The sequence below is a fragment of the Budorcas taxicolor genome, chromosome 24 (assembly GCF_023091745.1).
Source record: "Budorcas taxicolor isolate Tak-1 chromosome 24, Takin1.1, whole genome shotgun sequence".
In the NCBI taxonomy this organism is placed as follows: domain Eukaryota; kingdom Metazoa; phylum Chordata; class Mammalia; order Artiodactyla; family Bovidae; genus Budorcas; species Budorcas taxicolor.
In genome coordinates this window covers 35,628,309-35,698,502 of record NC_068933.1, presented here as the reverse complement: position 1 = coordinate 35,698,502, position 70,194 = coordinate 35,628,309, and the positions used below count along the sequence as shown (strand labels likewise).

Genomic DNA, 70,194 nt, shown 5'->3' with positions numbered 1-70,194 from the left:
AGCTCTGTCTCTCACCAGTGGTGGGGTCACTGCTGGGGCAGAGGCACTGGGGAGCAAGCTGTGGGGCTCGGGGGGCTCAGGGTGGAGGTGCCTGCCCCCTACTGCAGAGGGCAGGGGTTCTCAGGGTGTGACGGATCAGAGCATCTCACCTAAAGAGGCCTGGAGAGCTACAGACAGAACTCTCTGGGAGGGACAGCCTGGGGCCTGGGGTGTGAGAGGTTTGGCATGCAGGTGGAAGGGAAAGAAATTCAGCTTTTGTTTAGCTCCTGGGTGTGTTAGAGCATTATTGATATACTGATACATTATCTCCATTAGTCTTTGTGGACTATGTATGTTATTGCGTTTTTAAAATTCTTTTTTGGCTGTGTCATGTGGCATGTGGGATCTTAGCTCCCCGACCAGGGATCGAACCCATGCCTCTGCAATAGAAGTGCAGAGTCCTAGCCACAGGGGAAGTCTTGGGTATGTTATTATCCCTCTGCTTTGCAGACAAGGAACCTAAGGCAGAGTGGTTTCTATCTGCTGAGGTCATGTGGAGAGTGGCTGAAGGGAGAGGGACTAAGCCAGGTGTTTGCGGGGCTCCAGAGCTCCTCCTGGGCAGAGGCTGGGCAGCGGCCCCAGTGGCTTCGGCATGATCCGCGGATCCTCCAGTTAACCAGCGAGGCCAAAGCGAGCCATGTGACTCGCGGTCAGCTGCATCCTTGGGGTGTGGCTCCACGAATCGGTCAATTAGCAGACACAGACAGACTCCAGCTTCGAACGCAGGCTTGGGGCAGCAGGGGAAGGAGACCTACTGAGCTTGCCAACTTGCAGCGGAGTCACCAGCTTTCAGTTTGCTGAAATTGCCTCTGAAACTCTGGATGGTAAGACGTCACAAACCCTCCCTTTTTCTCTTCTCCTGGAACTGTTCTTGACCACAATTTCTACTGTCCGTTTGTTTTGTTGGGTTGTTTCTCTTTCTCCTGCAGAAAGGATACTCGGATCGAAAAGACAAGACAAACGAAAGCCTCAGTGAGATGAGAACTGCGGCTGATGGAGTTCTGGCTAACTGAAGCATCCTGCGGAGAGGCGGCTTTTATCCCTGTCACTCAGCATCGGTTTAGTGTGTTATCTGCCATCGCCACTGACAACCAGCGAGTCCTGTGTGTGGTCACACTACCTTCTGGGGTGTGTCTGTGCCAGGGGATAAAGGGGCCCAGTAGGTGGGTCTGTCCCTCCCTGATCTCCTGTAAGAGTCAGTGGCCCTTGGAGAGGAGGTGGATCTCATGGGGCCGAGCCAGCCCTGCTCTGTCCTTGCACGTGTTCTGCGCAGTGATCCCAGGTCTGTGTGATGGCTGCGACTGAAATGGGTACCAGGTGTGGGGAGGGGCAGGAGGGAGACGCTGAGAGAAGGGCTGCAGGTCTGGCATCTTCAGTGGGCGGGGCCTCTCTGGTTAGGAGGCTGGCGGTCCCCAGGGCCTTTTGTTTATCGTTCATTCCTGTGTCTTCCTTCCTCCTTTCTCCTTCCCCCTTTTTCCATCCACCCATCCGTGACACTGTGTAAGAGATGTGGGATGACATATACAAGACGTGGTCCCTTCCCTTTAAGAGCCTCCAATCTAGCAAGATGGGTGAGATAAAGACATACACAAAGCAAAGCAGGAAAACAGCAGGGCTGTAGAGCAGAGTATAACCATGAGCTTTCAGGGGAGAGGTCTTGCTGATGCGGTCAGGAAGAGAGGTGAGTGAGCTGAGCCTGGAAGGGTAGGTGACGGGGTTTCAACTGATGGAGGGGACAGGATCAGCCTGTCAGGGAACAGAAAGAGCAAAGGTCAAGGTTGGAGGATGGGAAGCCTGTGGGTGTCCAGGGAAAGGGGAGCTGTTTGGTTTGGCCATGGAGGAGGATGAGCGAAGATAAAGATGGGGGAAGTTTGGAGCCAAGTTGCAGAGGGCCCTGACTTTAGGCTTTGCTGGGAGAGGCGGTCAGGGTCCACTCAGGGTTTTTGGCTGGTGGGTGCCTGTCTTGAGTAGTGCTGACACACAGCTGGCAGAGACAGCAACACCAGGAAAGGCTTTCCGTGGCTCTTCTTGGATGCCCAGGGGGTGAGTCCACACCCACTCTCGCTCCCTGACCCGGAGGTGCCTGCCATGACTTGCTCGGTCATTCCTCTCCTGCCCAGCACTGTGAGCCACTCCCATTAAACTGAGGATCCACGGAGTAAGCCCTGCCAGACTTGACTGGATGACTAAGTGATGGGTCACTCTTATGGAAGGAAAGCATTTTATGGAAGGAAAGCATTGACCAGAAGAACCTGTCCAAGGGAGGCAGTGAGTGAGTGAAGTCGCTCAGTCATGTCCAACTCTTTGTGACCCCATGAACTCTAGCCCACCAGGCTCCTCCGTCCTTGGGATTCTCCAGGCAAGAATACTGGAGTGGGTTGCCATTTCCTTCTCCGGGGGAACTTCCCAACCCAGGGATCGAACCCAGGTCTCCCGCATTGCAGGCAGACGCTTTAACCTCTGAGCCACCAGGGAAGCCCAATTAAATTTTGTCAGAGACAGAGAGGAATCGCCTGGTAGATGTACATGTCCCAGTCATGACCGGAGAAGGCAATGGCACCCCACTCCAGTACTCTCGCCTGGGAAATCCCATGGGTGGAGGAGGCTGGTGGGCCGCAGTTTACAGGGTTGCTAAGAGTCGGACATGACTAAGCGAGTTCACTTTCACTTTTCACTTGCATGCATTGGAGAAGGAAATGACAACACTCCAGTGTTCTTGCTTGAAGAATCCCAGGGACGGGGGAGCCTGGTGGGCTGCCGTCTTTGGGGTCGCACAGAGTCAGACATGACTGAAGCAACTTAGCAGCAGCAGCAGCAGCAGCAATCTCTGCTGTACAGCAAAATGATTTCAGCTATATATATTTATATACAAATATGCACACATTCAGTTATATATATGTGTACTTACATAGCTATGGTTTTTCAGTTGTCATGTATGGATGTGAGAATTGAACCATAACAAAGGCTGAGTGTTGAAGAATTGATGCTTTGGAATTGTGATACTGGAGAAGACTCTTGAGAGTTCCTTGGACAGCAAGGAGATCAAACCAGTCAATCCTTAAGGAAATCAATCCTGAATATTCACTGGAAGGGCTGATGAAGCTAAAACTCCAACACTTTGGCCACCTGATGCAAAGAATTGACTCATTGGAAAAGACCCTGAAGCTGGGAAAGATTGAAGGCGGGAGGAGAAGGGGACTGGTTGGATGGCATCATCGACTCAACGGGCACGAGTTTGAGCGAACTGCAGGAGATTGTAAAGAACAGGGAAGCCTGGTGTGCTAGAGTGCGTGGGATTGCAGAGCTGGACACGACTGAGTGACTGAACAATATATATACAGACATCTATACACATATACGCATTCTTTCTCATGTTCTTTTCCATTCTGGTTTATTACACGATATTGACTGTTCCCTGGGCTGTAGAGTGGGACCTTGCTGTATCCATTCTCTGCATTCATAGTCTGCATCCACTAACCCCGAACTTCCACTCCATCCCTCCCCCACACTTCCTTGGCAACCACAAGTCATGACTGTCCTTTTGAATGAGAGGTGAGCTTAGCTCTGACAATACTTTAAAGAGTGTGAAAAGGTATTTTGTCCACAATAATTATCTCTCCCCCACCACTGCCCTAGGCCTTGGGCACTGTTAGGCCTTCTTCTGGGTTAAGGACTACACGGCCCCCAGTGTATAAACACTAAGGGAAGGGGAACCCATAGAACTCTCGGGCCCTAACATCTCAGGATGAATGGACTCCTCAGGTCAGCAAATCTGTATGCTGCCAGCTTCCGAGGACCAGCACCCAGGACTGGATGGATGCAGAGTATTTTTAACAAACACTGAACAAGCATCTGCTTGTTAAGTGTGCCAGCGTCTACACCGGAGCTGGAACTGGAAAAATAAAGATGAATACATCTCGGTTGCTTGCAGTAGCTGTTCAGAGGGTCCTGCAATCTGGTAAAGAAGAAGCATCGCTAACATTTTGCAGGGGATGAGGACTATTGACAGGCGTTGTTAGCGTCTCCATGGGTTACCTCCTCTAAATGCATTAATGCACCCTTGTAAGAAGCTACTAGGATCGTTACTATTTTAGGCTGAGGAAACATGCTCAAAAGCAGGTATACATCGTGTTAAAATCAAATGAGGGAGAGCTGGGGGGTGGACAGGTGTTGGCAAGTGACCGGGTGCAGACTTAGCCAGACTCCAGCATCCACGCTGAGTCTGCGGGTCTAAGAGATAGGAAGGCTGTTTTAACACCTGACCTCCACGGTGAGGTTAGGAGGAGAGAAGCCAGCCAGACCCTGGGGCAGGAGAACAGAGCAGGGGGGTAGGCAGGGAAGGCCCTGAGGGTGAGCCCAGGGCGGGTGGCACCCCTGGGCCCTCATGGTGCTTGGCGTGTGGGAAGCACTTGATCATGGCTAGAGGAATTTGCTCTTTTTCTCTCATCAGTGAATTCTGGGGGCAGGATCAAAAGAAGGATGGTGGGAGGCCTGCCACCTCACTGTGGGGTTGACTCAAGTGGCCAGAACCCAGGTCCTCTTCTCACGGGACCTGCCAGCCCACAGATTCATGAGAGAATCAATGTAATCCCTTCACTCGGAGGCCATGGTAAACTTTGATGCAACCCTAAAACTACATGGAGAATAAAAGCTTCCCCTGGTGGATCCTGGGAGGATGAGTGTGTGTGTGCGTGCTTGTGCATGTGTGTGTGTGTGAGTGTGTGTGCGTGTGCACTCAACCACACTCCCTCAGTCCCATGCAAACATGCGGGCTCCCTTTTCTTGGAGGAGGTCAGTGACAGCCCAGCCTCCCATTCACAGTTTGGAAAAAGGGCATTAATCTTCTTGACGTGGCAGGGGGGTGAGGGCTTGGGGGCCGGAATCCCTCAAACTGGGACATCCCTGGGAGCAGACAGACCCTTGTCTCCTTCGACTGTGAGAATAAGCTTTGGTTCATAAGCCCAGGACATAAAGTTGGGGGGCTTGAAGAAAATCAAGTGACATTACAAAAAGTAAATACCGTCTCCCCTCTTTCTCCTTACTGCCTTTTTTAGGGAGGTAAATAAGGGAAGACAGGGTTTCCCTGGTGGCTCAGATGGTAAAGAATCTGCCTGCAAAGTAGGAAACCTGGGTTTGATCCCTGGATCGAGAAGACCCCTCGGAGAAGGAAATGGCAACCCGCTCCAGGAATTGCCTGGAGAATCCCCATGGACACAGGAGCCTGGTGGGCTACACTCCATGGGGTCGCAAAGAGTCAGGCACAACTGAGTGGCTAACACTTTCAGTTTCACTTCAAGGGCAGACAGGGAGCGGGCTCTGTGCCCTTGGAGGAATTCTGCAGTGTTTCTGAGAACAGACACCTGTGTCATCAGCAGGAGGGGCAGAAAAGGCAGGCCTGACACAGTCTGAACTTGCGCGCAGAGCATAATTGATATGGCCAACGGCTTGTGCAAACTGCTGGCAAGCTGGCGAGGCCTCACCTTTCTCGAATGGAGTCCTTTACCTGGATGTTGCTACCTCCCTGAATCCTCTCTGTTCGCCTGGGCTCTGCAGCCACAGCGGGGACTCGGGTCCCATCCATGCGGGATGAGAGCGGCAGGATTGGGAGTGAGGTGTGGGGCATGGGGTCAAGCACCCACATCCATCGGGTACAGGACCCTGTGCCCGCACCCTCCTGACTCAGGCCTGGGGGCTTCTTTTCCCACCCTATCCTTGCCCCAAGTCCAACCTTCCCTCCCGTGGACCACCCAACCCCCTCTCCCTCTAGCCCTGACTTAACCCAACATAGAGTCTGCCTCTTTCTCAGCCCCACACCATGAAATACGGGCTGGGTCCTCATTGTCTCACTCGAGGTCCTGGGGGCTTTGCTGCCTGGCGGGGATGTTGGAACTGTCCTACTCCAGCTCTCCAGGGAAATGTCACTTCTCCCAGCCTTTCAGATCGAACCCTCCTGCTTGGTTCTTTTCCCCACAGCATTTCCCACTTTCTGAACGTCCTGCTTCCTGGTGGGTTGGTTCCTTCTTTGTCTCTCTCCACCGGAAATTCGGGCAAGAAGGCAACTGGTTGCTTTGCTCACCGCGGCAGCCCCAGTGCCTCGAACGATGCCTGTCTGCCCTGGGACTAGAGATGCTCCAGGTGGCACAGCGGGGAGTACGAAGCCTGGAGCCAGCCTTGCAGACCTAGGACTTGGCTTGTGTCCTCCTCTCCACGCCCTGGGTGATTCCAGGCGGGTCCACCAGCCTCCCTGGGGCGGCATGACGGCAGCCCTTCCTCCCGTGATGCCAGGGCCCTGGAGCGGGGCACGTTAGGGACTCTCAGGCTTGGCCGGGCAGCCTGCCTTGGCAGCCGGCGCCCCTCACACAGGGGAGCTGCTTGGGTGCGCCCGGGGCTGCAAAGTTCTTTATGGAGCCACCGGAGCAGGCTTCGTTAGTGAGGAGAGGAACAAGAAACAAAGAACGACCTTCCCAATTATTAATAAGGCAGCAACCCCATCCATCTTAATGAGACAGGGCGGAAAAACCCAGCGGCCCGGCAGCGGGTACACAATGGGATACAATAGAGACCTTGCTCTCCTTTTAAAAAGGAGGAAAGAAAGAGAGACAGACAGAAAGGGAAAAGCGGCACAGATTGGAAAGCCAGTCCCAACGTCCACCTCCGTGGGCCTCGTAGAAGGTGTCCCCCATGGGCTGCGGCCACAGATGTTGGAAAAGTGCCAAGGGTGCCGTGGTCCTCTGCTGGGCGGGATGGGGCAGTTTCTTTGGTGGGTGGGGGATGGAGAGGTACGCGGCCAAGGGAGAACTTTTGATTCCCGGGTGCCGATCTAGCAGCATCCAAAAAGCTTTGTTAACCTTTTCAGTCAGTAGCTCCCCTCTCCTACCCCGCCACCACCGCGGGTGTCAAAGACTTTCCGAGTCCTGGATTTGGGTCCTTCTACTGGTCCGCTGAGTGACTTTGGGCAAAGCGTTTAGTGTCTCAGCCTCCATTTCTTCAGAACGAATTCACCTCTCAGATGTGCTGAGGTTCTACCACGCTCATCAATGTACCAACGATCCTCTAAGCATCTGACACAAAGGAGGTATTCTGCAAACCCTCCTTGAATCAGAGTCTGAATCTCATCTCAGCTGGTGGAAGGCAAACAAGGGCTCCAGGCTGCGGCTGGGCTACCTTGATGGTGGGTCTGCCTCGCGTCTGCCCTGATCGCCATCCCCTGGGCCCCCTGAGGGGTAGCTGAATGGATGATGGAAAGGCCAGGACTCTAATAAAAGTTCTCAAGACAAGATGCTGATCAAGTGTTGGTCCTGCCCTGAAAGGTGAGGAATCGTCCCTCCTTCTGGAGAAAGTTCCCTGAAACATGGAAGCCCCATCAGCCCTGAGGGTCCTTCCCTCCACCCCTTACAGGTCCCCCAGGCTGCGAGCTCCAGCTGGGAGCATCAGCTGTGCTCTTCTTCCGGTTGCAATTCTCCATCTGCAGGAGATGGTGGAAAGATGGAGGGAAGCAGCAACCTGGGCACTGGCACCCTGACAGGTGGGGGGCACAGAGGGAGCAGCCTGGAGCCCAGAGTACTCCAGCGGGGTGACGGCCCTCGGACACGCCGGTCTCATCCCTGGCAGGGTGGCTGGCCCTCGGACACACTGTTCTCATCCCCGGCGGGGTAACGGCCCTCGGACAAGCTGGCCACATCTAGCTAGGTCCAGGAGTCCTGGGTGGGCTATGGAAGGCATCTCGAAATGGGGGAAGGGGAGGGAAGAGGGGTAGTGGGGGAGGCGGGGGACATGTGGCAGGGCGCCCTGGGTGTGTGCCCTCCCAGGGGCCCGGAGGCAGGGTAGGAAGTTTCTGAGGTGGAGGGCCCTGCTCTCAGGCGCTGCCGCCCTCCAGAGGAGGCAGGGCTAGATCCCAATTAGAGCCAACGTTGCCTGCCAGTGATGGCTGCACGCTGCCAGCACCCTCATTAGCTTGGCAGGAAATCCCTGCAGCCTCGCTGGATCCCGCCACAGGCCCAGACACGCTCCCGGGGGGTCCCAGCCCCCAGCTCTCTGCCTCCCCGCTCTTGTTGGGTGACACCTCGCTGGTCCAGCATTTCCTGAGAGCCAACACCCCCAGGGCTCTGCAGGAAACGAGGGCCCTCCTTGCAGTGTGCGGGGGGCAGGGTTCTCACCGGCCTCCCCATCCTGGGACACAGTCCAGTCCAAGCGGGAGAGGTGTGTTTCGTGTGGCAAGTTATTACAGGACGAATTCCTGCCGCTGAGAAAGGGTGGCCGCCAAGCTCTCCCCTGACATGATAGACATATGACCTTCCACGGCTCCCCTCTTGGCCCCTTCCTGTGGGAGGGTCATTCAGCAATGTCCAGGATGGAAGGGACCCAGGCAAGTTTGCTGGGAGGCAGCTCAGAGGCATCACCAGGGACCGCTGCCCCCCAGCCTCTTGCTCAGAGATGGAGCAGGTGGACCAAGCTCAGTGTCTCTTCCTTAAGGGATGCAGGATGCAACGGACGGACGACCAGACTGGCCCTGGGGTGCCCCAGGAGGGCGGGCAGCCCAAGGAGAGCAGATGAGGGTGGTGAGAGGTCTCAGGGGGCAGTGAGGAGGCCACATACCCAAGAGTGTGCAATGAGGCACAGCAAGAACCTTGCACCTAGTAGGAGCTCGTTAAATGCCTGTGGATGGATTGATGACGAGTGAGTTCTCACTCCAAACTTCACTTCTGTGTGGTCTGGAAATGCAGATATGATTCTATAGGCAGTGTGAACTGGACAATGAGGGCAATTATCCAGAAAATGTGAGCCATCACTCACCCCCTCCCACACGAAGGCTTTTGCAATAATTACCTGATGCTTCAAATGAGGCAGGATTTTTAAGAACCTGTGTCATTGGGGCTAATATTAGAGACTCACCGTGTTCTTTTTGCTGAGAAAAATGGTTATGGTGTTCTCTTTACCCAACCTCTTTTCTTTAACAGTAATATTTATTGTCTTACCCTTTCCCCACCAAGTGACGTATGGCCATTGTAGACATTTTTTTAGAAAATGAAAAAAAAGCCAAAAGAATAAAGTTTAAACTGCCTGTGATTCCCAAAACCACGGGCTTTGGGAACATTACAGTGTTCTTATTTTCAAATATTTAGTTATCTTTTCCCTTCTTTCCTTCCTTCCTTCTTTCCCTCCTTTCATTTTTATTTTATTTCTTGTTTATTTTTTTAAATGTTTTATTTTACTTTTTTTTTTTTTTTTGTCTATGTGGCCTGCGGGATCTTAGTTCCTCAATGAGGAATCCAACCTGGGCCCCTTGCATTGGAAGCATGGAGTCTTAGCCACTGGACCACCAGGGGAGCCCCCCTCCTTTCTTTTTTTAAATTGAAGCACGCGTGTGTGCATGCGAAGCCGCTTCTGTCGTGTCTGACTCTCTGCGACCCTGCGGACTGTAGCCCACCAGGCTTCTCTGTCCATGGGATTCTCCAGGCAAGAATACCGGAGTGGGTTGCCATGCCCTCCTCCAGGGGATCTTCCCGACCCAGGGATCGAACCTGTGTCTCTTATGTCTCCTGCATCGGCAGGTGGGTTCTTTGCCACCATTGCTAGCGCCACCTGGGAAGCCCAAACTGAGGTGTAGCTGACTTACAATATCATGTTAGTTTCAGATGTACACCAAGTGATTCCTTTTTCTTCATATTATTATCCATTATAGCTTATTACGAGATACTGGGTGTAATTGCCTGGGCTCTGCAGTAAATCTTTGCTGCTTCTCTATTTTATGCACATTATTTGGTATCACTTCCTTCTTTCTCTTCCTTCTATTCTTTCTGCAAAATTTGCATCATACTACATATACATTTGTATCCTATATTCTCCACATTCATTCATCATTAGTTCATTCATCAAAACAGCAAGTGTTTCTGTATTGAGTGCTTTCTAGGCACCAAGGCACCGTTCTATGGGATGCAGCTGAGAACAAAACTGATATAAATCCCTGCCTTTGAGAAGTGGTGGTGGTGGTATAAAGGGAGACAGACAATAAAATAAATGAGAAAAAATATGTGGGTGTTAGAAGATCACAAGAGGTGGGTAGGAAAATCAAACAGGAAAAAAGAAAAACAACAAAAAAGCAGGCCAAGGGTTGGTTGTGGTAGAAAGGCCAGGTACATTTTGAAATAGAAAAGACCTCCCTGAGCGGGAGCCATCACTGGCAGGAGAGCATTCCTACCTGAGAGGCCTTATGTTCAATACCTGGGTGCTTGGGATGACTTTCTTAGGTGCACAAAAAAATCTAGGCAGAATTCTTGTGTTTGCCATATTGATAATGCAATAGTAAAGAAGAAAAACGCAAAGAGAAGAGAGAGCTAAAAGCTGTCTCTCCCCAGGGGGATCATAGCACGTCCATGGCAGAGAAGACAACCAGCTTGGAGAAGGCCAGGTTGGTGGAGGCAACATTGTAGCACCTGCCGTGGGGGGTTCTCTTGTCTCTCCAGCTTGACACAGTCATTATAGGAACAACAAAAAACACATCTGAACAGCCGTATTTTTGATTATGGCTTTGCTCCTTTCACACTGGTCTTTGCCAAAGGTTATAATCATCACTAACATTTGCACCAGGCTCTTGAGTGTCCTGGCATTTGGGGAGTTTCTAATGCAGTATGAGATGTAAAGGAAAGGATGTATGGCCAGAATTTTCTTTCTACATAAAATGTCAAGGTTTGAAAGGGCCTAGAGCTTGTGTAGGCCGTGCGTGTGCGTGTGTGTGTGTTAATTCCTCACTTGTGTCCAACTCTTTGCGACCCCAGGGACTGTAGCCTGCCAGGCTCCTCTTGTCCATGGAATACTCCAGGCAAGAATGCTGGAGTGGGTTGCCGACTTCCTCCCAAATTAAGGCCCTGAGGCTCAGAGAGGACAAGAAATAGGTCCCCTGGTTTGCTCAGGCGGGGAAACCAGACTCTTCCCATCACAGAGCTGATGGCTGATGTTATTACAGCACTGTTTCCTCCCAGAAGCCGAGCTGGTTTTTCCTAAATAAAACTCCCAACACGAAAGGTTGTTCTGGGGTTAACCACTGGTACCAGGCCTCGCAAATTAAACACAGAACCTGCCTCGCCTGCGTCCAGGGCAGCGCGCGGTCGCCGGTCTCGGGGGCAGCTGGCCCTGACCAGATGGTGTCTGCCTCCCGGCTCTTTTCTGGGTGCTGAGACGTTTGGAGTGTGGGGCTCAGGAGGTAGCCCGGGCTGGTGCCCCCGTGCCCATTAGCCACCCCCTTCGGAAGCCCTGAATATGGACTTTGTCTGGCGGCCTCCATTCTGCTCCGAATGGACTAAAGCCAGTCATTTGGCAAAAATCAGCTCAGTTGCCGCCATTGTTCGTAAAGAGGCAGAGCTGAAAAGGCTGCGGGACTAATGTATTCTATTGTGCCCTGCGCGGCCTCTGAGCATGGGGAGGGGGCCGCATTCCACAGACACCCCCTCCCCCAGTGCTGGAGCTATGGAGCCAGCCTTTGGGGGCTGGGGTTGCCTCACCTCCCAGGGAGAGTCCTAGAAAATCAGGTGGGGGAGGCACCCCATCTGGAAGCCCCTCAGAGGAAAGAAAGGGTCTTGAGAGCAGCCAGGAGCCCAGTCTGAGAGCCAGGGATGGACTGTAAAAGTGGGGAGCTTTGGCGGAACCAGGAGCATCGCACTGGTGGTCCAGCCCTGCCTCTCTCATCCCCCCGACCCCCCCTCGCTCTGCAGGGCACAGCCACCAATCAAGCAGCCCCTTTCCCCTGCAATCCATTCCCCATCAAGAACATTCCATCTCTGAGGACAAGAAGGGTCACGGGATTTGTTTGGAGCTGCCTGCAGATCTCTGGTTCCAGGGTCAGTTATGCCCGAACCAAGAGAAATATGATGTGTGAGAGATAAGGGGAAAGGGCCTGGCGACAGGGCGCCTGGGCGGACACATTCATCATATGCGCCCTTTCGGTGCAGAGAAGCGGTTTTGTGAGTAGTCTTGACAGACTATGTCTGGTTCCCTGTGTTTCTGCAAAACTGGACCTCCATCCAGGGCCTCCCCTCACCTTGGAAGCTAGAGGGGACCTCAGCCAGGGCAGGAGAGAGGGAAGGCCGGGTGTGGCACGCTGGTGCAGGACTTTCCAGCATGACAGAGGGGTGTAAGTGTGATTCCTTTGGACTTCAGGATGCCCTGCTTCTTCCTGCCAGCCACCCACTTTAATCTGTTACAAGCGCACTTACTCTTGTGACAACAACTACCCAACATTTGGGGGCAGTATCGGAAGGCTGAGAGCCTCCTTGTTAGTTAGCCAGTTAAGGGAACAGACAGAATGATGAAGGGGAGAGAGAGCGACTCCTAGACGATAGAAGGATGGGTCTGAGATTGAATATGGGGTCTCTGCATGCTGAATGCCGCAGTGGGGGTGAGCCCCTCTCTCCAACTTTGCTCTGCCTATACCGGCCCCCTGAGTCATCTCTGATGGGTCTTTCTTTCCCATCTCTATGCTTGTAAGGGTCTGGGGACACATGTTAGATGCCCGCTTCCCCACAGGACCCAGCTCAGACCAAGCTTGCGTCAGGAGAAAATGGAAGATGGAATCAACCCTCAGTCTGAAATCCCCACTGATTACGAGGAGGCACCTTCCTTGCAGTGGAGCTGGAAATAGAACCCCCAAAGCTGCGTTAAAATCATGCAGGATGCACAGCGTGTCATCTTTCAGAAAGGATAGTTTATCCTCCGGTCAAGGAGCCAGTGATGATGGCCGTAAAAGAAGACGCAAGTGATGGTGGTAAGGACTGCGTGATGCCGCAGGAAGTGGTCGGTTACATATTTACGGATGAAAACGGCTGGAAAACTTTTCACACCCAAGGAGCTTGTGCAGAACTTAGAAAGCACTCCAAGGCTGAGAGGTTCTACTTGGGAAGTTGTTGCTGATGGAGCTTATACTGTGTATTCAGCAGTTTGGTTAATAGACTACAGTTCAAAGTCGAAAACAAAGGGGTCGGATGGACACGCTATGCTTTCCTGAGGGCTGGGGATTATGGCTTCCTTGTAATGCTGTAAATGTTAAAAGGATCCGTAAAAGGGCAGGCTTATCTAGGGACAGATACTAAATAATATAGACTCTGGACCTGCTGGAAGATTACAGAAATCTCCAGATACACAGCTGCTTATTCTGCAGTGGGTGGGGGAGACAGTGCGGTCTCTTGGCTCCTGGCTGGTGCGGTCCGCCTTGGAGGGACCGAAGGCCAGCACTTCCGTGCTGCCTGCCCTTTGCCTTGTAGCAGCCCTGAGCTGTTTCCTTAAGAAAAGAGTCACCTGTCCTTCTGTCTTGTGAACTTGGCTTCATTGCTAAAGGCCTGTCTGAATGCTCCATCCTCGGAGGGGCTGGTAAGCCTCTCTGTGGCTCAGTCTCCTCTTCTAATGAGTAGGGGTCCATAAGCCCCTTCCAGTGGATTGCTAAATCAAGGGATACAGAGCAGTGAGGGTGTTAGTGCATGACAAGTGCACGGACACCTAGAGAGAGGATTCTTTTGCAGCTGTAGGTATCGAAGCAGAAGAAAGAAGAGGTTCTTAGGATGATACTTCTCAATCTTAAATATGCATAACATGTGTATAAGAATCTTAAAATGCAAATTCTGATTGAATATGTCTGGGATGGGGCCTGAGATTCTGCATTTCTGACAAGATCCCAGAAGCTACTGATGCCGCTGGTCTGGGACCAGACTATGAATAGTAATGTCCCAGGAGGCAGTAAAAATTAGAATGTTCAGCCCTCCAGCTTTCTGTCTGCTGTGAGAGTCTCTAAACGAGAGACTTGGGTCACTTCTGTTTGTTTCTAGCAGTCTGAAAGATAAAACCAGAATGACTTTGAATTTCAACAAGTGAAGCAGAGAGACTGCAGGGCTGGCCCAACAGGAATTCTGGGGTAAGCTGCTCAAGTCACTGCTCATAATCCAGGTTCTTCCCATCTTTCTGTTCCTACATTCTAGTATGTGAGTCTTTATCTGCATGCTTGTGGACCTCATGGTTGCAAGATGGCTGCTGTACCTCTTGGCATCACATCTAAGTTTCAGGTGAGCAGAAGAGTGGAGAGAGGGTCAAGGTGCTTGCCTTCTAAGGCTGTTTTTTGTTTTTTTTTTTAGCTTACTGTGCAGCTTGTGAGATCTTAATTCCTGAGTAGGAACTGAAACTGGATCCCCAGCAGTGGAATCAAGGAGTCCCAGCTGCAAATCCACCAGGGAATTCCCTAAGGCTGTCTGTTTTCAAATGCTTTCCAGGGTGTCCCACTTACCAACCTGCACTTACTTCTGACTGCACAGAGCTGGGTCATAGGACCTGTCTCACTCAGGGATCCCATGTTATTACACGGCAGGCAGGGGGCTAAGTACAGAAAATGCAAGGACGAAAAGGATACAGCTTCTGGCTTCAAGGAACTTCTGGAGGAGCTCCAGACATGCAGACAAGCAAAGAGCATTTGAGGAGGGCTGCCTGGATAGCCGTGGTGCACAAGGGCAGACAGGGGACCACCTGGCCTTGCAGGGAGAGCCTGGGGAGTGGCCAGACATGAACAGATGGGGAGCTGAATCTTGGGTACCGGCTGGGAGGACAGTGGGCCAGCGGGGGCAGCGTGGTGCATTCTGGGAATGGCGCATCCTCTTGCTCCTCCACGGGAACTGCCCTGGTGCTGGGAGGTAGCGGCACACCTGCAGGACTCCATAGGAGCTTCCTACCTGGCGTATGACCTGACTGGTCATGCCATACTGGTTTTCAAATATTTTTAATATTCCCCCTGGGAAGGCCATGTAACCTTGTAACTCTCAAGATGTTCAGGGCCTGGAGAGGACTGTGGACAGATCTTCTGCCTCACAGCATGGACCAGCTGTGGTTCAGCCTTCTCTTTCTCTCTCTCTCTGGTGTAGCGAGCTCTCCCTCTTTGCATGGTTTGCAGTCTTTTCTCTCCTGGAGCTTTTCTTCTGGGCACCCACATGACGGAAGGTCAGCTGCACGTGTTTCATTGGCAGCTGCAGGCTCAGAGCGTTATAGTCCCCTTGGCAACCCGGGACCCCCCGAGTCCCCTTTCCTGGCAGCAGTCCCCACACCCCACTTCTGACGGCCACAGGCACCCTTAACTCCTTCCTGCTCTTCTGTGGGGAGACGATGGGTGAGTGCCCATCAGGTGTGCTGACCGCACTGGCGCTCTGAAGCCAACCACCCTCGGATCTCCATCTGCAGCTGGGGGCCCCTCTCCTAGTCTCCCTCTGACTGGATAACGCATCCTGTCTTAGAGGTCATGCTCACCTGAGTTCAGGCACTCTGCCCCCATCCCCAGGACCCTCAGGAAGGGACCTCGAGCACTTGCCCCTGCTTCAGACCCATCTCACCATCCCTCCCCCTTTCAAAACCATTGCTTCCTTCTAGCTGGTCTCTGGGAAGAACTTGATAAATGAACGTACGATAAAATGTCAATGCCAGCAAAGGCTCTCTGGGTTTCTCTTCCCAGAAAGGGGCATTTCACAAAGGCAGTTAAGCGGAGTCAACAGGCTTGGAATCCAAGATGGGTTTCCCTGACTTGAGTCTGTCCAGCACAGAGCGCAGTAATGGCTGGACTGCTAGTAAGGGTCCCACCACTCCGAGCCTCTGGATCTTCTGTTCAAGGGGAATAACTAATTGCTCCGCTTGCTCAGAGGCTTTTGTGAGGCCCAAAGGCGATAATGCAGGTAGAGTGAGACCTGGGAAAACCTGCAGAGGTGCAGTCACTACTGGGGATGGGGGGTGGGTGGGGGAAGAGCGCCTGAGCTCAGGTGAGGACCGCCTCTAAGACCCTATGCGTTCCTCAGGCAGAGGGAGGCTGGGAGAGGGGACCGCCAGCTGCGGATGGAAATCATGGGGTGCGTGCCTTCAAAGCGCAAGTGCGGTCACCATGCCTGATGGACACGCTCCCGTCCTCTCCAGGCGCCTCGTTTATATCAAACCCCTGAGAAGGGCGAAGGGCGGGGCGTGGGGCTCCTCCTCACACTCCCTGCTGGCCGCCCATCCCGCCTCGGGAAGCCGTCTCAGCAGATTTATGTGCCCCTATGATGGAAGCCTGTGCCACTTCACTTTCACTGCTGGGATCGCCAGAGGGGAGGGGTTCCTAAAGATTCACTTTCCCTGCTCTGTGATGGCCAAGCAAAGCCCCGGAGCTCAGAGCCACGACCTGGCACCGGGTCTCACCACTGCCAAGCCTCTTCCAGCTTCTCTTGACCCTCCTCCACTCTCAGGTGCTGTCAGAGGCTCCCAGGATCCCGGGCCTTTTGGGTTCCAGATGCCGAGTTTTTAACAGGCTTGTGTTAGCATTTGGGGGTCAGGGTCCACACAGGATTTACAGGAAGTTCAGTTCTTCTCCAGGAATCGTCCAGGGAATTCACTAACTCCCCTACGGCCTGTGTCCACTGGCTACTGAGCAGCCTACTTGGTGCAGGCCTCCTGGGAGAGGTGAGTTGGATGGGCTTCTGCCCACAAGGTTCACTCTGAGGGTTAGAGGGTTAGAGGGTTAGAAGGGGGCCTTCACTATCTCCTGGAATTTGCTCAAACACATGTCCTTGAGTAAGCGTCTTTTAATTTCATGGCTGCAGTCACCATCTGCAGTGATTTTGGAGCCCCCCAAAATAAAGTCAGCCACTGTTTCCACTGTTTCCCCATCCATTTCCCATGAAGTGATGGGACCATATGCCATGATCTTAGCTTTCTGAATGTTGAGCTTTAAACCAACTTTTTCACTCTCCTCTTTCACTTTCATCAAGAGGCTTTTTAGTTCCTCTTCCCTTTCTGCCATAAGGGTGGTGTCATCTGCATATCTGAGGTTATTGATATTTCTCCCGGCAATCTTGATTCCAGCTTGTGCTTCTTCTAGCCCAGCGTCCCCGAATTTCACTAAGTTAAACGTATTAATCAGTCTTGGCTTTCCTCTTGCTCTCATCTGTCTGTTCAGTAATGAGCCCTTTGTAGTTTCTGTACATTCGGCCACCTCTTGCAGAGAGTTGACTCATTGGAAAAGACTCTAGTGCCGGGAGAGATTGGGGGCAGAAGGAGAAGGGGACGACCCAGGATGAGATGGCTGGATGGCATCACTGACTCGATGGACATGAGTTTGGGTGAACTCCGGGAGTTGGTGATGGACAGGGAGGCCTGGCGTGCTGCGATTCATGGGGTCACAAAGAGTCAGACATGACTGAGCGACTGAATTGAACTGAACTGATGTCCTTGAGTCGGTGATGCCATCCAATCATCTCATTCTCTGTCTTCCTCTTCTCCTCCTGCCTTCAGTCCTTCCCAGCATCAGGGTCTTTTCTAATGAGTTGGCTCTTCACATCAGGTGGCCAAAGTATTGGAGCTTCAGCTTCAGCATAGTCCTTCCAATGAATATTCAAGACGGATTTCCTTTAGGAATCACTGGTTGAGCACTCTGCTCACAGTATAAGGTGCTGAGGATCAGTTCCTCTGCAGTCAAAGAGAACTGTGTGAGTTACTCATACTGACTTGTTGCCTTAGTTCTCAGGAAACAGTGCAAGATTGATGTTCGAGGATATACTTCTCTTAGCCTGGATCCTTCCCACATCTGCTTCCTCTACTACATTGGAGAAGGCGATGGCAGCCCACTCCAGTACTCTTGCCTGGAAAATCCCAGGATGGAGGAGCCTGATGCATTTATTGGGGATGCAGAGACTTTTTGAGCACTTACTGTATGCCTGGCACCATGCTGGAGGCTAAGGTTACAAGGACAAGTGAGACAAAATAAGACAAGATCCTGGCCCTCCAAGAGTTCCCAGTCACATAGAAGACCCCCGAAAGCAAACAGTTATAAAACAGAAGTGTGGTAATGAAGTGTACAGAGATGCTCTGGCGGGGAGAGAAGAGGAACTGGTTAATCCCCCTAGGGTGGAGAAGGAAGGTGATGGGGCAAGAGGGGAATCAGGCAAGGCTGCTGGGAGGAGGCAATGCTGGAGGGATGAACAGGTGGGTTTGTCACATAAAATACAGGAAGCCCAGTTCAATTTAAATTTCACATAAACAGGTATGAGGTGTAGTATTAGTATATCCTGCGCAATATTTGGGACATACTTTTACTAAAAAAAAATTTCTTGTTCATCTGAAATTCAAATTTTACCAGGCATCCTATATCTTCATTTGTTAAATCTGGGAAGTCTATGAGTTGGAATTTGTACAAAGGTGGAGGGTATTACTGATAAAATGACATGCGTGATCTGGAGGGTGGAGGTGGGGTACTGGAAGGACGTTGGAGGACAAGATCTTAATTTGTACTGAAGTCTGGGCTTTTTCCTGTGGACAGTCAAAAAGTCTATGAGGATTTTAATCAGAGAAACAACCCATTAGAGATTTTTTAATGTTAAGCTAAAAATATGTGTATTCACTAGGTACTCATACTTGAAGCTCTGGAAGAACTATTAGCTTAGAGCTCTTGAGTTATTTAGGCTGCCCTAGACTGTTTTATGGGAGAAGGCAATGGCAGCCCACTCCACTACCCTTGCCTGGAAAATCCCAGGATGGAGGAACCTGGTGGGCTGCAGTCCGTGGGGTCGTGAAGAGTTGGACACTATTGAGTGACTTCACTTTCACTTTTCACTTTTCTGCATTGGAGAAGGAAATGGCAACCCACTCCAATATTCTTGCCTGGAGAATCCCAGGGACAGAGGAGCCTGGTGGGCTGCCGTCCATGGGGTCGCACAGAGTCGGACACGACTGATGCAACTTAGCAGCAGCAGCAGCAGACTGTTTTATGTATTTAACTTTTTATTGAAATATATATATGCAGAGAAGAATCCATATTCTGTGTATTCAGTTTTTTTTTTTTTTTTGGTAAATTGTGGTATATTCTGAATTTTGTTAGTTTTTCTTCCTTCATTTATCTGGATGATCCTATGATCATCTCACTTGTTCTATTAATGCAGTAAATTAAATAGATTAATTTTTGAACTTAAAAAACACGTGTCTTAATCCCCCCTCTTTTCTGGAAGAAAGTATAGAAATTCTACAATGTATATATTTATAAATAAGGTAGTTATGTGAATACAAAGGGCCAAGCCCAGTTTGGCAAGGACTCGTCTAGAGAGTAAGAGGGTGGGTCTGTCTGAGCGGTGGCGCAGGGAGTGTGTGACTGTGACCTTGAGGTTCAGGGTAGGTTCACTGCTGCTAGGGTGGCCTGGGGAGCAGAAATTACAGGGAGCACAGTCTCCCTTCAGGAAAGGAAGAACATTTTACTGATGTTGCCTGAGCCTGGTGGCTGTGTCCCCAAGAAGCGAAAGGAGGCAGTGGTGGCAGCTTGGGGCTCAGCCAGCCCCCTCCAAGTGTGGTGGCGAGGTTCACCAGTCCTGGCCTGGATACTTAAGAATGCATTTGGAGTGACTTCCCTGGTGGTCCAGTGGCTAAGACTCTGAGCCCCCGATGCAGGGGCCTCTGGTTCCATCCCTGGTCAGGGAGCTAGATCCTGCATCCTGCGACTACGAGTTTTCAAGCCACAACGAAGCCTGAAGATCCTGTGTGCCACAGTCAAGACCCAGTGGTGAAGAATCCGCCTGCCAGTGCAGGAGACACGAGTTCGATCCCTGGGCCAGAAAGATCCCCTGGAGAAAGAAATGGCAACCTGCTCCAGTATTCTTGCCTGGAAAATTCCATAGACAGAGGAGCCTGGGGGAGGTGGGGTACAGTCTAAGGAGTCACAAAGAGTTGGATGCAACTGAGCATGCACACAGCCAAATACATAAATAAATAAAAGGATGCATCTGGAGGGCAGCTCTCCTGTTAGGTGTTCTTAGGACAATAGAAAGTGAATAAAAAGAAAGATGCAGGGGGATGCTTGCCTGGGAGGAGATGGGGCTGTGCCTTTAACTCCAGTGTTTATGGTTCTTCCCAGACAGTCCCAAGCCCCAGACAGCAAGTCAGGCCAGTTCTTGAGTCAGAAGGACTTGGGAACCACAGGGCGTTGGTACCTCCATGGAGGCAGAGTGGAAAAGATGCTTAGCCAAGTGAGAACATTACTGTGCTTGATGTCGTCTTGTGCGGAATGCCACTTTGTCTATGTGCTTATTGGTCACGAGGCACATGGGATCTTAGTCACGTGACCAGGTGCATTGGACCCCCCTGCATTGGAAGCTCAGAGTCTGAACCACTGGCTCAGCAGGGAAGTCCGTGGAATGCTTCTTTAAATGTTGCAGACCTTAGAAGCCTAACCGTGAACCTCAGTGACACTGGACACTGAGAATGCACAGATGGTACCTCCTGAGGGAGCAGGGCAGGCATTAGCTGCTGTGATTTACAGATGAGCACTCAGCCCAGGGAGTCGAGTGCGAGTCGCTCAGCCACAAGGAGCAGAACTGAAGCCGCACCCTGTGCTTCCTGACTCTGGGTCAGGATGCTTTTCTCCATGTGGCCACAGACCCATCACCGCCCAGCCACAGGCAGGACACCCTCCCCTCCGCCCTGGTGTCCCACCCGTGGCTGACTGAGAGGACGCCGAGTGTAGTTCTGGGGAGTGTGTGGTTAAGAATCTGCCTTGCAATGCAGGGGTCGCAGGTTTGATTCCCAGTCAGGGAACTAAGACCCCACGTGCTGCCAGGCAACTAAGCCTGCTTGCCACAACTAGAAGTCCTGACACAAATAAATAAATTCATAAATATATATATATACACACACACACACACACACACACATATATATATATATATATATATAAAACCTGCTGGGAAGTTTTCCCCACCTTCTTGTTTTTCTTCTTCTTTTTTTGGCTGTGACATGTAGCATGGAATCTTAGTTCCCAGACCAGGGACCAGGATTGAACCCTCGCCCCCTACAGTTGAAGTGGGAAGTCCTAACCACTGGATCACCAGGGAGGTCCCAACTGCTGTTTTTCTGGCAAAGGGCAGGGAGGAGCTCTGGGTATAGGTGCCGGGAGGCCCCACAGTGATCCTGCTTGGCCTGACCATCAGCTTCGGGTGATGAGGAGGCTAAAGAATGCCTCCTTAAGCTGGGGACTTGAGACAACAGGGGACGTACTTCCGATGTTCTTGTACAGGCATCTGGCAGGGTAAGAAAAATAAGAACTTTTTTGAAATGAAAAACACAAATGTAAAGCTATATTTTTGCCCCTGTTCATTCAAGAAGGGAAGGTGTGCCTCCTGGTTCATGATCCCGTTCTGGAGACTCCTGGTTTCTGAGATCTCTGTCATGTCAATAACAAGTTTAAAGAATCTTTGCTCTAGAACTTTCTCCTCTACACACACACACACACACAAATTCTTGCCTAGGGGAAGGGAGACTGGGCTTTGAAGCGCAAAATTTTGACAACATGACAAAGGACAACCCCCCCTCCCCTGCGCCTTGCAAAATCCCAACAACTGCATTCACCTCTGAAATATGGAGTGTTTAGGACTGCCTGGCGCTGTCTTACAGTATGAGAACTGACTGGGGCTGGCAGTCATTCTCCAGAATCCTGTACTGTGCTTAGTCGCTCAGTCATGTCTGACTCTTTGCAACCCCATGGACTGCAGCCCGCCAGGCTCCTCTGTCCATGGGGATTCTCCAGGCCAGAGTACTGGAGTGGGTTGCCATGCCCTCCTCCAGGGGATCTTCCCAACCCAGGGATGGAACCAAGGTTTCCCACATTGAAGGCAGATTCTGAGCCACCAGGGACGTCCATGGAATGACTCTAAGCACTGCAAACTGTGGAAGCCTAGCCTCGGTGTGCGTTCACGTCTGTTGGTGGGACTGAGACTTGAGCCCTGCCTTTACAGCTGGGATTTGGGAGGAGCCAGAAATGCACTGAGTTGAAGATTCTGGGGGCTTAGTTGCTCTCACACCCCCTGTATTTCTTGGGACACTCATGTCCCTGGGTGCCCCAAGAGGCCTCTCACTGAGACCATTTGGGGGTGAGCAATCAGAAACAACCAGGCCCTCCCATGAATGGAACTGTGACATTTACTTCTGCCTTGAGACCCCCAGGGACTGGTAGAGGAGCAGTCCCATGAACGAATTTCCCGAATTTTCATATGGGACATACAGGCCCTTCCACCTCTTGGGGAAACAGTACAGACATGAGTGAGGGCAGGGCGAAGCCTGCATCCAGAGGGGATGTTATCTGCTAACACAACTCTTTGCAGGGAGTGAGTAAACAGACACATTTGCCTTGGGACTAAGGGCCTGCCTCGAGGAGAGAAAAGGACCCCTACCAAATTGCATTTTTCTCTAACTGCCCCTTGAATTGAGACACAGTTGCCTGGTTTCCTGTGGTCTCTTCTCTGTCTGTGAGGAATGTCTTCCCCAGCTTCTGGGCTGAGCATTACCAATTGTTTAGGGATTAACCCTTTGCCACCCGAAGGAGTCTCCCCCCATCTCTTTCCCTCCACATTGCCGCTCTTGCTTTAGAGCACCTTTCATCAGCTTAGAGGTGATGGAGAAGTTGACCACGGGCACACGCTCCCTGGGTGCACAGTGGCATCACTATATCTTTAGGCGCAGGACTGCTTTAAGAGCCTCTCTTCATCGAAAAACTCCAGTCGTTTGACTTGGAATCTGTCCATCAAGAAATTTGGTCTGCAGGGTCCAAAGTCAGCTTCCGCCAGCAAGGCGGCGCCTCCTCTGGTGTCTGCCTTCAGCTCTGGGCTCTGTGGCCCATTTGCCACCTGAGGTAGTGCCACGCCACTCAGATGCGGTCTGCAGCCTTCTCTGCGCCCCGTCTCCACCCCACATTTTGGGACACAAGCAGTGTGGAGACCCAGCCAACCTCAGGGACAGCTGTTGCTCTTGCCTGTCCCTGGAGTTGGTCCTGGTCACACTCCCAGCTTTCTGGAGCTTGGGCCTCATTACAAAGAATCCCCAGGGACTCTGAGGTGGAGGGTGGCAGGGGGACCACCTTCTGTTCTGGGGTGGTGGTGGGGGGGCGGTGGGGAGTGGGCTGGATGGAAAGAATGGGCTGTTTCTGCTGGGACTTTTCTCTAGCCTTCTGTCTGAACAGGAACCCTTGGTTTTTGACTTGAGGTTCCTGGGCCGGCTCTGAATGTAGCATGTGTGCCTGAGTGATGGACTTGATATTTACACAAGCCACGCTGATAAGTGCACATGTGTTTTTAATGTTTTGGCTTTCTAGACCACAAACATGTCAATGTGCATATGCGTGCACACACAGACGTGCTGTCGGGCTGGGCCTTGAGCGGGGCTCTTTTTTCCCTTCTTCTTCTTTTTCTTTAAAAAAACAAAACTAAAAAAAAGAAAACCAAAGCCAAAAAAACAAAACCCAACTGTCCTCCCCAAATCAACACCTTTGTGCGCACCCTTTCCTTCCACACTGCCTCGGGACTGTCGGAGGGCCATCATCCGGTTGTCTCACCTGGAAACGCAGCTGCCTTTTAAAGCCAGCAAACAGCAGGTCTCCACCTTCGCCGGGTCTTCGCGGGAACCGAGCCCCACCGGCCGGGGATGGAAAGGCAGACCTCCCTCGATACAGTCTTCCTGAGCCCCGGTCCGTCGGCAACGGCCCCTTTCCGTACTGCAGCCATAGAGAACAACACCGAGAAAGCAGTCTGCTGCTGCGTTAAGTTAGGGAAAAGTGACAAAAAGAAAAAAAAAAAAAGTGTTGATTAGCTCATGGACTTGCAAGTACTGTTAAGCGTCCTTGCTTTCCTGAGATCTGACTCGAGCTAGCCGCAGCGTTGCGCATCCTTTTTACCCTCCGCACATTTCTCTCCATCCCCTCTCTCCCTTCCTTTTTTCTTTCTTTCTTTCTTTTTTTGTGTTTTCCTCGTTCCCCCCCACCCCTTGTTCCTTCTTTTATTTATTTATTTTTTTTGGTTTTGTTTTTTAAGGGGTGTTGACCTGCGCTGAGTTCTGGGGAGCCGAGCCCTCCCGCCCGCGAGCCGATTGGCCGGCGGCGCGGGTGACTGACGGGCGGGCCCGGAGCGCTCCCGGCGGCCGGCGCTGATTGGCCCGCGCGGCTCGGAGGGCTCGGCCGCGGGAGCGCCGGGCACTCGGGTCCCGCCGCCTCGGGCGCCTGGGCCGCACTCGGGCCGCGCGCTCGCCTCCCCGCGCAGCTCTCCTGGGCCGCCCCGCCAGCGCCGGGCAGGAGCGCGCGGCCGCCCAGTTGGGCGCGGGTGCGGACGGCGCCTTTTGTCCCCGGAGCCGGGGGGTGGTGCGGGGTGGGGCGGGTGGGCTCCTGCAAGTTCGCGGCGGGACGCGCGCGGGGAGACCACCGAGGACGCCCCGCGTCGCGGGGGCCGGGGCGCCGAGCATGGGCGGCGGGCGCTGGGCCGCGGCGGGCGCGCTGCTGGCGCTGGCCGCCGGGCTCCTGGCCGCGGGCTCGGCCAGCGAGTACGACTACGTGAGCTTCCAGTCGGACATCGGCGCCTACCAGAGCGGGCGCTTCTACACCAAGCCGCCGCAGTGCGTGGACATCCCGGCCGACCTGCGGCTGTGCCACAACGTGGGCTACAAGAGGATGGTGCTGCCCAACCTGCTGGAACACGAGACGATGGCCGAGGTGAAGCAGCAGGCCAGCAGCTGGGTGCCCCTGCTCAACAAGAACTGCCACATCGGCACCCAGGTCTTCCTGTGCTCGCTCTTCGCGCCCGTCTGCCTGGACCGGCCCATCTACCCGTGCCGCTGGCTCTGCGAGGCCGTGCGCGACTCGTGCGAGCCGGTCATGCAGTTCTTCGGCTTCTACTGGCCCGAGATGCTCAAGTGCGACAAGTTTCCCGAGGGCGACGTCTGCATCGCCATGACCCCGCCCAACGCCACCGAGGCCTCCAAGCCCCAAGGTGAGGCGGGGGTCCCCCGGGCTGCGTCCCGGGTCTGGGGGACGTGCCCTCGGCCCTGCCCGACGGCCTCGAGAAGTCCGAGGTGGTGCCCGGCTTGGCAGCCCCGCGCGCGCACCCGCTGCGGGTCGTGGAGCCGCTGCCCTGGGAATCCAGTTTCCAGGAAACAAAGCTTTAGCTCCGGGTCCCAGGAGAGCGCTTTTCTCTCCTGGGAGGGAAGCGAGTCCCCATCGGAGCTTTGAACCCCGTAGACGAGATGCCCCCGGGGCTGGGGGCGGGAAACACAACCCAAACTCTAAATCTGGGAAGCTCTGGAGGGCCGAGCAAATGCTAAGGTGCAGCTTTGTTTATATTCTTAGATTCGAGGAGGATTTTTTAAAAATCGCTTTTCTTAGCTAGTCATTCAGCCAAGTAGCTCCTGGACTGGTGCAAAACGAGCCGAGGAAAAAAGTTTACAAACTGCAAGGCTGTTTCCTCCTTTCAGGTAACAGCTTTGGGGGACTTGAGGGAGGGGGGTGGATGGAAAGACTCTTCTCCCCCATTCTTGCATACCCCCTGCTTCTCTCATTCACACAAATCCTCAGGTAATTAGGAAGATACAATTGTCATTAGCTCATTGTTCCGCTCTCCTTGGGGAGCGGGACCGCAAATTGAAGACTTTCCTAACAGCCCCAGAGAAGGGCAGGAGGTTGTTCTCAGAACCCCCTCCCGCCTAAAGGGCAGCTCTTGACGGGGGAGGAAGGCACATCACCACACCACCCCCAACCCCCAGGCCACAAGACAGAGCAAAACAAGTTAACAAGCCAAAAAGAAAAAAAAGAAAATCCCCAATAAATCAACACTCCAGCACCCTCGCCTGACTTTGAGAGGAATGAATTCAACCCCGACCTCTTCGGAAGCAGAGTTGAGGCTCAAAGAGCTGCCAGTGATCAGAGACGGGGAGCCGTGTGCCCAGGGCACCCAGCGCAGGGCCCCCGTCTCTAGGGCTTTTGGAGGAAAGGGCTTAAGGTTGTGTGTGTGTTGGGGGGCGGTGGCGGGGGACGGGGCGGTGGAAAAACCTGTTGCTTGCTGGCTCAGCTTATCTCCAAGTGATGCTGGAGGAGGAATGTCTCCTGCGGGGCAGGCTCTCCAGAGTGAGGGTGGGGTAGTCCGGGGAAGGGCACCCTGAAACTTGAATGCCTTTGCTTATTTCAGGGAGGGCGGAGATAAGTCCAGAGTGGGGGATGTGGAGATGGGCTCAGTGGTTGGACTGGGCAACAGCTCGAGTTCTGGGCCCCGTGCTCGCCCTTTCTGGAGGTCTGCACAGGGTTCACCTTCGGCGAGATGCTGCCGGTACCTGGAGCAGACTAAGCCCTTGGTGTTTCGTCTGGATAGAACCCACGGGATTTTCCGTCTCCCCTCCTGGGAGAGAAGCCCAGCCCTAACCCCAGAGACCTCAGCCAGCTCTGCTGGGGCAGAGCCCACCCCCAGCTGCCCCTGTCTGGTACAAGAGGCGACAGAAACCTTCCGAGAGGGACTGGCAGGTGGGGAGACTGGCTGGGGTGCCTTCTTATGCACGGACAAGAATCCTCTTGGCTCGACGCCCCCCCCCCCCCCCCCCCCCCGCCCAACCCAGAGACAGGGGTGGTTGAGGGAAGGGAGACCAAAATCCATGCTATCTTCTTGGAGCCATTTACTCCTTGGCTGCCGCCCCCCTTGGCCCCCTCCCTAAGTCTGCCCTTTGCACCGTCTCCCCTCCTCCCTCCATCCCAGGAGTGCTCAGGTAGCCCACTCTGGATCAGCCACACAGCCGTGAAGGGGCCAGTCTGGGGTGGAACTTGGAACCTGGTTCTCCCCACCGTGTTTTTGGTGACAGGTTCTGAGGGAGGCACTGCTCCTACCCGGGACTGCAGCCCCCTCAGTGGAAGGAACCCCCAAAAGGCATCCCCTGGGGCTGCTGTCAGCTGAGCCTGGAAGTGGGAGGGATGTGTGTGTGCAAACAGGTCAGGGGGAGAGACCAGACTCCTGGTCCTCATCCCTTACGGCTCGTGTCTCCAGAATAAGAACTGGTACTTCTGGAGGCGACCAAGTCCACATGCTTGACTTTTATTCTTTATTTCTTTTTATTCTCTAAAATTAAAATGGGATTTTCAAAGCAGTGACATGTTTCCGAATGCCGGCTGGCTGGCTTCTGTTCATATACGGGGGCAAGTACTATTTAGGGTACTGGCGCTGGCCTTTGGGGCCACACATCATTTAAGATCAACTTGATAATGAGATGAGTCAAAGGAGGCTCCCCCGCACCCCCAAAAAGCCGAGGCTCAAGCTCCTTTAGCATCGATAATGGGAGAGGCACTTTTGTCATTCCTCCTCCCTGCCAGGTTTTACTGATCAAGCTCCGTGAAGGAGCACATACTTTTAGTTTTATTTTGTTGTTGTTTAGGCATGTTGTGCGTTAAATCAGCCTGAATGTTTTGTTTCTGATTCCAGTGTTGCACTCCTCTTCCTCTTAAATATTGATGAAACACAACACCTTTTGGTTTTTGCTTCTTTCACTTGAAACATTTTAAATGCCTCTAAAAACAGCCATCTCATCCTGCCTCTCTGGTGGATGACTGGGTGGGTTTGATTTTTTGTCCTCAGGCTGCCTGCTGCCACCCCCCTCCGCCCTCTGCCCCTGCACAGTCCAGAGAGGCCACAGATTAATATTGCCTTTCAGAGCTGGTTGTAAGAAAAGTTGAGGCGGGCTGGGGAACATGCACTGAGCTCATCCCAGCCACCTCCTGCCCCCCACCCCAGGAGATGCTGAGGGCCAGACGTGGTGATGGGACTGAGAACAATGCCCGAGTGGTGTGCAGAGCCCTGGGCTGCCAGTCAAGTCGGGGAACTCAGGGTGTCCAGACCAGTTGGTGTGAGTGAGCCGAGGGTACCTGGTGTTTGCATTCGGATAGTCCTGCCCTGCTGCTTGTTTGGCCAGAGTATAGTCATTGAACTTTGCCCCGTGATAACTTCTGTTAATTTTTTTAACCCAAATAAGGAAAGCCCCCCCAGCACAGTCCACACTCCCCAGCCAGGTACCACGGTCCTTCCCATATATGGTGGGACTTCCTTTCCATTTTTCTCCCCATGGAAGCCAGAATCAGAATGCAGAATTCCGGGTAAGTGTTTCCCTTTTATCAGAAACGCGACCTCTGGAATCCGATCTTAAGTTCCGGCTGAGAAGCACAGTTCCAGCCTCTGGGTCCAAAGATGGTCCCGCTGTCTTTTGTTTGGAGCACGGCAGTGGTTCCTGCTGCCGAAGGAGTCTGGCCAGCGTGTAGCCCTGGGCCTAGCGTCAAGGTGGGAGAGGGGTCTGCTAGCAAAGACGAAAGCGTGTGGCCTCTGCTGGGCCTCACAGGACCCTGCCTGGAAGCGGGATGTGGTCAGGCACCCCCTCCCAGGTGCTGGGGGACCAGCTGTGTCCCCGGGGGTGGCACCGGCCCCGGAGTGCTGTAGTTGACTCCCTGTCCGCCGTGGGAGGCTCTGCCCATTTCTCTGGACCACAGAAGTGCTCCAAGGCGCAGGAGATGCGGCCATAGGAGCCACGGGGGCGGGGTTGGGGTGGGTGTGTGGGGAGAAGGGAGGAAGCGCCTTGGCGGGAGTGGAGGTGCTCAGCCCACCGTCCTCCTTTGTGACTTCCCCAAAGCTTGTGGCCTCCGCTGCTGTGCTGCGTGGAGGCCCCTTAAGATGTGCCCAAGCTTTCCTACATCCTGGATAAAACCCCAAGATGTCTGATAGATGATGGAGGCGATGCTGATGCTGACGGTGGGATGGTGGGATGGTGGTGGTGGCGGCAGTGACAAGCCGCCTCCCCTTCTGGTGATTCCACTGGGTGGCTTTCTCCCAGCTCTTCCACGGGAGGCCCTTTACCTCCCAGGGGAGGGGCCCCTCCAGCATCTGCAGCATTTGGCCAGGAGGATCCACTGGCTCTGGCTTCCAAAGCCTCCTCCCCCTGGGGCCTAGTCGCCTCCAGTTCCCCCCATGCCTGCGGCACACACACCTCCTCTTCAAAGTACTTCACGGTGTGAAAACGCCAACAGAGGGTCTCCCTGTCCCACTCGGTCCTTCCATTTGGCAGCAGGGCCCCCCGGGCCCCCACCCAGCTCCTCCTGCTCCCCGCCCTGCAGGATCTTGCTGCAGCAGCCCTTCTGGACTGGGGTGTTCAGGGCCTTGGTTGGACTTTGTGAGTTTGGCTGATTTTCTTTCTTGGCTCATGGAGAGCTGGTCAGATGGATCGGGGAGTTTGGGAACACGAATAGGGCAGGAATCAGGCAGGTATTTCAAGGGGAGGAGAGAAAACAGGAGACAAGCAAACAAATAAACTAGGGTAGAAGTGTTTGGTTACAAGTCAGCTTTTCCCAGGGACCCACCACATCAAGACACGATTCACAGGACCCGCCCCATTCAGCCCCAGATGATGTTGATCTGAATAGCTGTACTATATTCAGTAGCTCTAGCTGTACTATATTCAGTAGCTCTAGTCCCTGAATTTTCAAGGAACTCAATGTCTGCCTGGGTTTCCAGGACTCGTATTTTCTGGGACTGCCCTTCAGAAATTCCGGAAGACAGTTACCCCCTTCCAGCCTGGTCCCGAGGCTGATCTCTGTCTGCCTCGGGGGTAGTTCCTCCAGCATCCTTGCCTCCCCGTCACTCAGCTCCTGTCCTCCCCTTTCCTTTCCTAGGCACGACCGTGTGTCCTCCATGTGACAACGAGCTGAAATCGGAAGCCATAATCGAGCATCTCTGTGCCAGCGAGTTTGGTAAGAAAGTGGCCCAGGCTGCCTCCGGGAGGCTGGGCATCCCTGGCTCCTCCTGGTCTGTGTCCCTGGAGCAGAGCCTTTCGGAGCTTCTTTTTGGAGATATGTGTTCTCTCCCTCCATCCTCCCCAGACAGCTGCTTTTCTCAGGCGGATGGAGACTAGATAGGGTGGGGAACTGGCTGCTTTTATGAAAAGTCAAACTTGGCTTCTGCCTTTCCGTGTGTGGGATCACTGGATGGGTTTGGAGGGACCTTCTCTGGGCGTAGAGGGAGGCAGATTTGGGGTGAGCTGGGGGAAACCAGGCTGCTGGGCTGGCTTCCCGCATGGCTCTTTTTCTGTCCACCCCTAGGTGTCAGCACCACGCCGCCCAGGATCGGGGAGGGGGGGTGGTCATTGGTGTTTAGGGCCCTGGGGGCAGGGGCTCTCAGGAACTTCTTGGCAAGTAAAATGACATCCCCACAGTGGGGGGAATTTCCCTCCCTTCTTCCCAAATCTCTCTGGGTTGAAAGGGATTCTGGGTCCACATTTGCAGCCCCAGGAAGAGGGCTGGATGTGGGCCTGGGGCCTGATCTCAGAGGACCTCCCAAGGGTGGCCCCTGTCGTCTGCTCCTCAGAAGACGGAGCCTCAGACACCTCGGAAGTGTGTCCTCTGGGAAAGGAGATGTGAACGGCATCCTTCTGAAGGGTGGGCTCCCTTCAGCCTGCCTCTATTTTGTATGGAGCTACATATAAAATAGAGGCGGCCGGGGCTGTTTTGCTAAGGACAGGTTCTTCCGATTCCAGCCATGGTGTCCCGAGGCTGGATTTGTTGCAGAATTCCTCCCAGGAAACATGTAATGGGCTTCCCTGGTGGCTCAGACAGTAAAGAGTGTCTGCAGTGCAGGTGACCTGGGTTCGATCCCTGGGTGGGGAAGATCCCCTGGAGGAGGGCATGGCAGCCCACTCCAGTATCCTTGCCTGGAGAATCCCATGGACAGAGGAGCCTGGTGAGCTACAGTCCGTGGGCTCACAAAAAGTCAGACCCGACTGAGTGACTGAATACTCAGGGCTGTTTTGCTAAGGACAGGTTCTCACAATTCCAGCCATGGTGTCCCCGAGGCTGGATCTCTTAGAGAATTCCTCCCAGGAAAAGTGTAAATGGTAGGTAAAGGAAATCTTTGTGTCTATCCAGGGCTACCTATTGTGGGTTTTCATTAACCAAGCATAGTAATGCACATGAATGGGCCTTATGCTAGCAAAGTGCCGTTGGAGAGCTGCACACATGTAAAGCTGAAGGAAAGGGTACGTGTGACATTTATAGTCTCAGGGTACTTGTCACTGTGACTGCAGGCAGGAGTTGGCCTGAGAGCTCCTTGAGAATGCACATGTTTTTCATGCCCTATTTCTGCATTAAGTATCTCTACCTGCCTCTTTGGTTCTTGGTGGATGAGCTCTAGGAAGGTGTGTCTACCTTGCCTTCTGCCGCTTGTGTTTGAGTCACATCCTTTGTTCTGTTTGCCATTTTAAATGAATTTCAAATAAATTGTAAGAGAGCACCTGCTGCAGTGTTTGCAAACTCTGATGACCCTCCTTCTGTCCGACCGGGGTGACAGTTGCTTCCTGAGGCTCACATTCTTGCTCCATCCAGGGGACCCCAATGCCCACGAGGCTGGCGGGTCTGCATGGCCCTAACCTGCCGGAGTGACAAGCTTTCCTTCCACAGATGGCACAAGATTCCTTCCCAAAGAGGCATTTGGGCATTGAGTAAAAGGCCATAAATAAAATCTCTCAGGAGTCCTCACCAGAAACCTTTTGCTGCAAAGGGTAGAGGGGAGGGACAGGAAGAATCAGCTTGCATGCGGCCGTGATCCCAAAGCATCTTTCCTTGGGCGGGGGTTGGTGGCGGGCGGGGGTGAGAGTGGGTGGGGGTGGGGTACCGGGGTGGGGGTGGGGCGGAGGGGTTGGATAATACTCAGCGGCTGCTTTTAGATTTCACCTACCCCCTTCTGATAGTGTAAATCACCACACTCTGAGAAGTTGACTCCCTGATGTTTGAGCAAATCCAGGGAATCCTATTAGAGCCATTTCTGAAACGTGGTGTATGAGCGGATGCCTGATGCCGGGATCCCATCTCCCGGGACCCAGTGTGCGAAGGAGGCGGTGTCCAGTCACTGATTCATGCGTCCAGTCGGTCATTCAGCATTTCTCGAGCTCAGAGCTCTATGCTAGACTCCATGTACCCAAATATGGACCTAGCATAGCTGAAGATTTAAATTTTAAAAATTTCATTTTTAATTCCGACCACACATGAATCGGTCATTTCCTAGAGAATCGTAGAGACATATAACTCGCAGCCTGAAAGGGGCGCTGTTGGCGATGCAGGGCAAAGGATGTTCCGGCGCTTTGGGAAGAGAATCGGTTGTCTTTCTGCTCTGATTCCCTGGAACTCGCCAACCTGAGTTTGTTGAGGGGCTTTGTGGCAGCTCGTTAATCTAGAGTCATTCCCTAGGTGTAGGCTGAAGAGGCAAACCTTGGGAAAGAATGTGAATGTGAAAGCTGACATTTGAGTGAAGGGCAGGGGTCTCAGGGGCCTGGGGTAACCCACCTGGGGAGATGACTCCTCCCCACGCCACAGTGGGTGCCAGTAGGTTCCTTCTGGGTCGGCTGGCCACCTGCTCCCTGCAGCGTGCAGGCGAGTGTCTCTTATTTTAGTAACCAGTCTGGGCTTGGCCAGTCTGAGGAACAGTTTGGCACTGTGTTCCTTTCGCCCAAAGATGGTTTCCTTCTTGAGTGCCTAGAACTTTGGAGTTCTCCTGGGTCCTCTGGGTCATCCTATCAAGTCCACTTATTTCACAAAGAAGGGATCTGACCTGCTCCCCTGGTGTTCTCTTTCTGACACGCTGCCTTTCCCACTTAAGATGAACAGCCTCGGGGCTGGACGCCAGACTTCCCTATCTGGATGCAGGAGAGACTTTTATGTTGTGTGTGTGTGTGTGCGTGTGTGCGTGCGTGTGTGTATGTGTGTGTGTGTGTGTGTGTGCGTGTGTGTGTGCGTGTGTGTGTGTGTGTATTGTATTCTCAGAAGGCAATAGAGAGGATTTTTTTTTTCTCTCTCTCTCTCTGCAGGGGCTGAGTTCAGCTCTGCCCTTCTCAGCACCCTGGAGGATGCAGCCTTGTTGAGAAACTTGTTTCCTAGCTCAGTTCATTTCAAGTGAGGGAGGCAGTCAGCCACGCTGATGGGATTCAGTTAGGAGACAAAGAAATGCAGCGAGGCAAGCTGATACACAGCCGAGAAGAAAAAGAATGCTTTACTCCCCACTCGAGGGATCAAACTTTGCATTAAACGGCCTTGACATCCCCGGTGGGAAGACGTCAGCTTGTTGGAAGGCTCTTTGGGAGCTCGGGGAACGAGGGATCCATTCCTTCGGGGTCAGCACTCCCGAGCCCTCTCCTGCCAGCGGTCATCCTCAGACTCCTTACCCGGCCCATTACTGCCTCCCTGGGAGGTGCGATTCTAACTCTCTGGCAGTTCTGCCTGCCCACTGGCTCTCTCCACCCCACACTGTACCTCCCACAGTTGAGAGTACATTTCCACCCACCCCCCCACCCTCCCCCGCCCCCCTCGACCCGCCTCACCGACAGGGAAAGGCCTCAGTAGAAACACCTGTGGGCTGATGCTCAGGAATGCAGCTGGATCAGCCCGGATCAAGCCCCAGATGTGTGGCAGCCCAAAGTTAGCTGGGGAAGAGGTTCTGAATTAGCTTGGCAGCCAGGGTGCCTGCTGGGCTCCATTCAGGACGCCTGGCCCCCGCCGCTTGCTCTATCTCTGCTTTTCCTGCTCCGTGACAACAGAGTGCTGCTGTTTTCTCCTTGACGCGGTCAATATATTATTTGCGAGCTGCCACACTTAGTAATCCTGCTGTTAACAACTCAGCACCCATAACCATCTTTCCTTCAGCCCAGCTTATCCCAGGGGATGGGAGGGTCTGATTTATGATGGCTGTGGGGCTAGGACCACCCCCTCCCCCGGCTCTGGCCACTCTCTCGAGCTTCTGGATCTGTAAACACCCTTAAAGCTTTTCTGGTCGAAACGGGCAGAAAGCATCATATACTTCTGCTAAGATCGTTCACAGCTTCCTCTTGTGCTGGCTTTTCTGAGATTTCAGGTGGCTGCTTGGTTAGTCCAGTGTTTTCTGGCTGTGGGAAAAGATTTCTTGGCCCCCCTAGAAATTTTTCTTGCCTTCTGAACATTTTTTTTTCATTTATATGTTTTCTCATAAACAGTAAAACTGTACATTGTAACACTGCTGCTGCTGCTAAGCTGCTTCAGTCGTGTCCGACTCTGTGCGACCCCATAGACGGCAGCCCACCAGGCTCTGCCGTCCATGGGGTTTTCCAGGCAAGAGTACTGGAGTAGGGTGCCATTGCCTTCTCCAACATTGCAACCCTAAACTGAGTCAAAGAGGAAAGAAAAAAAAAAAGGCTCTCACTGTTAGCATTTGGGAGTATTTCCTAGAAGAAACATTCTCGGCGGTTCCTGGACCTTCACTAATTTGTTCTCACTCTGCCGCATTCTGCTTTCAAGGTGTCTTGGCTGGGCTACTGTTTGGAGGCACAAAGTTTTACTCGGAATGTTTGATTACTTGCAAAAAGTAGGCTCAGCCTTTCCAAGCCAAACCTTGGGTTTCCTCCTGCAGAGGAGGAGATGTAGCTGCCAGCAGGGTAATTGGAGCGTCTGTAAGCTGCTTGAGAGCAGGGTCTGTCTCTGGTACCATATTTTACCTACTGTGAGACACCCATTGATTGCGAGATGCGCCATCCATCATGTGTGTGATACCTTGCCTACACGGGGGCACATCCTTCGTGTTAAAATGTGAAAAGAATCTGTGTCTTAGAATGAACAAAACAAGGCCTGTGTGTACTTAGATCGGTGATTGCACAGTTCCACGGTAGGCATAAAATAAAAGTTTGTTGGACTTATGTATGGATGACAGGATATGACTGGGAGATGGAAATTGGCCTTTTTTTTTTTTTTTTTTAAAGTGGTTGAATTTTCAGCTTATTTCCTGTTAAGTAACTACAACTTTATTTTAGGATGCATCATCTGAAAATCCACCAAGATAGATAAATATAGGAGTCTTTAACTCCAAAAATATGATAGGAAGTATATTATTCTGAGTATAAATCCTAGATTTTCTACGGTATGCATAAAGTGCCTTTCCTGAACATTCATAATTGTTAACTGGGCACAAGTACATTTAAATCATAAGACTGGGCTGTATTTAAGTGAGAAAAACAATGTCAAAATTATTTAATATTAAAATATCCCCAGATGAATACAAATTGGGATAATTTAGACTTACATTTCAACTCATTGTACAGGGTGGCCTTTTTTTTCCTTGACCTAACCATTGTCTATCCTCTTTTTTGGCTGTTATTACATTCTACTAGTTCTTATGGAAACTTGGAGAATAGACGAATGATATTGTTCTGGCAGTAAATGCACCGTGTAGGCAAAAAACGGAGCATTGGTTTTGTTTTTCAGTTTTCTTCTTTTTTTAAAAAAAAGAAGTGTAGCTGATTTACAGAGTTGTATTGATTTCCCCTTTACAGAAAACTGATTCATATATAAACTTATATATACTTTATATACATAAGTATACACATATACACTTTTAAATATACATGTATATATATTTTTCATAGTCTTTTCCACTATGGTTTATGTGCTACACAGTAGGACCTTGTTGTTCATGGCCTTCTTTTTTTATATAAGGAGAAAGCTCCTTTCCAAACGAGTATGTGCAATTTGTTTATTAAGTTTGAGGGAAAGTACATGCCCTGTTTTGGGTAACTGAGTGTATATGTCAAAAACAAAACAAAACCCTAACATCCAAAAATCTAGTTCAATTGATTTATCATTACTCAGTTGAAGTAAAATTAAAAAGACACACAGATGATGGCAAGGTAACCCCTGGGTGGAGTTGTTGGGCTGAAAGCAACTGGTTTTCGTTATCCCTGAAGGTCTCTAAAACACACAGCCCGTCCACAGATCTGGTAATAGTTGGAAGGAGTTGTGTGGCGTTTCAGGTTCAAGGAAACAGAGTCAGCCCTTTAAGTGCCCTGGCAATGCAACTCTCAGCCTGAGGTCCATCCTGAGTCCTCCAGGGACTCAGGGGATGGCTTGTTCTGTGCAGAGACCATGGCTGAACCCTCGAGCACCCTTGAAGCCCGTGAATGGGCCTGGTGGGTCGTGATGGTGAGTCCCTGCTCACCCACGGACTCGGAGTGGAGAGCTGGGGCCCTGCCTGGGGGCCTGCCTGGGGGCATCAGGCCCTGGGCAGATGAGTACCACTCTGCGCTCTGAAGCCATGTCAAGGAGCTGTGAGCAGAAGCTGGGAAAGGAGCTGACTTTCCCCTCTGTGAGCACCCCATCTGCGCATCTCATTGTCTTCTGGCAGGAAATACTTAGATGAGGTGGAAGTCCATGGCAACTCTTTTCTTTAGCATATTCGACCCTGAGGACGTATTCTGAACTGAGACTCAAAAGCCAGGAGGCACCGGTTGGGGCGGCACCCTGGGAGCTGAGTTCATTTCTCCTTCTGCCCCGTTCGTACACCTGGCAACGCTGGGAAGTCTCGGAACCTCTCCAGGCCTGTTTCCCCATAAAGTGGCAGCTGATACCCCAGGATGGGTTTTCAGGAGCAGATGAGCTGGTGTATGGAACCCAAGCCTAGGCCCTCACACTGACCAGACTCACTGACTGTCCATCCCGGTGGTCTTGCCAACGGTGGAGTAGCCCAACCCAGCCCAGCCCTCTGTCCCCAGCAGGCGAGGCCTCCCTTCACCGGAGAAGCTGGGGCTGCAGCTCACAGGCTCTGGGTTAAAACCTCTCCAGAACCAAGCGCTGTTTCTAGCTAGCCCTCCTGTGGCTGGCCTCCTGCTGGGATGGTGCTCTAGGTGGAGGCACTGTTGGTTCAGGACGTGATGGCTTCCCCTCTTCGGTGATGAGTGCAGCTCCAATGAGGTCATTTCTTGAGACAGTCAGTTGCCAAACTGCATGGTTTGGGCGCTGTCTGACGTGGTTTTCAACCTGCCATCCTGTGATTCTCCTGTTGAGTGGCTCTGATCCACTGCCTTGCTCTCCTTAAACAAAAACAAACAAAAAAAAACTTTGCTGTGATAAAATAGACATAACATAAAATGCACCCCTTTCATCATTTTTAGGTATACAGTTAGTTCGGTGGCATCAAAAGGGTTCACATTGTGATACAGGCAGCACCGTCCCTCTTTGGATATTTTTCTTCACCCCAAACTGAAACTCTGTACCCAGGCACTGACCACTGCCCCCTCCCCCCGCCTCCTCGCAGGTCTCGGAACCCCCCACTCTATTTTCTGTCTCTAGGACTCTGACGATTTCAGGTACCGCATGTAAGTGGAAGTCTGCACTGTTTGTCCTTCTATGTGTCTGGCTTATTTCACTTAGCATCGTGTCCTCCTTATCATTCGATGTGTATATAAACAGTTATGGAGAAGTCGGGGGGCAAGGGAAGGGTTTACCCTCGAGTTCACCTGTGTTCCTTGGAGTCTTTCTGGGGGTGGGTACAGAAGGAGGGGGGTAAGGGATGAGCTGAGATGAGGCGGGCTGCCCACCCATTTGCTCGGGTGCTGTCTTGCTCCTCCGTACCCCTTTGTCGTTGTGAAGATCTGATGGGCTGGATGGGACCTCAGAGATCAGCCAGTCCAAGGCTGTCAGCTTACAGATGGAGGGAAATAAGACTCAGATAAAGGTGTTACTCATCAGATGGCCCAAGGCCACTCCATCTGGCATCCCTTGCCGTTTTTGTTCCCAGCAGCTCTTAGCTGGGTAGCTGGTTCGGATTCCACACCCTTCCTCCTTCATGTTCCCTCATGCCCATCGCGTTCCCATTCTGCCAGGAATGGGAGAGGAAGCTTTCTGGGAAGGGGCACTGGGTGCTTTCAGAGTCTGCCCAGTATAAACGGACTGATGTCTGTGCCTGACACAGGGAAGGGGCTCCGTAATCCATTGGTTTCTTTGTCATGAGGTGGGTCATGCCGTCCAGGAGAAAGAACATAGGCTTTGGGCCAGAGAGACTGGGATGAAGTCCCACCTTTATACGCGGAGTAACTGCAAGGAGGTCTCTTAGCCTCTCTGAGCCTGCCTCCGTTGTCTGTGGGCAGTGGTTCCTGTGTGGTTGTGTTGGGAAGAGAATTGGGTCAGTCAAGTGGATTCAGTTCTTGGACCATGGCAGCGGCTCCAGCCGTGACCAGTATTATCTCTTCTTATTGGAAAGAATTATTTCAGGGTGGAAACTGGCCTCGGTAGGAGGATTGGAGCGCTAATAAAATCAGCTTGCTTGGCACGAAGTGTTAGGAAATGGAATGGAATGTCCTGGATTTCTGGTTAGTAGAGGATTAAACCGGAGAGACCTTGCACAAAACCCGTTTAGGAGAACTTTTAAAAGCTTTTGACATGGCTTCAAGGTGCTAAAGTTCACATAACCAAAAACAAACCAAACCCCAGACAAACCAAACGAAAAGCAACCCTATACATACTAGAAGTTAGGCAGTCCAGGCTTTAATTAAATGACACCCTAAAGTCACCGTAAGACTGAAGTCATCGGACAATGATGGCCGCAGGGCACATGGAGCTCAGATTGAGTTTTTGCTAATCCCAGGACACGCCCACAGAACTTTGTTCTTTTGTTCTGGGGTGATTTTTAGAAATCTTATTCCTGATGAGAGTTTTTCTGCTCCTAATGTGTTGAGTCTAAGGGAGCTCTTTCAGCCCTTGGTGTTGTCCACTTTTCCCAAGCTCTGCCTCTGCGTAGTTTTTCACATTTCCACCCACCCCCACCGCCAGCAGGTGTGATAGTTGTGATATAGACAGCCGTTAGCGAAAACATAGGCCATATTCAGAAGCAAATGAGCATTTAAATATTGGCTAATTTCTTCCAGTTTTGCAGAAATGAGCCAGAAGCTCCCATCCGTATTTATTTTTCAAAGGAGAGCAAGTGGCCAAAGAGATGTCAGGCCTTCGCCCTGCCCCAGCCTGCTTGGAGCAGCCAATTAAACATGCATTAGCTTTGGAAGGCTGCTCAAAGACCTATAGATTGCACTTGAAATCTTTGTTTAGTCTTTCAGGAACACTGTCACATGGATGATTTATCAAAGAAAGTTGTTTATCTGGCAGTAAAATAAACTCCGGGCCTGTTCAGACGAAGGTTTCCCGTGAATTTCTACCAAGGTAAACACTGGTAACTGGCAAATTCCGTGTGAAAGCCAGATGCACACGATAAATATTTGAGCTACAGCCCCGCGGTGTCCGAGGCCCGGCCTGTCACCGGCTCTGTCACTCTGAGCACAGCCCAGAGGCCCTGGCCTTGCAGCCTGGCCGCCGGAGCTGCCCCACATCGGCCTCCTGGGGCTCAAGTGCCACTTAGTGCTGGCACCGCGGCCTCCCTGGCTCGGAGGGGGCCAGCCTCAGGCCCCTCCCGCCTGCTTGCACTCACAGCCCATCCAGAAGTGGCCAGTTTAGGCTTCCCTGCAAATAGAGACCTGTTGAACCCAACTGGCAGGAGGCTGGGTGTGTTGAAGGATTTGGGAGCTGGGGCGTGGTGGTCAGGGGTGGTGCCTGGTGGATTCTGGTGAGCTAGAAGTAGGGTCTCAGAAGGCTGAGATACTTCCTGGGGGTCTCTGGCTGTGCTCCCTGGGGGTTGGGGGCCTTCATTTGGGATTAAGGAAGGGGCAGGTCCAGCCCTGTGAGGGCAGTGTGTGTGTGCCCTGGGACCTGTCTGAGCGAGGCAGGGAATGAACAGATAAATGGGGATGATGGAGCAGGGGGAAGCCAGGCCTTGTAGGTCTTCCTGAGGAAGATACTGCAGCCGATGTTTATATTGACCTTTCAGGGAGGGGCTGAGTTATCAGCTGCTTGTTCTCAGCCCCAGAGGCTGGAGGTTTTGGATCACCCTGGTCTTGGTCGGGGTCCTTGTGGCATGGCTGAGTTGAAAAGTGTCTGTGGGCACCACCTGTGACCCAGGCTCTGTCCTGGATCCTGCCAATCCTGATTTCCCTGGTGGGTCAAGGAGGAGAAGCAAGGACCCGAGAAGAGATGACGTTTGTTCACCTGCAAGGGCTTTCGGATGGGGGTCTGCACTCACGACTCAGTCCTGAGAGCAGATGGCATTGGTCTTTCACCCCTCGCCGCTGGAGGGGCTGTGGGTGTGGGAGGCTGGCTGCTTCGACAGCTCTTCAGGGATTGCGGTGCGGGAAGTGAAATCTTCCAGGCCTGCAGATACTTAGAGGAATAAAGGAGTATTTCTTTAGGGCAGGAATTAAAGGGAATCATCGACCACAGATTCTGAAAGGATGTCTGTGAGCTGGAGAGAGATTCCAAAACAGTACTTTGGCAGTGGGGAAAAATCAGGAAGCAACTTCCCTAAACCAGGCTTGCTCTCATTCAGGCAGGATTACCAGAGGGATTTTTCTCTCTCCTGTTTTCTCCAGCCCTTCCATGAGCGGCTTCCCTGGGACGTTTCCTCCTGGGGGTCCCTCAGATGTGTTTTCTGCGCTCTCTGAGCCCTCGGAAAGTGAGTTCACCGGCTGGTGTGTCTTCCACCACAAATCCAGTTGGCCTCTGGAGCTGGCTTTAGGGCTGAAAGTGAAAGAAAAGTGAAAGTGAAGTTGCTCATTCATGTCTGACTCTTTGCGACTTCGTGGACTGTAGCCTACAAGGCTCCTCCATCCAGTGGATTCTCCAGGCAAGAATACTGGAGCCAGTTACCATTTCCTTCTCCAGGAGATCTTCCCGAACCAGGGATTGAACCTGGGTCTCCTGTATTGCAGGCAGACACTTTACCCTCTGAGCCACCAGGGAAGCCCTTAGGGTTAGGGCTGAAGGAAATCCCTGCTTCTGTGACTGTGGCTGCAGAGCTAGATACGGGGCCTGGAATAAGCATTTGAAACCCTCAGCAGCTGCTGGATGCCCCTCCGCGGAGCGAGTCCCCTCCTGCAGCCTCCACTGGGGCCTCTCGGACCTCGGTTTGTGTCTGTGGCTTCCTGTGGTCTCAGCTCCCGATCGGGTCGGCAGATCCAAGGACCTGGAGGATGAGACAGGCCAGGGCCAGGCTCGTCTGTCCGTTTTCTCACTTTGGTGCCGGGTTCTAACTTGTAGGCCTGTGGGAGGGGCAGGGTCTACAGGGGAGCTGGATACATCCAGAGCGGTTCTCTGGAGGAAATGAAGGTGACTGCAGAGAGTCCCTGGTGGCTCAGACCTGGTAAAGAATCCACCTGCGATGCAGGAGACCTGGGTTTGATCCCTGGGTCGGGAAGATCCCCTAGAGAAGGGCATGGCAACCCACTCCGGTATTCTTGCCTGGAGAATCCCCATGGACAGAGGAGCCGGGTGGGCCACAGTCCATGGGGTCGCACAGAGTCACACATGACTGAGCAACTAAGCAAAGCATAACACAGCAGACAGTGAAGAAAGGCATCCTGATGTAGGAGAGGAGGGTGGGAAAGGAGCTGGGACTCAAAACAGATACCGAAAGTGAAAAGGGTTAGTCACTCAGTTGTGTCTGACTCTTGTGCAACCCTATGGACTGTAGCCCACCAGGCTCCTCTGTCCATGGAATTCTCCAGGCAAGACTACTGGAGCGGGGTGTCATGTCCTTCTCTAAGGGATTTTCCTGACTCAGGGGTTGAACTCAGGTCTCCTGCATTGCAGGCAGATTACCGTCTGAGCACCAGGGAAGCCCAAAACAAATATTAATAGTATTTAAAATTTCCAGGATGCTTGCTCCTTAGAAGAAGAGCTATGACAAAACTAGATAGCATATTAAAAAGCAGAGACAACAGCTGTCAAAGGTCTGTCTAGTCGAAGCTATGTAGTCATGTATGGATGTGAGAGTTGGACCATAAAAAAGGCTGAGTGCTGAAGAATTGATGCTTTCGAACTGTGGTGTTGGAGAAGACTCTTGAGAGTCCCTTGGACTGCAAGGAGATCAAACCAGTCAGTCCTAGAAGAAATCAACCCTGAATATTCACTGGAAGGATTAGTGGATGCTGAAGCTGAATCCCCAAAACTTTGACCACTTGATGCAAAGAGCTGACCCATTAGAAAAGACCCTGATGTTGGGAAAGATTGAAGGCAGGAGTAGCAGGGCGTGACTGGGGATGAGATGGTTGGATGGCATCACCGACTCAATGGACATTAGTTTGAGCAAACTCTGGGAGATGGTGAAAGACAGGGAAACCTGGTATGCTGCAGTCCATGGGGTCACAAAGAGTCGGATGCGACTGAACAAATTTTTTTTAAAGAAGTTACTTTATTGAAATATAGCTGATTTACAATGTTGTGTTAGCTTTCACTATACAGCAAAATCATTCAGTTATCCATGTATATACATTCTTTTTCATTATGGTTTATTCTAGGATATTGAATATGCTTCTCTGTGCTCTACAGTGAGACCTTGTTGTCTGTCCAGTCTCTGTGTAATAGTTGGCATTTGCTCATCCCAGCCTCCCAGTTCATCCCTCCCCACCCTCTCTCCCCCTTGGCAATGATAAGTCTGTTCTCTATGTCCAGGAATCTGTTTCTGTTTCATAGATAAATTCATTTGTGTCATATTTTATATTCCACATATAAGTCATATCATATGGTGTCAGTATTTTGTAAGTTGACAAAACCTGATTCAGGTAAATCACGGGTAGAGAAGGTCTCCTGTGTTTTGCCAGCTGATTTGGCATCCTGTTAGGGCTCGCATTGGGCAAAACTCAGGGGGCGCTCAAGGGCTGAGTTGAGGCGGGAGGAAGGAGGCAATCCCTTCCAGGTACCTGCCCCTGGAAGGGTGCTGGGATCCCAGAGGGAGCAGGATTTGGAGTGAGCAGGTGTGTTACAGGAGTGACCCACCCAGTGTGGCTGTGGGCCAGAGGCAAGAGGCCCCACCAGCCCGGGGAGTGAGGTGGTCTGCTGTGCATCACTGAGCCCGTGAGGGCAGCCTCCAGACCATGTGCAGCCGCCTCTGTAACAAGGAGGGGCTGACCGGAGAGTCACAGGTTAGCCTCGGTTCTGAGATAGGGAGGCTCAGATGCCCACCATATGCCAGGTGCCAGCGAGCACCTAGCCTCTAGGGCGACTGCTCCTTCCTTCACTCTTAGCTTGCTTTCATTTAAAGACAGGGGTGTGATGTGTGCCCGTGTTTTCCTTTAAAAACTTCAATGATCCGCCGAAGGCACGCACTTTTGCATGGATGTCATCCACGCACTCTTGCACGGAGTGTTGGGGTTCTGCTGAGGACACAGCCCTGCTGATACTCTCGCTGCCTTTGCTGGCTTTGGGATCTGCAGACATCCAGAAACACAAGTGTTTGTTATCGTTTCTTCCCAGAGTCTGGGAGGAAGGAAGTCCCCCCACGGTCAAAGCCAGAGAGAGCAGCTGTATCCTCCCTGCGGGTACTCTGCCCTTGGCAAGGAAGGTCAGACCTCAGCCAGAAGGTAGCTTTTACCAGCACACAGGTGCTTTTTAGTGGGGGCAGCTCCACCCATCTTTTTGTGTGCAGCTTTTCAAATTGCATTCTCAGTGAGAAGGCCTGGGGCTTCCCTGGTGGCGCTAGTGGTAAAGAACCCACCTGCCAATGCAGGAGACTTAAGAGACATCAAAGGGATCAGACACCCAGGGTTTGATCCCTGGGTGGGGAAGATCCCCTGGAGGAGGGCATGGCAACCCACTCCTGTGTTCTTGCTTGGAGAATCCCATGGACCGAGGAGCCTGGTGGGCTATAGTCATGGGGTTGCTAAGATTCAGACACGACTGAAGTGACTTAGCACACCCACATGAGCTACCTCTTGGAGGCAAGCAGCCCGCGTTTTCAGGCCTCAGTTGGAGCTGGTGGGAGCTGGGGAATGTGGAGGTGAACTAGGGGCAGGGTGGAGTGTTGGGGGCGCACGGTGTGTCTCCAGATGAGCTCGTAAGAGAACAAGGACACCTCCCCCTCTGTCTTCTTGGAGCCAGCTTGAGGCCAGAGCTTCATTTGGGGGTGGGGGGCTCATGTCGGGTTCATGTGCCGTCTCTCAGGGGCCTGGCACCCAGCCCCTCTGTGCCAGTCGGTGCGGCGTTCCTGCCCTCAGGAGGGAAGTGGGTCATGGAACCAGCCATGTGCTCGAGTTAGTCTAAGGCAAATTGAATTGAATGGAGGCTGTGTCTGGTGCAGACTCAGGACTGGTCATGTGCCGTTGGGCAGGATGACCGGGGTGTGGTTCCTGCCTTCAGATGGCTGACCATCTAGAAGGGGCGGAGGGGAGAAAAGGACAAACATCAGATCGAGTCATCAGTGCTGAGATCCATCAATGCTGAGATCCCTGTAGGAGGGAAGCCCTGGGCTGCGGGCACCCAGAGGAGGGAGCAGGTCTTCCTGGGGAGGAGGTGGGAGATGGGGTGGCTCCAGAGGGAGGACACCTTGTACTGTCCTCTGAGGAGCTGCTCGAAGCTTGGCAGGCTAAAACGGTGGACGTCGGAAGAACATTCCAAGGGGAGGCCTCTGCAGCGGCCAGGGCTCAGAGGCGTGATGTCACCTGGTGCCGGGGAGTGGTGAGCCTCTGTGGTCAGCTTGTAAGGCATATGGGGGCGAGTGTCTAGAAATGAGATGCCTGGTGTTGGGGAAGTTCAGCTTGGGGCCTTGGATGCTGAGAGGAAGGAAGGGGCTTTTTGTCTTGTTGGCCGTCCTTCAAGCCCGGCCAACAAGACATCAAAGGGATGTCTTGTGTGGGGAGCCCGTTTTAAAGTGAAGGCCTGGGGTGGGGAGCAGGGAAAAGAGAAGAAAGGGGGAGGAGGAAGGTGAAGGGGGCGATGCTCTGTCATCCACGGCAGTGACACAAACCTCAGGCGTCTGGGGGAGATGTTGGGGTGGGGGCTGTGGGCTCAGGGCATCTCTGGCCGGGCCGGGCCACCCGCTGGAAGGAGCCCCTATCAGGCTGTTCGGGTGAGCTCAGCACGTGGCCCCGGCAGCCGGGCAGGGCCCTTTGCTGTGGTCAGGACCCCGGGAGACCTCTGGCGCAGCGGGGCGGGAGCCGGAGTCCACCGTCTGTGCGCACGCGGGCCAGTGCAGCGCAGGGTCATTACGAGCCGTCGTAAACCCCCCCAGTTTCTCTGCAGACCTCCTTAGCGGCGGACACGTGGCGCTGGGCAAGCCGGCCCGGGACTGCCGGGCTGCATCGGCCCAGGTGTCTGGGGCCTCCCGAGGGGAGAGGCAAGGGGCTGCAGCCCCGGGACCAGGGGGCAGCCTGGGACGGGGTGCGAGAGCGATGTGTACTCGTGGACTCACGTTTGAGTGTGTGTAGGGGGGTCTGAGGGTGGGTGTAGCTGTGCGCTGCACACGCACGTGTGGGTCTGTGCACAGCATGACTGCCTGGCGAGCATGCGTGCTAGCCGCCCCTCCAGGGGCTGAGCCTCCATGGGTGAACACCAGAGGCCTTCTCCCCCGCCCCCTCCCCATCTCCAGAGGGGCGCCTTCCATAACCTGCCAACGATTCCCCCCACCCCGGGTCCGGGAAGACTCTAGAGCCCGGGAGGGACTCCTGGGCAGCTGGCCTCCGGGCATGCCCAACAGCCATCCCTGCGGTCCAGTCCCCCGTGTTTTGTTTATTCCTCCAGACGCTAGCCAGGCCGATTTTTGTTAGTTTTCAGTGTTCGCAGCAAGTCCATTTAGAACTGCTCGTTCTCTGGGTGAGAGCCACTTCCTTGGTGGATTCCAGCAGTTCGCAGGGATTGTCGTAAAGGGCAGTGGTGTAATCCCTGGGACAGAAAAAAATAGTCCATTGGGAGGAACAAGCAGGGCCTGGGGCATCGGATGGACCTGAGTTCAAGGCATGGTCCTACCACTCACTGTGTCAGCTCTGGCCAGCTGCTTCACCACCCTGTGACTCAAGTTTGCCCGCCTGGAAACAAAATATCCACTCAACCATAAAACAAAACTAAAGCCTTCTGGGCTTCTCTGGTGGCTCAGCAGTAAAGAATCCGCCTGCCTGTGCAGAAGACACAGGTTCGATCCCTGACCCAGGGAAGATTCGCACACTACTAAGCCTGAGCTCTAGAGCCCGGGAACTGCAACTACGGGGCCCCAGCAACGCCTGAAACCCGTGCGCCCTGGAGCCCGAGCTCCGCAACAAGGGAAGCCTGCGCACCGCAGTTAGAAAGGAGCTCTGGCTCGCCGCACCAGCAGCGAAGACCCAGCCCAGCCAAAAGTAAATAAATAAAATTATTAAACCCCCCAAAGTTCTGTGCGAGAGGACGTGGGATGTGACAGACCGTGATCCGGGTCCTGGAGGCCCTGTGCGCTGGTTTCCAGCGTTGATGCCGCCGAGCGGGGCGAGTGCTCAGCGTCCCTTAGGCGGTGGCGGCCGATGGCGGGTGTTGTGCATAGGCAGGAGCTGTGAAGCGTCCGCCGTGGGCTGCAGGCATCATTGCCGGATGCCACGGCGTCAAGGTTGGGTGTTTCCCGCTTTCCCTGGGGCCTGGAGATTCTTTTCCTATATCCTCTTTAAAATGACGAGGCTGCCTTTGCCTTTAAGGACAAGGATCGGGGGACGGTGGTTGAGAGCTGGGACCCGCTTGCTCCGCGAAGGGGAGTCGTGCACTGTGTTGCTCAGATAGAACCCGGCTTGTTGAGGCAACAAAACCTTGACTCACAAGGTGGTGGGGTCCCCACCCCAGGCACTGTTGACCGGTTGGATGGCCTTTTGCCTGCACTGGGCAGGAGGCGGGAGACACAACCCTCTGGTCCCTTCCAGAGGGATCCCGTGGGGTCCTCCGGGCACCTGCTGGCTGAGCTCCTGCGGGCAGGCTTCCCTGGGGCGGGTGGGGGTGAACCTTCCTTCTCAGGAGGACTTCGCGTGATTTTCTGGAGGTCAGTGGAGGAGCAGCAGGGCTCCCCAGCTCATTGGGGCCCCCAGCATCCTGGGGTACCAGCCTCGAGTCCAACCTCACACATAGACCCTTCAGGAGGGCAGGGTTGGCACCACGGAGCCTTGAAGCCGTCTGGAGATGTGCGTACTTGTGATGAACGCCAGAGGGCTTGGAGCCCCTGACTCCTAGGACTGGTCCTCTGATTGCCAGGGAGGAGGCTGATGGAGCTTGAATGGAGGTGCGGGTGGGTCTCCCTCCTGCCTCCTTGCAGGTGGGACCATTTGGTACCCCATGCTCTGGGGATCATCTTTCCTGGGGACTTGGCCTTCCCAGTTGTGTAACTGAGTGTGCAGAGCGGGGAGGCCGTGGAGCTTGGCCGGCTGCTTTAGAAGCAGGCAGCGTGGTGGCCGACGGGGTTTGCGGGTGACGGACAGGTCTTCGCCTGCAGCCTTCTCTCGTTACGGACCTAATGTGTCTTCTGGCAGGTTTCCTCATTCTAATTATCAGACCCTGTGGAGCACCAGCACTTTCCTCTGCTTCTGCTCACATCCCCATCCCAGTCCCCCCTTCCCCAGTGGGTCGGTGGGTGGAATCCCATTCCAGTGCCTCCTTTCCCAGTGGGTTGGTGGGTGGAACCCCATCCCCGTCTCCCCTTTGCCAGTGGGTCGGTGGGTGGAATCCGGTCTGGACCAGCTGAGAACCCTCTGTGCTCCTTCCTTGGGCCCAGGGGCCTTAGCATGAGGAGCACCGGCCAGAGCTGAGAATCTGCCTGTTCCTCCCAGGGCGCTCTCAGTGTGGAAATTCCAGGGGGGCCTGCACCCCAGAACTCTGACACAGACACTGACATGCAGCTACTCATGTAGTGGCTTTTGGGGTTGCTGGCATCCCCCTGGGTGTGGTCATCAGGGGTGTGAGATCCGACAGCCCATTTCTGTGGGGGGGATCACTCTAGTGAGGGGAGGCATAGGAGCACTTCCCTCTGTTCAAGCCCCTGGCTCACCCCAAAACGCCCCCAGAGGAAGGCAGGTTGGGGACTCACCCGGGCAGGCCCCAGGATTGCTCAGCAAGGGTGTCCTGGGCTGCGGAGACATGGGGTGCCAGGCCTCAGCCTGCTGTTCTGTCTGATGGGTGGTCCTGGGTCGGGGGAGGGGCTAAGCTCTCCTTGAAGGAGTGGGAGGCCGCAGAGCGATCTCTGCCCCGGTCTTCTCCTTTACTGCAGCCACGGCTTCTTGCAGGAAGGGCCAGATCTGAGAGAGAGAGAAAGAGCTGGGGTTGTACTTTTTTAGCATCTCAGTTTTCTGGTTTGGGACATTTTGTCTTGGCCTCTGGGAGGAGCAGGATTGCTTGTGTTTGGAGAGGGGGGGGCCAGGCCTGCGTGATCACGTGGTGTGGGAGCCCGTGGGGCTGGGGTCCTCTTTCTGAGCTGGAGTGTGTATTGAAGGACAGTGATTGGGGACCGAGGGAAGAGGGCAACGGGGGCCTGGGTTCCAGTTCCCGATCAGCTGTGGGCGGTTGAGACCAGGGTCCTTCCAGCCCCTGTTCACTGATCACAGCTTGGCCGGGTGGCCTCTCTGACCACACGTTGCTCTCAGACTGTGCTTCTGTGTTCTGACTCTGCGTCCTTTAAACACACCCATGCCACGAAGCAGAACCTTTCTTCAAAGGAAATCTTACCCTGCCCTCCATCGTAGAAACGGGTCCACAAAGACCTCTGGGCTGGAGGAGGGTGTCCTGGACCCGGGTGGACTTGGCCACTTCTTATCCCTGGAGCCTGACTGACACTCTTTCTAGAGGTTCCTGGGCGTGTGAAAGGATGTCTGACCTCCAGGAAGAAGGGCTGCGCTTATCTGATGAGATACGTGTCCTGCATTTTCTTCCTGATGGACACTGGGGCCTCCACCCAGGGTGCCTTATGGGTACGGACGATACCAGCCTCTTCTTACAGGTGTCCACCTGCTCACCAGAGGTGGCAGGTACTCTCCGTGGGAGACTCTAGCTGTGTCTGCGGCGGGCTTGAGTTTGGCTTATAAGACTTTGCTAGGGCTGAGGGGACATTGACTGCTGGGGTGCTTAGACAACACGGATGTATTCTCTCCCTGTCTTGGAGGTCAGAAGTGCGATTAAGGCTCCTGCTGGAGTCTGTGCTCCGCACCCACCCTCCTGGCCGGGGGTCTCCTCTGGGCCCACTTGACCCTGAGGGCAGCAGTTTCTGCATCCATGGGCGAGTCTGTTGATGATATATTTATTTATTTTTTAAAATCTCTTTGATAAGGGCTTCCTAAGTGGCATTAGTGGTAAAGAATCTGCCTGCAATGCTGGAGACACAGGAGATGAGGGTTGATCCCTGGGTTGGAAATATCCCCTGGAGGAGGGCACGACAACCCACTCCAGTAATCTTGCCTGGAGAATCGCCTGGACAGAAGAGCCTGGTGGGCTACTGTCCTCAGGGTCGCAAAGGACCAGACAGGACTTACATGACTTAGCATGCATGCTCTTTTTAAGAAGTGGCTTTCCTGACACAGCCCCTGAGTGGGGCTCCTCATCCTGTTGCTCTGTTCCCCTCGCACACGTTCCCCCCAGGCTCTCAGGACCCAGATCTGTCCCCATTCCCTGTGTGTGAGGCTCCGAGTGGGTGGAGAGAAAGAAAAGAGACTCAGTGAAGGTCGGAGGATCTGAAAGCAGGAGCCAGTATGCACCCAGCTGGGGGCTGATTCCACCGGCCGCCGGGAGTGCCCACCCTCTGAGCTCGGCAGGAGCTGGGACCCTCGACAGTGGAGAGGAGGCCAGCTCTCTATATTTTATCTATTGCTTTATACAACTTATAGTTACTAAAAAATATGGCTATATTCCCCATGTTGTACCTACGTCCTTGAGCCTGTCTTACCCCAGTCGTTTATACCACCCACTCCTCAACGCTTATCATGCACCTACCACTGGTTACCTCTAGTTTGTTCCTGTATCTGTGAGCATGCTTTATTTTTTCTGTTATATTCACCAGTTGCATTTTTTAGACTTTAAGGATCACATATAAGTGATATACGGTATTTGTCTTTCTCTGTCTGACCTATTTCACTTAGCATAATGGCCTCCAAGTCCATCCACATTGCTACAAATGGCAAAATCTCGTTCTTTTTCATGGCTGAGTAATATTCCATTGTGTATATGTACATCTTTATCCATTCATCCGTGGGTGGAGACTTAGGTTGCTTCCATGTCTTGGCTATCATAAACAATGCTTCTATGAACCCTGGGAGGAGGGCGGGCACATATCTCTTTGAATTAGTGTGTTTATGTTTTGGGGGGATGTATGCCCAGGAGTGGGATTGGTGTGTCATATGGTAGTTCTATCTTTAGTGTTTGGAGAAACCTCCATACTGTTCTGCACGAGGCTGCACCTCTGCACCTGCCTGGCAGCTTTGGGAGCCAGGAGAGGGAGAGGGGACTCCATCCCTTCCTTTCCACCAGGACTTTCTCTACCACTTCCACTCCAGCCACATCTGTGAAGCACACATTCCCCCTTAACACACGGGCCACCTCCTTGTTAGGGCGGCCACTTATCCTCCTTGCCCAGGACCATCCCAGTTTATTCCTGTTGTCCAGCACCTGAATGAATGGCTCTCTTTCTGTCTCCGAAGTGTCCTGTTTTGTAGGCTCCGTTGTAGAGCTCTCACCTCCCCACCCCTTAACTTGGGCTTTCCCCTGCTGGACACCTCAGGAAATTTCACGGGATGATAGGGAATTGAAAACTTTTTGGATGGAAAATCTGGTTGAATGCACTCTGGGTTGATCGATGTTTAATTTAGTGTCTTGTGGGCTCGCTGTGGAGCCTTGCTTCTGCTCCCGAGGCAGCAGCACCTCTTAAAGGACAGAAAGCAGCCTCTGAACACCCGCAGGAGTCATCATGAACTGTAGGCTGTGAGCATCTTATTTGCTCAAAGTGAGAAATGATTTCCCAGGTGGCTCACAGGTAAAGAATCCACCTGCCAATGCAGGAGACATAAGAGATATTGATTCAGTACTTGGGTTGGGAAGATCCCCTGGAGGAGGGCATGGCAACCCACTCCAGTAACCTTGCCTGGAGAATCCCATGGACAGAAGAGCCTGGCGGGCTACAGTCCATAGGATCACAGAGTCAGACGTGACTGAATGACCAAATGCGCGTGCACATGCACGCGCGCACACGCGCGCACACACGCGCGCACACACGGTGCAGTGGCCGCCTGCCCAGCCCGAACACAAGGTTGGTTCACCTGGACCTTAGCTGAGCACGCCTGTGCTTCAGGTGGGGAACGGTGCCGGCCAGGGCCCCACTCCTCCTGGCATAGTTAGTTTCCCCTTGAGATTATTTATGAGTTGGACTCCCAGGAATCAAACCCCAGCTCTGCCATTGACCCGTGGGACCTCGGCCAGCTTCTCAAGTCATCTCGCCTTACTGATCCGGATCAGTAAGATCAGAAGTGTCTGCCCCATGGGGTGGCTGAGGGTTCGGCGAGTTAACGTGTGAAAGAGCTTAGACCAGGGCCTGGCCTGCCGAGTATATCTGTTGGCGACGTTGTTGCCGCTGAAGCCGGGGTTTGTGTGATTAACATCAGTCTCACCAGTGAGGCCGTGACCTTCGGGACAGCCTGTGCTGTTTACATCTCTTGGTTCATCGGTGTATCCCGTCAGTATTAGCCGAGCTCTGGGGTGTGTGGGGCACCCTCTAGTCCAGGGATGGGGCTGCAGGAGCTCACGTGGGAGGGTGCGGGAAGGCACGCTCACGGCCACGCCCACCTGAGCCGGGTCACCGTGCAGACAGTGGGGGGCGGGCGCGAAGGTCAAGGCTGGACCGGGCCGGGGAGGCTTCTGGAAGAAGATGGCCTGGAGCTTGACCGGAAGGATGCCTAGGAAAGGAAAACGGCAAAGGGCTGAGGTATGCCTCTCGCCGGCTCTCAGACGGGAAAGTCATAGCCGATCTGGGGATCTCCCAGCTGAGGGGTCAGGGCCTCTCCTCGTATCCGTGAGATGGGATTCTGTGAAGCCTTCCCTGCCACCAAGCTGGGACATGCTCTGCTGGGGCTGTCTTTTGAGTTTAGACCGTGCCATGGCCATCGCTGGACTCTTGAGCCATTGTGTTCCCTGTGGGCTGACCTGTGGCCACTGTCAGCGGGGTCCCTGGACACTGAGCAAGCGAGAGCAGCCCGTCCCACCTGAGATGGAGGGTTCTTTTCCTCGGAGGATCTATGCTGGATTTCAAGACAGAGAAAGGGGACGTGAAGGTTTAGACAGATAGCCTAATGGAATGGAAATCGATACGAACTGGTCCAAGTGGCTCCATGAAGACCCAGAGAAGTCAAGTGATTGGTACAGAGGTTAGTGATGGAGTCCCAACCAGAGGCTGGAGTTGGCTGATTCTGGGCTTAGAGTCCTTTCCTCTGAAATGTGCTACCTCTTGCTGTCAAAGCCTTGGTTTTCCTGACTTTGCAAGATTCCACTCCTGCAGGGTAGCAGCCCCCGAGACCTCAGTGATTCTGAAAGTGGCACTAGACCCGCTTGCTCGAGGTCGGCCGGGTCTTGGACATGCCCATGCTGACTTCAGCCTGAGCTTTAATGCGTTTGGAGGGCTGTCCTGGGCCTCCAGAAAGTTCAAACACCATCCAAGAAAGAGTCCTCAGAGTGCAACAGTATGAATAACCAAGGTGATCAACCAAACAGCCCACCCTATCCCCAGCCTCCCACCCTTTGAAACTAGTGGTTCTCAAGTGTGCTCCCAAGACCAGCAACATCAGCATTGCCTGGGGACAGGTTAGAACTGCAGGTTCTCGGGCCCCATCCCAGTGCCGCTGCGGGGGCTTCTGGGAAATCTGCATTTTAACCAGCCCTCCCCCTGAAGATCCTGAGGACCCCTCTCTGGAGCGTCTTTCAGAGTCCGGACTAGCTCACAGCTTTTCCTCGTCCTGTTTCTGAAACCCAGTCTCCTTCTTTTTCTGTCCAAGAGACCATTGCACACTCCAGCATGCCATGTGGGCGAACCCTGGGGGGTGGAATGCAGGGGAAGGGAAAACCAGTGACCCCTCCCAGAGGAGGACTGCTTGCCTTGGCCAGTTGGCCTGGACTTAGAGCCAAGATTCCATCAATCCTCATGATTGACTTTATTTAAGCGAGTCTCCTGTTCTCCTCTGCCTCCTGCCTGGGGACGTGGTCCTCCTGGGAAGGCGAGGGTCCCGGGCCTCTGCTGGCTGGGCCGCTAGTGCACACGCTGTCCCAAATAAAACCACGCCAGGCAGCCCTTTGCTCTCATAGTGGGGCTTGCATTTTGCACCATTAGCTTCAATCAGTGGGGATTTAACACAATCCATGAAATCAAGCAATTAGGCAGTGAGATTCTGGATGGCTGACAGGGACGCTGCACGCCTGGCTGTGTGTGTGAGGGCCTTGTGAGTGTGTCGGTGCTGGGGGCATAAAGTTGCGAAATCCACTCTCCTGCCTTAACTGCCCCCTCCCCCCACCAACTCCGCAAGCTATCTGGGATCCAGAAGACAGGACAATTTCAATGAAATAATTTGCCCCAAATAAATTGCTCAGGAACATTTTCTACGTCTGCTGGGTTTATTTATTTATTTTTTTGTAAATGAGAGAAAAAGAAAAGCTGCTTTCAATAATTTTTTTGTTTGTTTTCTTTGGGTTTTTCTTTCTTTCTTTTTTTTTTTTGTAGCATCTGTCCTGTAGTCAGTAGATGCATGTAAATATGCCACATGTGGTTTGTGGTCGGGGAGAGAGTCTGCGTTACTGTGACCAAGCACAAGCCCCTTTTCTTTGCTCAAGGAATTAATGATGCAAACCCCGGCCCCTGCTGGGAACGGAGGTCTGTGGAGTGGCCTTCGCGGGGCTTTGTCAGCAGGACTCATTTGGATCCGTTGCTGCAGCCTGGACCCTGCTGAGGGTTGGAAGGAGCCTCAGCTTCTCCGGGCCCTGCCCTTACCCATCGTGGTGACCGAATCTCATTTGCCCAGTCGGCTTTGGGGATGGCACTTGCTGCCTCAGGGTCGCCCACCCAAGAGATTCGTGAAAATGGGGCCAGAATGTAGAAAATCAGGTCGTCTCTGTCTTACCGCTCAGTGAGGTCCGCTCTCTGAACAGGTTTTTGCCCCCCACCCCCACCGGGAGGATGGGCTGGACGGGGGATGTAAACTGTGGTTCCTTCCTGGTCCTGGGGGCAGGGAACGAACAGGACACTTGGGGAAGAGAATAGTCAGTCTTGTCGTCCCGGCTGTGTGTGTGAGGGCCTTCTGAGTGTGTTGGCGCTGCTCAGATCCTCTGTTTGGGAACTTCAGCCCTGTCTGCCAGAGAAAGGGATTTTGGAGAGCAAGTCACTAGGAATCGGTGATGTCAGGGGTTACTTGCCCCAGGAGGATTTTTTTATTAGCATCTCTTGGAGACAGTGTATCTGATGGCTTTGCCAGCGGTCCCCAGAATCTGCAGGGACCCCATGCCATCCTCCTCCTTGCTGGGAGGCCCTGTGACCTCAAGTAAGGAGGTCTGACTGAGAGGCAGGGAACAGGGTTCCCAGCAGAGCTTGTGAGTACCTTCAGCCTTGGGGAGGCAATTCAGCTGAACCAGGTTGAACATCCCATCCTGTTCAAAGTAAATAATCCGAATGCTAACGTAACTGGTTTTTTAAATTTTATCTGAAAAATGATCGGGTTGACATACCCTATAGGCTACCTCCTCCTCTCAGATGAATGGTGGAAAAAGTAGAATTCCTACTCAAAAAAACCCTTCCTGAGAAGCCCCGAGTGAAGCCAAGCTGCTCTAGCTGAATAGGAATTGAAGGGCCTGGAATCGTAATCTTTGTGTTTCTTTTAAGAGCTCCCATTTTGTGATTCATTGACATTTTATATACATTTCAGCTCTTTCCTAGACAGCAAGCTTTTTTTTTTAATTAAGTTTTTTTTGCTTCAGAATAAATGCAATTTAAAATGTCAAATAGTATTAAAAGTCTTTTAACAAAAAACTGCAGGCCTCTGCCCAATGCCTTCCAACCACTGATACCCACAACCCAGAGGAAGTAATTTTCAGCTTTTTTTTTTTTTTTGGATAGTTAGCAAAATGGAGTAAATAAAGACCATACTTAATTTTTAAAATTTATTTTTAATTGGAGGATAAATGCTTTACAGTATTATTCTGGCTTCTGCCATACAACAGCGGGTATCAGCTATAAGTACACATGTCCCCTCCCTCTTGAGCTTCCCCCCAACCTCCCACCCCATCCCACCCTGCTAGGTGGTCACAGAGTACCAGGTTTGAGCTCCTTGTGTTATGCTGCAGCTTCCCATTGGCTATCTGTTTACACTTGGTAATGTATGTTTCAATGCCGCTCTCTCAAATTGTCCCTCCCTCTCCTCCCCCTGCTGTGTCCAAAGTCTGTTCTCTACGTCTGTGCCTTTATTCCTGCCTGCAAATAGGTTTATCAGTACCGTTTTTCTAGATTCCATATATATGTGTTAGTATACTATATTTGTTTTCCTGTTTCTGACTTAACTTCACTCTGTATAACAGGCTCTAGGTTCATCCACCTCACTAGAACTGACTCAATTGCATTCCTTTTTATGGCTGAGTAATGTTCCATTGTAATGTATGTACAACTTTCTTATCCATTCATCAGTCTATGGACATCTAGGTTGCTTCCATGCCCTGCTAAGTCGCTTCAGTCGTGTCCGACTCTGTGGGACCCCACAGACGTCAGCCCATGAGGCTCCCCTGTCCCTGGGATTCTCCAGGCAAGAACACTGGAGTGGGTTGCCATTTCCTTCTCCAATGCATGAAAGTGAAAAGTGAAAGTGAAGTCGCTCAGTCATGTCCGACTCTTAGCGACCCCATGGACTGTGGCCCACCAGGCTCCTCTGTCCATGGGATTTTCCAGGCAAGAGTGCTGGAGTGGGGCGCCATTGCTGTTGTAAATTGTCGGCTTCCCTGGTGGCTCAGATGGTAAAGAATACAGGGGACTCGGGTTCAGTCCCTGGGTTGGGAGGATTCCCTGGGAAAGGGAATGGCTACCCACTCCAGTGTTCTAGCCTGGAGAATCCCATGGACAGAGGATCCTGGTGGGCTACAGTCCATGGGGTCGCAAAGAGTCAGACATGACTGAGCAACAAAGCAGGGACATTGGGGTACATGTGTCTTTTTCAATTATGTTTTTCTCAGCGTATATGCCCAGTAGTGGGATCGCTGGGTCATATGGCAGTTTTATTCCTAGTTTTTTAAGAAATCTCCATACTGTTCTCCATAGTAGCTACATCAATGTACATTCCCACCAACAGTGCAAGGGCGTTCCCTCTTCTCCTCCTCTTCTGTAGCATGTATTGTTTGCAGAGTTTTTTGATGAGGGCCATTCTGATGGGTGTGAGGTGATACCTCATTGAGGTTTTGATTTGCATTTCTCTAATAATGAGTGTTCAGCATCTTTTCATGTGTTTGTTGATCATCTGTATGTCTTCCTTGAAGAAATATCTTTTTCGGTCTTCCGCCCACTTTTTGATTGGGTTATTTGTTTTTTTTCGTTATTGAGCTGCATGAGCTGCTTGTAAATTTTGGAGATGAATCCTTTGTCAGTTGTTTCATTTGCAAACCATATTTAATTTTAACTTAATTTTTAGACATTACGTATTGATGCTCTACGATTGAGGACAAAGATTTATCTTTTGCTTAATTTTCATTTTTAAACAATTTTTAGTTTTTCATCAAATTCTTGATTTTTAGACACTATTGGTTTTCTGTTATTGCTAATGTCTGTCTTATAGTCTATCCGCTCTTCTTCCCATTCTTCGCAGTTTAACCTTTTTGGTTAAATTGATATTCAGTGTTTAATTTGTTGTAATTATGTAAATACAATTCACAGTTGAGCCGTGTGTGTACTGCGTTTATATTTTCTTTCTTATACACTGTTTCCCTGAGATAGTAGTTACCTCAATTTGTTTACCTGGTTCCTTATGTTATGAATTCAGCCCCAAACGTTCCTGCAGGTCTTCATCCAATCTGCCTGGCCCTTCTTTCCTCCTGTTTCTATCTGCACTGGTTGAGCTTTAAGCCCATCACACAGTTGTCCTGGAAAACCATTCTAAGGCTTCCATTGCTTTTATCTTATGTTAAAGCTTGAGTTTCCTGGTCCTGGGTTGGATTCTGCATTTTTAGAGCAGTTTTCCACGAAGAGATACATGGAAGACTTTTTATTTAAATCATTGAATGTCTGAAGTTGTCTTTCTTCTCCTCAGCCCCACTGAGTTTGACTCAGTACTGAATTTTTTAAAAAACCTTTTATGTTGTGATAGTGTCAGGTAAACAGCAAAGGGACTCTGCCGTACATATACATGTATCCACTCTCCCCCAAACTTCCCTCCCACCCAGGCTGCCATGTAACATTGAGCAGAGTTCCCTGTGCCACACAGTAGATTCTTGTTGGGTATCCATTTTAAATATAGTGGTGTGTACCTGCTGATCCCAAACATCCTAACTATTCCTTCTTCCCTGAATTTGGGAATTTTGAAAGCATGGCTCCATGATCTTTCAGCTTCTAGTGTTGCTGTGGACGAATCCTGTGCTATTCTGGTGCCTGGTGCTTTGCAGTAGATGTATCCTGTCTTTTCCCCTGGAGGATTCTTGTAAGATCTCTTTATCCCTGGTGTTTCTAGATGTCATGATTCATTGACCTGTGTGTGCTCAGTCACTCAGTCATATCTGACTCTTTTCGACCCAATGGACTGTAGCCGCCAGGCTCCTCTGTTCATGGGATTCTCCAGGCAAGAATACTGGAGCAGGTTGCCATTTTCCTTCTCCAGGGGATCTTCCTGACCCAGGGATCGAACTTACGTCTCTTGAGTCTCCTGCTTTGCAGGTGGATTCTTTACTGCTAAGCTGCTTGGGAAAACCCATTCATTGACCTGTGCATGTGTACTAAGTCGATTCAGTCATTGCTGACTCTGTGCAACCCTACGGACTGTAGCCCACGAGGCTCCTCTGTCCATGGGGATTCTCCAGGCAAGAATACTGGAGTGGATTGCCATGCCCTCCTCCAGGGGATCTTCCTGATGTGGGCACTGTTTAATCTGAGAGCTTGTATTCCTCCTTCCTGGAAATTTTTCTTGTATTATTTCTTTGGTATTTTCTTGGTTCTCTGTTATTTGTTTTCTGGGTTCAGACATTGGGCCCCCTGGACTGAGCCTCTCTTTTACCTTTCTTTTCTCCTGTTTCCATCTCTTTGTCATTTTGTCCAGTTTTCCAGGAAATGTTTCCACCCTTATCTTAAAGCACACACGTTTCATTCTTTATTTCTGCTCTTACCTTTTGAAATTTCAAATACTCTTTGGGTTCTGTGAACATTCCTCTCCACAGAATTCCTTTCTCATTTCGTGAACACAGTATCTTCTGTTATTTTTGTTAAAAAGTTTCTTCCGCAGCCTACCTTGTCTCCGTCATCTCCGACTTCTTTTTCTTTCCTGTGTATTCTGTACGTTTTAGTCTCTTGTTGACATTTAGAGGCTTGCCTTTAAATGCCTGCTGATCCTTTTGAGTTTAAGAGTAAATCACTAAGTTGGAACTCTGTGTGTATGCATGTCCTGTGAGTGTGGAGCCTCATTTTGGAATTTCATTGGAGGGAGCTGTGGGTCTTCTCTTTGGGGTTGCTAGTTTTTTCAGATGGAACCCTCTGGGATCCTCTGATTGGGGCTGTTGCTCAGAGTCCCACTCTTCACTACAGGCTTTCACTGAACCCTTAGCGTCAGGGCTGCTCCTTCCCACCCCATCTTCCTGTGTGTCTGGTGTACCCAAGCCCAATCTGTCTGGATCGAACTTTCTGTACCGAATAAACCTCTTGGCTGCTGCTGGACTGGGTGAGGGGTGGTCATCTGGACTCACAGCCCGGCTCGTGGATCTCAGTGCGTCGACCCACGCTTATCAATTCCTATATTTAATGGAGTCTCCGTAACCCCGCTCAGAAGCACCCAGTGGCCCCTAGCTCTTGGGCACTTCTGGGTCCTGCCGTGTGAATCGGTGCTTTCTTGCTCTCAGCCCCCTCTGTCAGCAGCTGGGTTTCCGCTTTTCTTCTCTTCGTCAAGCTGGGATCCACCATCCATTTGCTTTCTGTTATATGAGACGTGATGTCCTCGTTTCTGTACCATTTTCTTGCATATGTTTATAACTTTTCTTAAACTGTAATTTTAGCGGAGTGGAAATGATCATATGCCCAATCTTCGGCAAGATGTTTGGCAAGAAGTGGCCAGGGGTAACGCTTCACAAACATTCCAGATGCTTGCTGGTTGAGGATGCAAAACCTTCTGTCTTTCCATCCCATTGGTTTTAAGCTCTCTGGGATTCTCCCTCGACCCCTCCGGCTCTGGCTCCCACAGGTCATCAGCAACACCCAGGCCCCCGCCCCCCAAGCATTGCCAAGGCCAGTGCTCCGGTCCCACACTCATCTTTAAACTCAACAGCAAGGGAGATCAAGGAGCATTGCTTCCATGTGAAAGCACCTTCCCCGAGAGACACCGGGCTGCCTGGTTTTCCATCCATGCTTCTGATGACTTTGCAGGAACTCCCCAGGGAAGTTCCCTCTGTCTCTCCTCTTCTCTGTACTCTTCACTGTAACGATTATCATCGGTGATCAGATGAGTCACAAAGCTGGGGACTGACTCAGCCTCCTCCCCATCTTCCCCCTTGGGGCCCTTTCTTGCATTCCTGCCGCAGTTCCTCTCTGTGGATCCTGTAAATGCCTGGCCCTTGGCCAACTGTGGCCTCTCATCCAGGCTTCCTGTCCGGGTGATTGGAAGGATGGCGGCCTCATTAGCATAAGCAGGTCGGGAGAAAGAGACAGTTTTGAAGCCAGTGTGGGTTTGGGATGAGTGTAATGAACTTCCTCTGCTCATTTCAGCCTCAGAAAATGTCCAGGCCTTGTGGGGAGGCTACCGAGAGAGGATCAGTTGTGAGCAAAAAAATATGGTTTTGGTGACTGCACATGGAATGAAGCTTTCAAAATCTATCTGAATAGAAGGGGATTGTGTTTGTTTTTAATTTTTTTTTTTTATTGGAGTATAACTGCTTTCCAATGTTGTGTTTGCTTCGGCTGTACAACAGCGTGAATCAACTGTATGTACACATATATCCCTACCTTCTCGAGTCTCCCTCCCACCCCCACCCCCATTCCACCCCTCTAGGTCATCACAGAGCATCGAGCTCTGAGCTCCCTGTTAGAAGGGGTCATTTAATTTTAAGGCTATGGAGAAACACCCAGATGGCCCTAATTGTGACCTTAAGTTTAGGGTTTTCATAGTTTCTGGTCTCTGAATTCTTTTTTTTTTTTTTTTTTTTGGTCTCTGAATTCTTGCTGGCAGTGACCAGCCAGGCGAGAGGCAGGAGTCCCATTCTACTGTCAGAGGATGTTAAGTTGTTGCTAAAAAAATAAAAATAAAAAAGCCAAAGAAGGGTTTTGTTTTTGTTTCGCTTTAGCTCAGGGAAGCTGATATCAAGGGCCCGAGGCAGACGTGGACTCATCACCAGGGGAGTCAGCTCCCCGAGGAGACAGAGAAGCATAGGGACGGGGTGGGGGGTGCGGTGCTGGGGGTGGGTGTCGCTGTCAGCCCAGGACCACCCAGCACGGCCTTCCGGATGGTCACCCTGCCGGCCCGCAGGCAAACGGCACTCTGCGCCTTACAGAAGGAAAATGCAGACTCTGGGAGCTCGAGACCAGCCTCTGTGGTTGAACATGGACCACAGTTTGAACCCAGGACCGGGGACTCCAGCTGCGCCCCAGCTGTAAGCCCAGCCGCTCCATCCTCAGGCTTCTCCTACTCGCGCACCAGCGCCGTATGTGATGCAAACGCAGTCCACGGGCGAAATCCCTGGGGCTCCGGGCTGTCCCCGCGGTGGAGGCTGGGTGGAGGGAGGAGTGGAGTGGGGGGCAGTTCCCCACTCCCCAGCCCCCCGGCCCAGCAGCCCCTGGTTGTGGCATGGTGGGGGTCTGCACACATAGCCGCAAGGCAGGGGGAAATCAACCTGGGACGGCTAATCGCCTATCCAAACATTGTTGGTAATCTGCATCGCTAAAATAAACCCCTGGAAGATGGAAAAGATGGTAGTAATTTCTGGCCACATGTGCCTCCTCTTTCCCACCTCAAAAAAAGAAAGTGAGCCAAATGGCAAGAAGCGGAGAGTCTAATGCAAAACACATGTCCATCACTGGCTTCTCCCTCCCCTCTCCCCACCTATGTAAACCAAATTCCTTGACACGGTCATGGCAAAGGAACATTAATTTTTTGATTTGAGTTGTGATTAAAAGCAACACAATCAAAAGAAGGAAATAGTTTCCACTGGAGCACTAGCATTTGAAACCCCGTCATGGTGTAGTGGGAACCAGAGTGCTCTTCGGGGTCAGGTGTGGGTTCGAGGCCCGAGTCTCTTCTTACGGAGCCTGGCCTTGGTTGTCACCCTGAGTCCTTCGTCTTGATTGTCATCAGTAAGAACGATGGTTGCTATGCATGCTGTTGGAGCCACATAGAGAGTGACTGTCACGTGGGTTCTTTCCCCCAGATGATGGCTCACTTCTCTGCAGATAAGGAGGTGCCCAGTTGTCCCTGGAAATGCACTCATTCCTCGCCCTCCCCACTGCCTCGGTGATGTCATTGATCACTCCTACAGCAACACTGGAATCATGGCTTTAGACCTTGGGAAGCAGTCCAGGGTCACCTGACATGCGTCCCCATTGCCTCACCTCCCTGGAGTCCTGGTTGCCTTCCTTGGGTCAGTGGGTCCTTGCGGTGCAGGGGGTGGGCAGAAATGGAGCTGAACTCACCAAGCCTGGCAGAGAGTTTCTCGGGCTCGTCCCCAGGAGAACTTTCTTGTTCAGTGAGCTACAGACTCACACAGGTGAAGTCATTTCTCAGGCGACCCACCAGGTACAAGGATTATAAACCAACCAGGGGACCGAGCCGAGTGGGTCTACTTGGGCAGACATGGGGGCTTCCCTGGTAGCTCAGCTGGTAAAGAATCTGCCTGCAGTGCAGGAGACCCTGGTGTGATTCCTGCATCAGGAAGATCCCCTGGAGAAAGGATAGGCTACCCACTCCAGTATTCTTGGCCTTCCCTGATGGCTGAGTCAGTAAAGAATCCGCCTGCAATGTGGGGGACCTGGGTTGGGAAGATTCCCCTGGAGGATGGAAGGGCTACCCACTGCAGTATTCTTTCCTGGAGAATCCGCATGAACAGAGGAGCCTGGCAGGCTATAGAGTCCACGGGATCGCAGAGTGTTGGATGCGAGTGAGCGGGCAGAGGCCCCAGAGGCTGACCTGTACTGCTTCCTATTTGATGCTCTCCCACCTGTGGGTCCTCCTGCCTCGTCCTCAGGGTCCGGGTGGGTGGGGGAGTCAAGTGAAATCAGAAGGGCTGGGCAGTGACTGGTTCGGCGGGGGCGGGGGTGGAGGTAAAGCCAGGAGCTCTTTGGGAGACTGTGCTCAGCACACTCCCGTGTGTGCGGGTCTGTCCAGCCTTCGGGTGAGGGCTAGCCCTCTGCTGCTTGGACTAGTCCCCAAAACTTCTGCCACTCTTGGGACTGAAGTCTTTCATCCAGGCCGAGGGCCTGGGGTGTTACATGGGGCCCAGAGGCTGGAGATCTAGAACCCTTTCCGTAAGAGAAGGTGATGGGAGCACAGTTAGTTTCCTGACTTTGACACATCCCCTGAAGATTTGTTCTAGGATTTCTCCCTCCTCCTAATTCTTGGGTTGGCCGAGAATGTGCTTTTACTCAACTAAACATTAAATAATAAAGCCATCACGCATGCAGCGTTACTTTGGCCGGAATAGCTCCTTTCAACCGGGAGGAACTCTTACCATTTCATTAAGTAAAAGCCATTTTGAAATGTGGCTGAACCTGGGAAGAGAGCCCTAACTGTTTTCCCTTATTTTCTTGGTCCATTTAATCAATGCTTGAAATGTCAGCTGCATTATAAAGAATGTTGCAATTCAGCCTGCACAGCACGGTAATTACAAGTGGACACTCAGTCCATGAGTTTAAGTTTAGGATCAATGACTCTGGGCAAGTAAAGGTAACCCTGACACCTCAGTTTTCTCATCTGTTAAATGGGGGGAATAATTGTGCCTTCTGTGTGGAGTTATTAGGTTTCATGGAGGAGGTGCATGGAGAATACTCAACATGCTTGCTGACATCCAGATGCTTTCCTAATCACTAGCTACTGTTCTGTAGCTCAGATTCAAGTCTTTCTTCATGGAGTGTGGGTGGAAGCTTGGAGCTATTTGAAAGAGAGGGCTTGGTGATTTGGAATTCAGAGGAGTTCAGAGGATGGACATACCATCTGGTGACCAGGATCTAGAAATGGTTTCCAGCTCCTTTGGGGCAATCCCTGACCGGCCAGTTTCTGAGGGGAGCTGATTGCTATGGGGATGCTGTTTGTGTTCTTGGTGCATTTCCAATTACAGGATGCCTCCATGCTACTTTACCCTCCCCAGCTAACCCTGTGTAGCCAGCATGGGAGCGTGTTGTCCACACAGTAACACCCAAGCACTGTCGGCTCGGGCTCCGTAGAAATAGAAAGATGAGGAGGTAGAGTTGGCTGGAGGGTTGGCTTTCCCTCTCTGCAGGGAGCCAGGCTGAGAATGGAAGAAGGCCGGGTACCATGTTGGAACTGAGGAACCGCCACCTGGATTTATCCATCAGATGCCCTCCAGGACTCTCTCCAGTGGGTTTAAAGGTCCAAGTCGAGTTTGGTTCTGTGGGTCTACGCTGTGGATAGGATAGCCCATTAGTGGCGCTGTCTAGTGGTTGATAAGTGGTGGACAGCCTGTCAGTGGTACCTGCGGTCTGAACTTCCTAGAGGCACCGTGGTTGGGACCACAGTCCCGATGCTGAAGTCGGACACTGATGTTTGATGCAGTTAGCTTTCCCTTGCTGGCAGCACACACATAGGTCTTGTCTGTCTTATTTCCAGAGCCTGACTTTTAGGTCCTTTGGATGTTAAAAAAAACTAAACCAATAACTTTCTCCTAAAAAAAAAAAAAAACAACAAACTCAGGGTAAGTTTTTTCTTGGAGTGCCGAGGTCTGTACCATTAGATTATATGGCCTTGATTGGTTTAGAGGGTCCCCTTCTTCTCTTGAAGCATTGTATGACCGTCTGAGTCCCAGAGTTTTTAAAAAGAAACACATGATTTGGTTTTGAACATCTGTTTGAGCCACTCATGACATCCTGTGGCAACTATTAAGATACCATCAGATACACCAAAAATAAGGGGCAGAATCTGTGTGTGAAGGTCGCCTGAGACCTTGGTCCTTATCTATAGAATAGATACATATAGCCTCCCTCTTTGAGGTGCTCTTTGCTTTCTATTTCTCCTGCTCTTCAGCCCCCAGGTGGGTTGTGGTTACGGATGAAAAGCCATGTTTGATTTTTTTTTTTAAATTGGAGTATAATTGCTTTACAATGTCATGTCAGTTTCTGCTGTACGACCAAGTGAATCGGCTATATGTGTACATATGTCCCTCCCTCTGGGACCTCCCTCCCCCCAGCCCCATCCCACCCCTCGAGGTCATCTCAGAGCCCCAAGCTGAGCCCCCCGTGCTATCCAGCAGCTCCCCACTAGCTTTTTGAAAAGCCGTGTTCTAAAACTCTCTCCTCTCCTCTTCCCCTCCCTGCCCTCGCCCCTCTAGCCCTGAGGATGAAAATCAAGGAAGTGAAAAAGGAAAACGGCGACAAGAAGATTGTCCCCAAGAAGAAGAAGCCCCTGAAGCTGGGGCCCATCAAGAAGAAGGAGCTGAAGAAGCTGGTCCTGTACCTGAAGAATGGGGCCGACTGCCCCTGCCACCAGCTGGACAACCTCAGCCACCACTTCCTCATCATGGGCCGCAAGGTCAAGAGCCAGTACCTGCTGACGGCCATCCACAAGTGGGACAAGAAAAACAAGGAGTTCAAGAACTTCATGAAGAAGATGAAGAATCACGAGTGTCCCACCTTCCAGTCGGTCTTCAAGTGACTCTTGGGAAGGGGGGGCGGGTTGGGGAGGGAGCCTGGGGGGCAGGGGAGGGGTGAGGGCTGAGCGGACGCCCCTGGACCCCCGGTGGTTCCCCCTCCACCCCCGTGCTCCTTTGAGGTGGAGGGCGGCGTAACCCAGTTGCTTTGCAGCATCGTGACCCTCCCGCCTTCCCCAGGCTCCAGCCCCCCCCCCCCCCCCAACAGGTAGAGCCGATATTTAAAGCCGCACGCCCAGGTGAGAAACCCACTTAGATTAGGAAGCTTCTCAAGACCTATACGTGGAGCAGCACATCCCCGGGGGGAGAAAGGGAGATACAGGCCTGCCAGGTCCACCAGAGACACAGTCACTACAAAAGGCAACGCCGCCGGCCCAGAAAGGGACCATCAGCTAGTCTATGCCTGTGGAACTAGAAACTTCTAACTCTTGGCAAAATGCTTTCCGTTCCAGAGGAATCTTCTCTTTCTGTCCATTGTTCAGACAGAAACAAACACACCACCACACTCACCATGAAGATCAGCTCCAGAGAGTGACCGGTGCGGGGATGGGGAGCTTGAGAAATAGCCCAAGGGAGTACAGTGCCTGGCCCCCGCCTCCGTGTGGTCCTTGACACGGACCAGCCTGTCTCGGATGCCCTGGAGGTGGTTACCATCAGACCCGGCCGTGATCTCGCCTCCTGACACGTGGAGGGCAGCACAGGCCTGCCTTGGGTGACAGAGGTGATGACTCATAGACTGGGAAGGCAAATGTTAGTGGTTTTCAAAAAAAAAAAAAAAAAAAGAATTAAAGGAGAAAAACAGGAAAAAAAAATTTAGAACAGTCCAGCAAATTGGTAGTCTAGGGCAAACTGTCACTGGGTGAAGAGTTTATTAATCTAATTCCTTTGTTTGTTTGTTTCACATTGTTTTAAAGCAACCAACAAACCCCCTGACTCTTCAAGGGTTTTTGTTTGTTTGTTTAAAAAAGTCTCCATGGAGCATTTGGAAAGGTGTGGCAAGATGGGGGACTCTGCATGCCTTTGAGATCACTTTCTAGCTGAGCAGCTGTCTTTCTGGGTAGTTTCTGTGGGAGGTGGATTCTCCTAAGCATAGCTGTGGTTCTCCTTCCTGAGGGGTTCTGGGTTACCCTGGGCCCAACACCACACTAATTTAAACTCACAGTGTGCCCCACTCCTGTCTTTCTTGTGAAGAATGGATTCCTTTGAACTTGATTGCCTAGAGATCAGAGACAGTCAGAATAGGCTGCCTGCCTGTCCTCCTGCACTTAACAAAATATTTTGTTTTCATTTCTGCAGAGGGAAAGTTAAGCTACAAAGGTCCCCATTCCAAGGAGGGAATTTAGAAAGCAAAGCAACTGTGGTTTTTCCCCAAGGGCCCTAAGATAATTCTCACGCCTGTGTGTTAATAAGTGATGTACATAAACCCATTCATGGAAGCAACTTGACTCCTCTTGTTCAATGTATAGGAAGTAATTACCCCCCCGAAAAAAATTAATGTTGATTTCTTCCTCACATCAGATTCTTAATTCTCTGTAACACCTCGAGGACTTTCGTAATTGTCCCTCTGGGTGAATCTGATGCTGCAGTGGAACTCAGGCTCATCAACCCCGTGGCTCCTTCTGTTAACTTTCTAAAGTACAGTCTGAAAACCAGCCTGCCAACCTTGTTACCTACTTGAGGGTTATCCTGATCTAAATGAACCCCTGGCAATTAGTGACCCACCATTTAATACATTTTTTTAATTCTCTCTGACCTTTAATCATAAAGTGTTGGGGATTGTATGTGATTTGCCTGTAATTTTGGATGATTTTTTCAAAAAAAATGTGTGTATATATATATATTAGTGAATTAGAAATATCCTCCTTTCCTATTGTCAACTGAAATTCAGAGCAATTCATGAAAGCCTGGATCTGGGTCTTAGTTTTGATTGATTAACCCAAAAGCTCAGTGTTCTTATGTATCTGCTTGTTTGGACAGAGGGTGTCATGTCACAGGGCCTCTTCAGGGTGGGGGCCTTGGGAAAGCTTCACGTGGGGCACAGCGGTTACTCTAGAAAGGTTATCAGTGAATAGGTAGACTCTAAATGGAAATTCTCAGGTAGGAAGTGGTGTTTTCAGATGAGAGTTCAGAATAAATTGGAAATGTGAATTGCAGCTGCTGGTTTTACCCGGGCCACAGAGCCCCGGACCTGAGGTTCCCTGTGGACATGGGACAGCCTGGGCTGTGACCCGTCAGCCAGTTTAGGGTGAAGAGAGGCTCTGGGTCCAGAGCTGCATTTGATCACAAACCATTGTTTTTCTCAACAAAGGATATGCCGAAACCAACTTGGAGATTCGTGGGCTTGCTCACTCCTTTCCAGAAGAGCGGTGTAGGTGATTTGGTAATCATCCCTAGTGCAAAGATCGTCTTCATAAACGTTTAAAATCATCATCCTGGGTGGAATCCAGAGGGGTCATGGGCAAAACTCAGCTAAATCTTTGAGGAATATCAGTACTTTCCTTAGCAGACAGAAAGTGAGGTGAGAATTTCAAGAATGTTTTATTTGTAGAGCGTCCTGTGTCACCCTTGGCTTTGGGTGGCTGTGAATTAGCACCAAGGGCTCCCTAAGGCATCTGGGTCTGTAAATGACTGAGACCCCATGTGCAAACCTAGAATCTGTCTTTTTTAGCAGACTCCAAGTACCCAGTTGCTGTGCTGTAAGTGTGTGGATGTCTTGGGCTTAGGAGCTCTGTTTTAGGAAAGGTTCCCCTGGAACAATGTGCTGGTCCCCTGACCTGTCACCAGCAGATACATAGGACACAGACGAGATTCCTGTTTCCTCTAGTTCCTCCATGTAGCATTCCTCTTATAGAACCTAAATCTCTTATAAATGCTTTGAATACTGTGAAAATGTTTTACATTCCATTTCATTTGTGTTTTTTTTAAAACTGCATTTTACCAGATGTTTTGATGTTATCACTTATGTTAATAGTAATTCCCATATGTGTTCATTTTATTTTCATGCTTTTCCTGCCATGTATCGATATTCACTTGACTAAAATCACTCAATTAATCAGTGGCAATGTGCATGGTGACTTCTCCCCCCTCAATGGCACACCGTTCACCCTCCTCTGCCACACACATACCCCTTCTCTTCATTTTTTCCAGGGATGTTTTCTGGCCCCCATTCGATACTTTTCACATGGTAATGGGGCATGGTGGGATAGCAGAGTACCTGGGGGCCCCAAGGCACCAGCACCCCATCCCATGTATACCACCTGCTCCCCTGAATCACTTCCAGAAGTTTCTCCCGTCTGTGTGTTCCAGATCAGAGAGAAGGTTAAATACTTGCTCTCCAAGAATGTATTTTCCAACCCTGCCTGAGTTTCTTTTCTATGTTTTTGGTTTCAGATGCTCTTTCCCCTCCAGGAATTCAATGTTAAAATTCCAACTAAGATTTGAAAATTTCTTTGGTATCTGGAGTGAGCCTTAGAGGAAACCATATCTTCCCTGTTAACAGATGAGACGCTCAGATGGGAGATGGCTAAGTTTGCTCAGAGAGTTTGGGGCTTCCAGGTCAGACCGGCATTGCTGGAACCAGACCCAGTCCTGGGGGAACAAGGTCTGAATCAGAAGGTCTGGGTCCTCCCTCTGGACCCGGGCGGTGCACTTGACCAGCCCAGCTTGTCTCATCTAGGCTACAGGTTTCTTGCCTAAGGAGTTCTTCAGTGTGACTTTGTATTCTGTGAGCAATGACAGTGACAACTTCATCTTGTTTCCTGATTAACAAGGCACTTCCAAACTTCAGACAACTGGCCGTTTTGTCCAGAAGTGAGCAAGTTCTCCCAAGTGACCCCCAGACCACACCTAAGCACAGAGATACATTTTTAAGGCTTGGTATGAGGACTTGCAAAAATTCCATTAAGTTGTGCTCCAGTAGCAAAGATTTCCCCATACTTATGCCAGCCTGACCAAGGAAAAGATTGACATTTCCTTTCTGTTCCCCTCTGGCTGATACGGAGAATCTCAAGCTGGGTGTGGGTGTCAGTGTCATCCCAGTGGAACCCCACCATTATGATCCATACATTCTCTTTGTTGTTGTGAATATTTAAAAATCAGATCACCAGAAAGATGGTGAAGTGTGTGTACAAAGGCATTCTAGCGTCAGCAGCTGGTGTCGTCCTGGAGTTTGGGGTGTACAATGGTCAGGACTGCTTGAGTCTCATGTATAAAAGACGCTCTGGCACCAAGAAGAGCAGCTTTGCCCTCAGGGTGCATAGCACTCACACCTCTTGGAGGAATCGTACAGGTGCTTTTCAACTCGGGCTGAAAGAGATCAAGGATCAACATGTTATCCAAGGTAGGTGGGGAGTCTAAGGCAATGATGAAGCCAGAAGTGCTAGCAATTCAGTTTCTCTCCTGAGAAAGAAATCTGTACCAGCCATCCTACAGTACTCAGAGGAAATAAGGAGACTCATTCTTCAGTCTTAGCGTGTGTCACCGAGGGGAGCTTGCTAACGTGTGATTTCTGCTGTCCAGTCCCAGATATTTAGATTCGGGAGGTTTGCCCTGGAGCCTTAGGATCTCAGCTTTGAACCAGTGATCCAGGTTTACCAGACGCCAGCAGTCCATGGGATCGTTCTTTCCATAACATCCTGTAGGACATAAGTGGCTTGGGGTTGAGAGGTGGACAATTATTGTGGCATCTCCTTTCCCTACCTACAGGGCTTCCCAGATGGGGCAGTGGTAAAGGCAGGGGACAGGAGTTTAATCCCTGGGTCAGGAAGATGCCCTGGAGTAGGAAATGGCAACCCGCTCCAGAATTCTTGCCTGGAAAACTCCATGGACAGAGGAGCCTAGTGGGCTACAGTTGCAGTGTTCAAGGGGACCGGGCGTACACGGCATCCCTCCTTTTTCCTACTCAAGCGCTTCGGATTGCTGCAGCCCAGTATGAAGTTCTAGTCTTATTAGGTATTAATCAAAAGAGGTACAGCAGGGAGGGGATGAACCTGCTGCTGCTCCTGCTAAGTCGCTTCAGTCCTAACTCTTTCCTGCACTGCGGGTGCATCAGGCTCTCCCAGAGGGCTTCTCAAAACTCTGATGTGCGTGTGAGTCACCTGGAGACTGCGTTAAACTGTAGGTTCTGATTGGACAGATCTGAAGCCGGTTGGAGTTCTGCGTTTCTGATTGGCTCCAGAGTGAGGAGCAGAGCTGACGCTGCTGGTCCTGGGAGGCGCCAAGCTACACCGAGAAGGGCCGCCCGCTGAGCAGAGTCCTGGCTCCCAGCGGTACTAATGCCGTCTTTTGGATCAGGACTCAAAATATTAACCAAACTTTGGGATGGAAAGAAAAACTGCAAGAGTCGCAGTTAGAAACTCAAAGCTACGAGCCCATTCTCCGTCCACTCAGAGTTTACTTTTGTCTTAGGGGGTGATTCTTTTCCCCCGAGTCCTTTCCTTAAAAAAAAAAAAATTGCTCAGCAAACTATTAGCCATCCTGCCTCTGCTCTTTAACCAACATTCCCCCACTCTTCATGCTCCACCAGGCCCGGCCCACTGCGGGGCCTTGGAATTCACCTCCAGCTGGTGTTCCCCTCCACCACCCAACAGTATCAGGATTTGAGAACAGAAAGGGAACCTTCTATGTTGGGATGCTCACATCTGCGCAGCTTCAAGCTCAGGTTATGGAAGAGGCCACGAAAAGAGGGGTGGGGTTGGGGGATGAAG

The 70,194-nt window shown here is 51.9% G+C and overlaps 1 protein-coding gene across 1 annotated transcript; it reads left to right on the top strand.

Annotated features, from left to right (window-relative positions):
- Positions 1 to 24,274: 24,274 nt before the first annotated feature.
- SFRP1 (secreted frizzled related protein 1) lies at positions 24,275 to 67,609 on the top strand. Its single transcript, XM_052661362.1, has 3 exons — positions 24,275 to 24,812; positions 29,510 to 29,587; positions 64,172 to 67,609. Exons 1-3 carry the CDS (start codon positions 24,287 to 24,289, stop codon positions 64,492 to 64,494), a joined length of 927 nt encoding a protein of 308 aa, XP_052517322.1. The 5' UTR covers positions 24,275 to 24,286; the 3' UTR covers positions 64,495 to 67,609.
- The last annotated feature ends 2,585 nt before the right edge of the window (positions 67,610 to 70,194 follow it).

Excerpts from the sequence above, each read along its gene's own strand:
- SFRP1 (XM_052661362.1), top strand. The coding sequence starts at position 24,287 with ATGGGCGGCGGGCGCTGGGCCGCGGCGGGCGCGCTGCTGGCGCTGGCC. Across the intron at positions 24,813-29,509 it reads CGAGGCCTCCAAGCCCCAAG|GCACGACCGTGTGTCCTCCA; the intron begins GTGAGGCGGGGG and ends TTCCTTTCCTAG. Across the intron at positions 29,588-64,171 it reads TCTCTGTGCCAGCGAGTTTG|CCCTGAGGATGAAAATCAAG; the intron begins GTAAGAAAGTGG and ends TCGCCCCTCTAG.